Here is a 67,244-nt window from a genome sequence, read left to right on the forward strand (position 1 = left end):
CTCAGAGTGTTAAATTAACACTGGGGAGTGTTAAATTAACACTGGGGATTTTGCTGTGTATATATATATATATATATATATATATATATATATATATATATATATATATATATATATATATATATATTATAATTTCTGTCCCCCTCACTTCTGAAAAGATGGCTACGCCCCTGGTCTAATTGTATCCTTTGCAAGGTTGGGTTTTTTTTTTCCTGTCCTTCTATCTATCTTCCTGCTATCTATATCTTCAATCATCTTTGTGAGTCGGGTGCAGGACATTTTCTGGAACCAGACGATCGTCGAAGAAGACTTTGAACTTGAACTGTTCCTGCATTGCACTAAAAAGAGCCTGTGAGCAGGAACTGGCGAGCCATGCCCAAATAAGGATCGAACTACGTGAATCGAGAGATTGGTAGGATTGTGCACACGCTTTCCTTCGTTTTTTTCCTGACTGAACTGTGTTGCTCAGAACTCAATTGTGGAAGACGGATCTCGTGTAAGCAGTACTGAACAAGAGCTAAAGTTTGGTGAAACCCTAATCCAGATTGGGACTGTTATTGTGAGCAAGGTTGATCCATTGTGTTTTTTTCTTCTCTCTATTTTTACTCATTCCACTGTCAAATTATTTGGTTTTATTTTTTTTTATTTTTTGTTGTTTTTGTTTTTTTTTCTGAAGAACAAGAGTGAAAAGGGTATTTCAAACAGTTATTTGGAAGAATTGTATTTACAGTCAAATTCAAAGTTATTATCTATATTAAATGAGCCAATTAGAACACAAATAAATAGGTGAAATATATATTTTATATTAGCAAAATAATCATTTAACTTTATTAGGTTGAGTTTAAATGGGTCAAAAAATAAATAGACAAACAATTAATAAAATAGAAGAATAAATAAATAGAAAAATAGACATTTAAATATATGAAGGTTATAAGAAGAATACATTTACTTATTTCATTCTTTTAATTTATTTTATTCTCCATTACCCCTTTTTGGGTTACTATATTCTGTTTTTTTATTTAGTTTCTTTGTTGATTTTGATGATGTATTGAAACTCTGACTTTTATTATTATATATATATATATATATATATATATATTTTTTTTTTTTTCCCTTTTATTATTGCATTCCCTTTAATACACTTTACCTGTTTCTAATGCAGCCAGTGTTGTTGTCATTTCCTTCTACCCTTGTTGCTGACACAGTCTCTTGAGCGAATCTGATCTTCTGGTCGCTGGTACAAATTTAGAAACGGTGTATTCCTTTTCCGCTCATTTCCGTTATTTACTAATTGAGAGGGAGGGTTGCACTTGCGCCACGACACGCGCTACAGAAAGTTGGCGAGCCAGCCAGGAGACTGTTGCTTAGCAACAAGGACAATAGTAGGAAAGGCCGAAAACGAGAACATTTATTACGAAAAAAAGTGCTGACTTTACTTTGCAATAATGGAAATCATAGAGAGAGAAAACGTGAATGTGGAAAGTGCAGTCATAGTCAAAGGCCTCACGTTAACTGAGACAGATAGCGAGCTAGAGACGTTCTTGCAAAAGTATGGGTCAATTAGACGTAATTTGATAATCAATGACCAAATTTCTGAGTTCCATCACCATGGTATTGTGGAATATGCTCACAGCACTTCCATGTTGAACTTAACACCATTGTTACCCTTAACCCTGGGAAGTCTCTCAAATCCGAGTGTTACATTCCAAGAATGAGCTCTGGCTAGCATCTGTAAGCAGACAGCTAGTGGTACGGTCACTGAAGAGTATCTTGAAACGTTGAAGGCCCTTGCTAGGGGAAGTGGGAAACCTTTCTTAGATGTGCTTCAGGGGGAGTTGGAAAGCTTCAGGAAGCCCACTCCGCTAACCGTACTCCAGTAAGAGCACAAAATGCAAGATTTGATGATTCTCAGAGCGTGAAAGTAATCGTTCCAGAACCTGTGTGTTGTTCTCCAATGCCCTTGTCTACCTCTGCTGAAACATTAGAAATGCGAACCCCAGAATCAAAAGACCCAACCAAGAGAGGAGAGGCACCTATGGCCTTCCCAAATCCAGAAAATGTTGATTGTGTTACCGTGACTACTAACCCTACTTTTCCTGCGAGCATTGCTGACCCATCGGGTATTCAAAGAATGGCACAACAGGCCTCAGTTCGATTTAGGGTTTTCTCAGGCAGAAGCCTGTGCCCTCCAAACGAACCCGATTTTGATACTTGGCAAGCAAGTGTAGATCTCCTGTTAAGTGACCCGTCGGTTTCAGACTTACATAGAGCGCGGAGGATCTTAGATAGCTTGTTGCCTCCAGCCGCAGACGTAGTGAAGCACGTGCGACGTCCAGCTTTGCCAGCAGTATATCTTGAGCTGCTGGAGTCAGTCTATGGTTCTGTGGAGGATGGTGATGAACTGTTAGCCAAGTTCATGGGCACCTTACAGAATCAGGAGAAAAGTCATCAGATTTTTTGCATCGGTTACAAGTTATTTTGAGTACATCAATAAGGAGGGGAGGCATTGCGGAGAGAGATCACGATCATTGCCTCTTGAAACAGTTCATGAGAGGGTGTTGGGTCAATGGTCTCATAGCCAGCCTTCAGTTAGGAAGGAGGGAAGTTCACCCACCCACCTTTGCTGAGTTGATTGTATTACTCCGAACAGAGGAGGGTAAGCATGCCTCCAAGGAAGAGTGGATGAGAAATTATCTTGGGTTGTCAAAAGCTCCTAATACCTACCCGAGACCACGAGCTGCCACTCAGCAAGTATCAGCTTATTGCCCTGAAACACCAAATTCTGGCGCTTCTGAAACGGACCTCATAAAGAAACAACTTGTGGAGGTCCAGGCTCAAGTTGCTACTTTAGGTTAAACAACCGGCCATAAGCAGCCGAGTGGGTCTTCTGAGAAGATGGAGCTGAGCACTTTGAGGAGGGTAGTGGAAGATTTGCGTACTCAGGTAACCACTCCTAAAGCATCCATAGCCCAACAAGTAAGGTGCGAAAATTCAGATGACTCTGAAATCGTTAAGCTGCGACAACAAGTTGGTGAACTGCAGGCTCAGAATGTTACTCAAAAGAGTTATAGAGACTACTCCCGTGAGAATGCTAATCCTCGAGTTTTCCCGCATCAGAATTCGTTTGAGACAGACATTGGTAGAAGTGCCAGAAGGTTCCAACCAATGACCAATTGGCCTTGCCCTGGATATCAGGCCGTGCTTAAAGTCCTTGAGGCAAGGTGGAAGCAAACTAGCAGTGGAGCATTAGGACAAGTGAAGCTGGTAGGGAATCTCCATGAAGTTGTGCCTGCTGGGAGCACAATAGTTCTGAATGGATATGTCCAGCTTCGGGAACCCTATATGGAGAAGTGGGTAATTCTTGAGCCACCATCAGCTCCATTTCCAAGCGTCCTCATGGTTGCGAGTTGTGTGCACACATTGCCTTCTAATCACTCCTCTCAGCTGTCCGTTCTGCTTAAGAATAGTACTCAGACAGACTTAACTATTCCCCCTAAAGCCGTCTTGGCTGAGATCCATGCTATACAGAGAGTCGTAGAGAAACCAGCTCAGAATTCAAGCAAGATTGAGTCACCAGCACCTACCCATGCCAATCTTACCTTTGATTTCGGAGACTCTCCCTTGTCTTCAGACTGGAGGGAACGGATAACAAACCTGTTAAATTCCATACCTGAGGTCTTTTCTTTACATGATCTTGATTATGGCCATACAGGTCAAGTGAAACATCAAATCAGACTAACTGATGAGACACCCTTAAAGCATAGGGAACGTCCGATTCACCCACAGGACATTGATGCTGTTCGAAAGCATCTTCGGGAACTAATGACTGCTGGATTTATTTGTGAGTCTGAATCCCCCTTTTCTTCGCCCATAGTGGTAGTCCAAAAGAAAGATGGCTCGGTACGGCTCTGTATCGACTTTCGGAAATTGAATTCCCAGAGGATCAAAGATGCATACGCTCTGCCCAATCTGGAAGAAGTCTTTTCTGTACTTACAGGCTCAAAGTGGTTCTCTGTGCTTGATTTAAAGTCTGGGTTTTACCAGATTGAGATGGATGAGGCTGATAAGTGCAAGACTGCTTTCGTATGCCCTCTTGGATTCTGGGAATTCAATAGAATGCCCCAAGGAATCACGAATGCGCCAAGTACGTTCCAAAGATTAATGGAGCGGTGCATGGGTGATCTTCACCGGAAACAGGTACTGGTCTTTATTGACGACCTGATAGTCTTTTTTAGAGACCTTGGAAGAACACGAGTCGGGGTTAGTACAAGTCCTCAATCAGCTTAAAAAATACAGGTTGAAGTTGTCGCCTGAATAATTACGTTTCTTTCAGACATCAGTCAAGTATTTAGGGTATGTTGTCTCAAGGGATGGGGTAAAGACTGACCTGGCTAAGATTGAAGCTCTTAAGACTTGGCCGGGGCCCACAAATTTGAAAGAACTGAGAGCGCTCTTAGAATTTGCAGGGTACTACAGAAGGTTTGTGTGTGACCACTCGAAGATAGTCAAACCTCTCACGGGACTCACTGAGGTGTACCCTCCACTTCGTAGGGGCCGCAGTGGGAAACGAGAGGGGGTTGAGTACTTCAATACCAAAGGGCAGTTCGGTGATAGGTGGACCATTGCATGTCAGAATGCTTTTGATGTCATCATTTCTAAGCTGACTTCCGCTCCTGTCCTGGGTTTTGCTGACCCCAAGCTTCCGTATATGCTTCACACCGATGCCAGTACTACGGGGCTCGGTGCAGCATTGTACCAGGAGCAGGACGGGCAGATGCAGGTAATAGCATTCGCCAGTAGGGGACTGACAAAAAGTGTAGCAAGATACCCCGCACATAAGCTTGAATTTTTGGCATTAAAGTGGGCTGTCACAACCAAATTCAGTGACTATTTGTATGGTGTAGATTTTACTGTTGTAACCGACAGTAATCCCCTGACGTATGTTCTGACTTCTGCAAAGCTTGACGCTACCAGTTACCGCTGGTTATCTAGTTTGTCGACGTACACTTTTAAGCTCCAATACAGGGCAGGGAGTCAAAACCAAGACGCGGACGGGCTTTCCCGGCGTCCGCATGGTGAGCCTTTGGATGATCTCGTCTCTCAGAAGGAAAGAGAGAGGATCAAGCAGTTTACACTCCACCACCTGGCGGAGCCTGAAACTGGGTCTGAGGTTCTCATGGCGGATGTGGTGAATGCCATTTGTGAGAGGCATCAGGTGATTGGTTGCCCGAAAGCCCTGACTGGGCACACTCTCCAGTTACGTTGGTCGAGTCCCTCACTCATAGGGTTGATGCTTTGCCGAATGAATTTCAACACAAGGTTGAGTATGGTCTTCCTGATCTCTCTAACATCTCAGAGGCCACGTTAGCAGAATGGCAAGGGAAAGATCCAGAGCTTGAGGTTGTAATGGAATGGATGAAGAATGGGACCAGGCCAGGTAACCTGAGGGGTCAGCCACCTGATATGGTATTGTGGTTGAGGGAGTGGAGTCGTCTTGAACTTAGGAATGGGGTGCTGTATAGGAGGAAGCAAGAACAAGGGGCTCTTCGTTATCAGTTAGTGGTACCAGCCAGGCTAAGGGAGATAGTGTTGCGTAGCCTCCACGATGACATGGGGCACTTGGGTATTGAGAGGACCCTGGACTTAGTGAGGTCCAGGTTCTTCTGGCCCAAAATGTCCCAAGCAGTTGAAAAAAAGATCAAAACCTGTGAACGCTGTGTCCGCAGAAAAATGCCTCCAGACACAGCTGCTCCACTGGTCAATATTCAAACCTATAGGCCTTTGGAGTTGGTCTGTATGGACTTTTTGTCATTAGAGCCAGACCACAGCAATACCAAGAACATATTTGTTATCACAGACCATTTCACAAAGTACGTGCATGTGTCATGTTGCGGGTATTCATAAGATTCGTACCACGCCCTTTCATCCTAGAGGTGAAGAACGTTTTAACAGGACGCTTCTCCAAATGCTGGGAACTTTGGAGAATGAGAAAAAGTCTAAGTGGAAGGAGTTTGTAAAGCCCTTAGTGCATGCATACAATTGTACATGCAATGATTCAACTGGGTATGCTCCTTATGAGCTCATGTTTGGGCGGCTGCCTCGCTTGCCAGTGGATTTGGCCTTCAGCTTGCCAATAGAATCTCCTGTGAAATCCCACTCTCAGTACGTGAAAGATCTGAAAGACCGGTTATGAGAGAGCTACGAGATAGCTAGAAAAATGCTGCTAAATTAGCAGAGCGTAACAAAAGAAGGTTTGATGAACGTGTAGTTGCTTCTACTTTAAAGGAGGGTGACAGAGTTCTTGTGCGCAACATTAGGTTGCGAGGGAAGCATAAGCTCGCTGACAAGTGGGAGCAAGGTGTCCAAGTAGTAGTCAAAAGAGCAGGAGAATTACCGGTGTACACTGTCCGTCCGGTGGGGCAGAGTGGACCTCTCAGGACATTACATCGTTATTTGTTGCTGCCCTGTGGATTTTTGCAGCTTGATCAACATGAGCGGCAGCCTAAGCAAAGAGTTTGCAGGCCTAGGACTAGAGCTTGTGCAAATAATGAGTTACCAGAGTCAGAGTCTGTGTGTGAGAACTCTGGGTCGGAGGATGATCAGTTTCTTAGTCCTCTGTTTAGGGATAGGCTGAACTTTGAAACTCGAGTTTTAGTGAATCCTGAGTCATTACCTTGCCCAAGACCCCAGAACGTCCAAATTGACTTACCTGTTGGTGAACCTGTTGGATATTATACCTATCTGTAGGTTATCAGGGGAGATCTTAGAGGAACCTGTAGAGGAAACTTTACCTGAATCAGGAAAAGTAGAAATGTCTTCTGATGAGCTAGAGTTAGGTCCCATCGATTCAGGGTTGGATCTCTGTTCCAAGTCGATAGATGAGTTGCCTGCCCAGGAGACAGAAATGGAAGCAGATTGTGAAGGTGAGAACAGGAGTAGAGAGAGTCCAGTTCCGAGTGAAATTATGGATGCTGAAGGTGACCAGAGTGAACAAGTGAATGACACAGAGTTTGAGCACGGAGTGATTCCCAGGCGTTCACAAAGAGAGAGACAGCCTGCAAAAAGACTTGAGTATCCCCAATTGGGAAACCCACTTACCGTGGTGATTCAATCTCTGTTGCAAGGTCTAAGTGACTAAGTGATTCAGCACCTCTTTAGAGGTGAATGTGGCTTCTGCTGATACTGCGCCTGTAGTTTTAACTCAACCCCAAAAATTTGCGGATGCAGCGGGACGTGCATGAATTCAGGAGGGGAGGATGTAACCCAGGTTACTAAGAGCCCTGTTAATGTAAAATAGAAAAGGGAAAAAAAAAATACCATAACACTCGTAAATATGTAAATCAGCACTTTATTCTCATAACATTTTGAAATAGGAAATGCATTAAAAAAAAGAGAAAACTATTTTAGAAACATATTTTTTATTATTATTATTCAAATAAAACAAAGTTAAAATTGGTCCAATGAAGAGTCAGCCCCACCCTATGATCGGAGCTGTGCGGGGGAGTGCGAGAGAGAATGCGCAATTGCGGCAGACGGATCTCGTGTAAGCAGCACTGAACTAGAGCTAAAGTTTGGTAAACCCTAATCCAGGTTGGGACTGTTATTGTGAGCAAGATTGATCCATTGTGGGTTTTTTTTCTTCTCTCTCTATTTTTACTCATTCCACTGTCAAATTATTTGGATTTATTTTTTTTATTATTATTTTTTTTTTCTGAAGAACAAGAGTGAAAAGGGTATTTCAAACATTAATTTGGAAGAATTGTATTTACAGTCAAATTCAAAGTTATTATCTATATTAAATAAGCCAATTAGAACACAAATAAATAGGTGAAATATATATTCTATATTTTATATATCTATATTCTATATTAGCAAAATAAGGGTAATTTAACTTTATTAGGTTGAGTTTAAATAGGTCAAAAAATACATAAACAAACAATTAATAAAATATAAGAATAAATAAATAGAAAAATAGACATTTAAATATATAAGGGTTATAAGAAGAATACATTTACTTATTTCATTCTTTTAATTTATTTTATTCTCCATTACCCCTTTTTGGGTTACTATATTCTGTTATTTTTTATTTTTTATTTTTTTTATTTTTTTTGTTGATTTTGATGATGGATTGAAACTCTGGCTTTTATATATATATATATATATATATATATATATATATATATATATATATATATATATATATATATATATATATATATATATATATATATTATTATTTTTTTTTATTATTTTTTTTTCTTTCTTTTATTATTGCATTCCCTTTAATAAACTTTACCTGTTTCTAATGCAGCCAGTGTTGTTGTCATTCCCTTCTACACTTGTTGCTGACACAGTCTTTTGAGCGAATCTGATCTTCTGGTCACTGGTCCAAATTTAGAAACGGTGTATTCCTTTTCCGCTCATTTCCGTTATTTACTAATTGAGAGGGATGGTTGCACTTGTGCCGCGACACGCGCTACACGAATCCAAGCGCGAGATCTGTCCATAGGTGGGAAGTGTTTCCATAGATGCTCGGCGAGTTGGTTGAGGTGTTCATTTATGAGACTTTTTACATGCTCACCCAGGTCCACGTCATTTTCCCCCAAGATCTTGTGAAGCGTAGGGAAACACAGGTGTGTGTTCCCACTCACACAACTCACCCACACTGTTAAAAATCGCTTTAAAAAACGGCCAAATTTCGACAGTAACATACTGTTTTCCATTAAAACAGTGCATTCTAGGTAATATTCATCATTTTCGAGAAGGTACACTGTTAAAAATCGCTGTAAAAAAACAGCCATATTTTGACAGTAACATACTGTTTTTCATTAAAACAGTGCATTCTGGGTAATATTTATCGTTTTCGAGATGGTAGCCTGCTGCTATATATCGTAAATTAGCAACGTTCAAAGTCAACACTCAGCGGCTGTGTTTCAAATCACACCCTACACCCTCATTCACTATTCCCTACATGAGTTTACTAATATAGTCCACCTGATAGAGAGAATGAAAACTAATGAGTGAATTCAGACAATGATCAACAGCTGCTGTTAACCATTAGAATCACTGAAGAAAAAAGAAACAAGACACACAAGAACTACAACTGACTTCAGCCACAGCTTAAAACGAAATCAACCGAAGATGTATACAATCAACAAACAGCTTTACCAACTTCACTCATTACTAACCAGACTGACTTTATTTCTTTCAGATCAGAGATCAAAAGATCTTATTGAGAATTACAGAGATGTAGATGATAATGTTAGTTTATTTTAGCATCACCATTGCGGAGATCAGTGTTTGCTTTAGTTGGGCTCCTGACCCTTGACTTTTGTACTTTAAATTTTGTTTCATTGCTGTATTTGTATCTTTATGATACATCTGTTACTGCAATGTTATTTTTGATAATCAAGTCATTATGGCGGTTTCTGTTAGGCACGATCTACTAGAATGACTTAAAGTGTTACTATAGTAGTCAAATATTAGTTTGGTGTTGCAATATTTGAGTGAATTGAGTTTTAAATATTTTGGCCAGCAGTGTCCGCAACACTCAAAGAGAGACATCAACAATCAGCATATGAATCTCAACAATGGTGATAATCAAAAGGTTTATGATGCAAAGCATGCTGGGTATCAGCACAGGATAAAACTCATCCATGACTCCCAGCATGCATTGCGGCATGAATAAATTATGATGCTGAATTGTTCACTTATTTTCTTGAATTCTTATGTACTTATAATTTTCCTTTTGTCTTAAGTTTTAGTAGCATGTTTTGTGAAGTTCAGAACCTATCTGTTTATTTATTTTGTGGATTGTCACCATTGTTTCATGTGATTCATACACTGAGTATTGATGTTTCTGTCTAAAGATCAGCGCAGGTTTTTTTTATGAGTGAAATTTTCTTAACAGTCTTTCATAACTTAAGGATCAGCATTGTTTCTTATTTTGCTGTAGTGTCAATATTCAATTAGAGAAGGGACACGGGATTGGATCAGAAATAATAGTGTTTGTTGTCTTCAATCTATGAACAGCGATACCAGATTTTCTTTTTTTCCGCTATAACAGGTTCCAAAAATACATTGTTACAGCATGTAAAAAAAAAAAAAAAAAAAACATAGTTGTTTTAAAGTCACGTTTAAGAGCCCAACTAAAGTAAACACTGATCTCCATCATGGTAGTGAAAAAAAAAACACCTAAACCTATTTAACTCTCAATTAGATCTTCTGTAGACATCTGACAGAAATAAAGTCAGTCTGGTTAGTAATGTGAATCTGGTGAAGCTGTTTTATGAGTTGTTTAATCAGATCTTGAGAGATTTTATGAATTATTTTATTTCAGTTGATTTCATCTAAGGCAGTGGCTTCCTTGTGTTTCTCTTTCCTTTAGTAATTTTGTTTGTTAATAGCAGGTGTTCATCACTCATGCTCAATCATCAATTAATCACAGAATTATCTCATTAACTTCACTAATTCAGTGTTACTCAAGCATTTCCTTCTTGGCTTATCTAGCTGCTGTATCACAACTAGTAACCAAAAAAAAAATCTGTTTAAAATTTTAAGGGTCAAGAGTCCAACTAAAGCAAACACTGACCACTACAATGGTAAGCAAATTATTATTTTTTTTTTTTTTTCATTCAGTGATTCGGTTTGTGAACTTTAGGTGTCTTTAATAACTGTTTTGGGGGCATTACAACCTTTTGAACATGATCCCTTTATCATATCTAAGCAACACAAATGTGAATTTGTAAAAAGGCTGATGTCATGTGCATGCATATAATGTTTTCGAAGGGTGTTTCATAATCGCCAACTACTAGCCTGGCATGCATAACATAGTATTCTTTAGCATAGTGTTTTTTTGTTTGTTTGATTTTTGTCCAATGAAATCAATTTTTGTATGTAAATTATACTTAATTTTTTCATGTTATTCTACTCATTTTTAATGATCATTTCTACTTAATTAAAATGTGTTTAATTTAATTAATAATATTGCTTGTAAATTTTTGACACAATTTTACTGAATAAATATAGGGAAACACTTTTTACAGTGTAGTACTAACATCATAGGAATGCTAGTTTTTAAACTTGATCTGTTTGAAGCAGTGGGAGTGGAGTTAATTTCCATGGTAGAATTTACGGTAATATACTGTACAAAAATTAAGAGTAGTAAATTAATGTTTGAGAGCTGTAAATTAACAGTACTTTACTGGCACCCCTGTTGCCAGTAAATTACTGTTATTTAACGGCACAATTTTTTACAGTGAGAACCGTAGCTTCTTTATCATGGGCTCAATCCTGTCTTGTGTATTGGACACCGTTGGGGGTGCGCATACCACACATTGAGAATCCCTGTCCTAGTGGTATCATGTACTGTAATCGAATGTAGCCTATACCTGTTGAACAGTAGACAACACACGCAGTGTTCATCTAATAAAGATCTTCATTGCAAGCAATAACAGCCTTTTGTTTGCAGTTTTATATTAAGAAATATTCCTTCTCAGTGGACTCAAATGAAAGAAGTTCATAGTACTAACATCATAGGAATGCTAGTTTATAAACTCGATCTGTTTGAAGCAGTGGGAGTGGAGTTAATTTCCATGGTAGGATTTACGGTAAAATACTGTACAAAAATTAAGAGTAGTAAATTAATGGTTGAGAGCTGTAAATTAACAGTACTTTACTGGCACCCCTGTACTATGACAGCAGCTCCGGGATGAGCTTCGAAGAACCAAATGATCCAAGATCACGCCAAATCGTCAACATTCAAATCCAGCTAACTGAGTTAGCGACGTACGAAGAACGGGCCCCAGATCTAAGCTGAACGAATCATTCAAACTGATACATGAACCAATTCACTGGTTAGCCAACTTCATGGTTTGATCAAGCCTTTGAACAAAATTGACTCAAAATAATGAATCATTTGCGAATGGGCATCGCTCATTGTCCAGACTCCAGAGAAAAGTAAATGGCACGTTTGGAATAAACTGAAGTATTTATAACTTGTATTGTAGTAGCATCACCCACAGTAACGAAGTAAAAGTACAGATTCTTCCCCAAAAATGTACTTACGAAAGAGTAAAAGAACCCATTTTTAAATATATTCCAAAAGTATTAGATACCCCAAAAATGTACTCAAGTAAATGTAACAAATGTAACTCGTTACTACCCACTTCTGGAAGTTAGTTATTTTTGGGTGAATTATTCCTTTAATGTTAATAAAACACCAAACATAATACTAGACTGAAAAACTTTAAAACAGTTGCTTTAACAGGATCAGTGTATTTTGTTTTATTTTTATTTGTTCATTAAATTTGTTGAAGGCTCCTGCTAAATACTATTTTACCTGAAAATAAAACACTGTATATTTTTGTTTGTATATTATGTGTATTTGTAATGTGTATCTTTTGTTCTATTTTTTATTTATTTATTTAGTAAATAACAAAGATAAAATAATGACAATGATTTGGTGATTTTGATAGTCTGGTTTTCAGATCATTCTGAAAAGATATAGCAGACTGAGTCAGATCAGTCTGAAGGTCTGGGCTAAGTTTGGTGGTTCTCGCTTGAAATCTCTAGGAGGACATAGTGTTCAAATTTGAAGAACAGTAAGATTAAATAGTAGATCAGCAAGTTGCCTTTTTCAAGCCAACTTAATAACTTTTCAAGAATGTCATAGAACATTATGATTCCAAAGGGACGATGTGTTGGCATGCATTTGAATTTCAAACTGGTCAAATGTAGAATATGTGGTATATGTGGTTTGGCAGAGGAGAATATAAGCTTTGTGCATGTTCCATAATTGCAGAACCGAGTAACTTTTTTGCATTTGTTTGCAAATCAAGCCAGGAGATATTCAAATTCATGTCTTTCGATAGCTACCCACACATCACAATGCATTTGCTTTTACTTCACTTTCATTTTTGTATGAGCACACCAAAAGCTGGACACACTACTGCATCAAAGGCTTACAAGTGGATATTAAGTAAGTTTAATATGATAAACCAACTAAGTGAATCAGCTAATTAGTGGTAACAATTACTTAAATAATTGTTCATAATATAAGTTATATGTCATAGGGGTTTGCATTACTGGAAAACAAAATTAAGACCAAAAACATTGTTCTTGGAATAAACTGCAATATGAAAAACAAAACAAAAAGAAAAAAAAAATGAATTTTCACCAAATGACAGCTTTTTTGGGGAAATAATCAATTATTCAAGATTTAGATTTAGAGATGATTTTGTTTTGAAATGTGATTGCACTATGGAAAATAATAATTGTTATGTGTATTTTTTTATAATGATTTTAAAATAGTATAATAATCAAATAAATTGCAAAATTAAATGTAAAATAAAAATGGAGTAAAACTTCAGAAATTAACCCTTTCGTGAACCATTTAGCTGAAAAGCTTTAAGCTTCATGAGGCTTCATCTTGCCATTACTATTATTTTTATTATTGATAGCAGCTTCTCTGTAGCCATGCTGATAAAATACAACTACCACTACAACTGCAAAAATGCTGCAATGCTGCAAAAATGCTCTCTTCCATTGTCTGATTCAGCTGGACGTGTCAAAAAGCTCTTCGCTGATTGGCTTGCGCTAGAACACATCATGTGAATCTTCCACTTAAAGGTGCAATAGGTGATTGTCTTCAGAAACATTTTTTGATATACTGTTTGAAAGTCTCTTCACATCCCAATAGCAAGCATTAAGTTAAGTGGTTTAAATCTATTTATCTGTATTTATATATTTTGTGGAAGGTGTAGGACAAAGAAATGTACGTCCAATCAAAACGCTCAGTCTGATAGCTTTCCTACCTTCCTTATCAACGTATGTATCTGCATACTTCTGCGAACCCTGTTAGCATAGACACAATACATCATCAGCACATTCACACACCCTGTGCAGGCAGAGCTAGAATGGCAGACAAATATCAACAACCCAATCTGGGTCGTTCGCTTTCAGTGCTATCAAGGTAATATTAGCGTTTGAAAAGATCTCCTATTGCAACTTCAAGTTAAAATTTTCCACTCAAGGCAAATATTGTGCATTTGCGGCAGACCTCATTCTCTCCACCTGCCGTGAATTCACTTATAATGTTTAGTTTGTGAATGAATCATTCTTTTTGAACAAATCTTTTAAGTGAACAAATTGTTCTTGTTCACATAATCCATTGACTCATATGTCACGTGTACTCAAATGAGACCGGAAGCTAGACCCATAGAATTGACAAATGGCGATGCCCATTTTTGCAACAGGAAAAAGGTAGATAGCCTTTAAGTAGGAGATGTCATGGAGCATGTGATTTGTTGAATGTAGTGAACAAATATGTCATCCACGAAACAATTTTTGTTTGAGTCTGAACGAGATCAAGGGATCTTCTTGTTCGTGAATGAGTTGAATGAACTGATACATCTCGTGCATGAACTAAATGAATGAGAGTATACCTGGTCAGTCGGCCATTTAGCAAGTAAATCTAGATCAGCAATCATCAGATATAAAGCGCAATTATAGCTACTGTGTACATGTTTGTTTTCATATTTAGCATACAGAACATAACTACGTTTAATCCCCGATTTATTAATGTGAATTTATTATATATGAACTGTCTGACAAAACAATTTAAATGTTAAATTATGCAAGAAAACCTTGCAGTTTGTTCATCTGTTTTTGTAACAAGCGAAGGCATAACACAAGACACCCTTTTTTGCCACCTGGTGGCGTATTTGTGTAATATGAAGAAATGGTCACTGACCAATCAGTGAATGAATCTGAATTAGTCATTTTGGTGAACGAACTGTAAATGAACAAATCTCTTGAAAATTTTTTAATTTCCACCACTATTTTCATCTTTGCATTGAATTTATATGTGATCCATTGACTCACATATTTGCACTAGTCATAAAATCAGGTGATGACAAATGTAATCAAACTCTTACAAACATACTATTCTAGTTTAACGAATCCAAAGTATAATACGAAAGCATAAGATTAAAGCAATATCACATCTATTACACTTTCACAAATCAACAGAAAATTCCATAATTAAAAAAGCTGAATGTATAGGCATTAAGAATCAGTGTATGAAACTCAACAATGGTGACAAGCAAAAACAGAAAACTTTATGCTTAAATGCATACTGGGTATCGACATAGTACAAAACTCATTCATGAGTTTGCATTACAGTTTATCTGAATTAGTTTGATGACTGTTACCATTGTTCAGGTTTATATAATGAGTGTATCTTTAACTTTGTGAACCGACATGTTTCTATATATAAGTATGTTCTTATGGTTTAATGTCTGTTACAAAAAGCATTTAAATCACTCCAACTTAGTTTAAAAACATTTTATCCTTTATCAATGTACAAGCTTTTCTATTTAAACGCTATTACATCAAGAATCTGAATAAAACAAGGAAATATGGTGTTTTGTTAAAAATGATACGATTTTCAGCATTAATTTTGTGTGCAACAACGATTTTGATTCAATGTAATTAAAATGGACAAATCAACAGTTTTTAGTGCAGTGTATTAGTTTACAGTACATTTAAATATTCATTTATTTGAAAAAGTACTAAATGCAACTTTAAAACTTATAAATGTGTATATTAATTAAAAATATATTTACAAACGTGACAAAACTTTGATATAATTTCTATTGTCTATTCTACTTAACCATAAAGGTTAGTCAGTACACTTGATATAGTGCACTTAACCATATTTTAGACAACAGAAGTAATTGACATTACATGTAAAAATGTATTTAAGTCCTGCTTAAGTAAAGAAAAAAACCTAAAGGTCATCTATTTGCATTTAATATAAATTTAAACTATAAAAACTGTTCATGCCAATTTGCAATTTCATTTTAATTGTGAGTCTGAAAACATTCGATTCACAATGAAGTATATTCTTTCTGAAAAATAAAATAAATTTTTTAAAGTATGGTAATGGAGACATTTTCACAATATTTGTATTGTCAAAGTTTCGTCAGAGAGAATCTGAAGTAGTAGCAAAAGCATAAAAAGTGCAAGGACTATACACAGATTTTGAAGATTCATGAAATTGGCATAAATGGCAATTTTAATTTCTAAATATCAGCAAAAAAAAAAAAAAAGTCTAGCAGAAGTTACAACATTGAGTCATTGTCACAATATTTCCTGATATCATCAAAGCTGATGAAGTTATTTTATTTTCAGTTTTAGATATGGACTGCATCAACACTACACAGATGGAACCAAAAAACAGCACGAATGTCAGCAGCGTGTTCACACATCAGGTTCTGCCTGTGCTCTACACCATCATCTGCGCTTGTGCCTTCATTCTCAACGGACTCGCCGCTTGGATCTTCTTCAGGGTTCCCACCTCATCAGCCTTAGTAGTTTACCTAAAAAACATGGTGGTGGCAGATGTTCTGATGTTGTTTACCTACCCGTGGCGTGTAGTGGGCGACCTCGGTTATGGCGGTTTGCAGTTGAAGCTGATAGTTTGCCGTTACACAGCTGTGCTTTTCTACCTCAGCATGTACACAGGAATAACCTTCATGAGCCTCATCAGCTTGGAACGCTACTTTAAAATCGTACGCAACACTTTTGGTATGTCTTCTTTTCTGCAGCGTGTTTCAGTAGCGAAGGCTCTTGCGCTGCTAACTTGGGGCATTATGATGTTCTTCATGCTGCCGAATGCCATATTAACCAACCAGCCCATGCCTAAAGTTTTCTCCTGCATGGCCCTGAAGAGCGAACTGGGTCGGCGCTGGCACGAAATTTCAGCCCACTTCAACGTTGGAGTCTTCTGGGTGGCATTCCTGTTGATGGGGTTCTGCTACACCTCCATTGCTTGTCATGTTTACCGCTCCTACAAACGGGTTCAGCAGGACAGCAGCATGGCGAGACGGCGATCAAATCGAAGCATCTTTAGCTTGCTGGCAGTTTTTGTCTTCTGCTTTGTTCCATACCACGTTTGTCGCGTGCCCTACACGCTTAGCCAAAGCCACAAGGATGACTTTAGTGCATACAGCTGCTTCATTCTCTTCCAGGTCAAAGAAGCTATGCTCTTCCTGTCTGCTCTTAATGTGTGTCTGGATCCTGTCATCTACTTTTTCATGTGCAGGACATTCAGAGAGTCACTTTTGCAGAAGATGTCATCTGTAAACCACAAAAACAGGAGGCCTTCAAAAAGGCATTGGGCTCAGTATCAGCAATCTGTAATTGAGCAACAAAGTAAAACGAGCATTACCCATTTGCAAGATGGAAAAGATATTTAGATTTGACATCACATACCCTGCTGTGGTTTCCTTGCATGCAAAATGTCAGCATGTCAAGTCAACTTTATATTGCACGTTTAACAAAAAAGATTGCATCAAAACAACTGAACAACATTAATTAGGAAAACAGTGTGTCAATAATGCAAAATGACAGTTAAGGCAGTTCATCAATGAATTCAGTGAATGTCATCATCTCAGTTCAGTTTAAATAGTATCTGTGCAATCATTTGCAATCAAGCATGGAGAGATGGAGCAAAAGAAGGTCACAAGATGGTTCCCCCCCCCAAAAAAAGAAAACATTTTAAATACCTTTTCTAATATAAATAAACTTTTGTGTAACACACATTCCAAGAATGTTAGAGGTCTATCACAGAACCATACATTTCTGTCTGCTTTCTTCTATTGAAAATAAATGTTGATAATTTAGACTATTCAAGACATTCTTTTCTGCAAGCTCCAAAATGACAAAGAAGCTACATAAATTCAGTCCATTTGACTATTTTCTGAGTCTACTGAAGTCACACAATAGCATTTGTACTTAGCCTGTTTAAAATAATTTAATTATGTCCAGTTTAGTTCTTTGCAGTCCTGTGTTCTGTGCTTTTATTGTTTATGTAGCACCTTGGTCATGGAGAAACACTCAGTCGTTTCACTGTATACTAACTGTATCACTGTAAAAATTGTGCCGTTAAATAACAGTAATTTATTGGCAGCAGGGGTGCCAGTAAAGTAGTTAATTTACAGCTCACAACCATTAACTTACCACATTTACCACAATATTTTACCATAAATTCTACCATGGAAATTAACTCCTCTCCCACTGCTTCAAACAGATCGAGTTTAAAAGCTAGCATTCCTACGATGTTAGTACTGTGAACTTCTTTCATTTGAGTCCACTGAGAAGGAATATTTCTTAATATAAAAATCCAAACATTTAATGTGTAGTAGTAAAGAAACTAAATGCATGTCTTTTACTCAAATAACTGCAGCTCATTGCCAGCTATAGCACACATGTATGTGCTGAAGTACTTAACACAGAGATCACCACTGTATCAGCAACTCCACATTTACTGTCTTTATATAGCAGCAAAAGATCAGAATTTGTAGCTCATCATTGACTGAAGCACAAGCTCTACTCTCCAGCACAATGGTGAACAACAAGATGGTGCATACATTTTTTTCTATGGATGTTCACAAATATTTTTGTTAAATTAACTTTTTTTTTTCATTTGGTAAGTCTGACATTTATATTTTTACAGTATTTTACTGTTTTTCCTTGACTTAATGGCAACAAACTGTAGAAATAAACTTTTTTTGCTGGCAACTATTAATTTACGGCAACAAGCTGTAGAAAACAGTTATTTACTGGCAGCAGGGTTGCCAGTAAATAACTATTTTCTACAGTTTATTACTGTAAATTAATTACAGTTTATTACTGTTAAATTATGTTTCATGCTGTTTTTTCTTCATCTTAAATCTTTAACCCTTTAAACCCCACAACAAAATTCTCAGTTTTAAATGAACACTTATAATGTGTGCACACTACAGAGTGTTTGAGTAACACTGAATCAGTGAAGTTAATGAGATAATTCTGTGATTAATAGATGATTGAGCATTAGTGATGAACACCTGCTATTAACAAACCGAATCACTGGAGGAAAGAGAAACACAAGAACTACAACTGATTTCAGCCACAGCCTTAGATGAAATCAACTAAAATAAAATAATTCATCAAATCTCTCAAGATCTGATTAAACAACTCCTGAAACAGCTACAGATTGACATTACTTTTTTGTTAACAACTGTTTATTGAATTTTCTTTTGTTTACAAAAAAGCAACTGAGCAAATGTAGAACCCATCCCAACCCATCCCACCCCCTGGTAGACTAAAGAGTAGAGAAGAAAAATAATAAATAAATACATAAAGTAAAATAAACAATAATATAAATAAATTAAGTAATATTAATACATAAAATACAATAGAATAATACTTACAAAGATTTTAGAAAAGATGAAACGACATTAAAAGATGAATGCCATAAATTAACAGTTTTCACATTAGATCCATGTATACGAGAAGTTGAGAGTTCCATTGAGATTATATCTAACAAATAAAGCACCCAGGTTCTTCTGTCCATTGTGTGAGGAGGATTCCAACGATTGACCAATAACTTTTTTGCTGCAGTGAGAGCAGCTAACAGTAAACATCTTTGTTGGACAGACAAGGTGAGGTCCCAAAAGTCATTCATGAAAAAATGACGTGGAGACAAACATATCTCAGTACCAAATAAACAAATAAAAAAGGTCCTGTGAGAGCTGAATCCAAAAAGGAGAGAGAGAGGGGCACTCCCAAAAAAATTGCAAAAATGTGCCTAAAAATCCTTGCGGACAGAGAACACACTTAGGAAAAGATGACAGATTCATATGATAATGTTTCAGTGGGGTCAAGTAAACCCTATGCAGCAATTTCCAATTAATAATTTGGTGGTTTGGGTTTTTAGAAGACAGTTTAAACATTCCCCATATCTGATCTGAGAATAAAACATGTACATCCTAATTAACCCTTTACTAGTAACCCCCCTTTTTTGGCATGGAGACAGAAATTACATACCCAAAATAAAAAGGTTTCTGCTCATGATTCTTTCTGACTAGATACATAATCAACCTTTGTTCACAAAGCTGACACTTCAAAGTTTACTGTTCAGGAATCAGAATCACTCAGACTGTTATGATAATAGAGATATATAAGCTCAAACATAAACAAAAAAATATATATTAAAAACATATGTTTTAAATGTATTTAAAAAATTGTTGATTTAGGAAATGAGTTTGAAAACACAGTGTAGCTAAGGCCACAAGTCTTCCAAAACTTCATAAAAAAAATTCATAATCGAATCTGTAAAACTGTGAATTTTATTAAATATTTTCTAAGGCCATGTCATGTGTGTTTTTAGAGAAGGCTAATCAGATTGATTTATGGCCCTTGTCATCCCTGTAAGATCTCACATGTAAACTCTCCTGTGTATTTTGTATGTGTGTTGGCTTTGCAAAACTCCCTGATTCATTGTTGTATTGTTCTCACCAAACGAGTCTTTCACACCTCCGCCAGGTATGACACATTATCCGCATTATTCTTTTATCATTATTCTTTTGTTTTTATTCCACCTTTATTAGCCTTTATTGTGGTTTTTCAGGCTTTACAAAGCAACAAAGCAGCGATCTCACTTCAGTCTCTCTTTGCATTTAGCCCTTATTTATCAAAAGTCTCACTATAAAAATACAACAAAACATTTTCTTACGACCTTACGTGAATTATTGAGACAAAAATGCATTATGAAGAAGAAATGCACCTGCTATTAGTAGCATTGGAGCTAACGTTAGCATCAAGCTACATCAGACAGTTTATGAAATTATTAGTACACTTTTACTCAAAACACACTTTAAACCCCGATCGAGTGTTTATAATAACTTCCTTTAGCGATCAGGGTTGGAATTTGGTCGTTTACTGTTGTAAAAATATGTTATTTGTAGCCTTTTTCCTCGCTGCACAAGTTAGCATTTCCGATGTACATTTTCGATTTTTTTTATATAAAAACGCCCCAGATCTCAAGAAATTCTCATACCAAGCTTTACTATCGTAATCGCGGGTTTATTATTCGGATATTTCGTGTGTACAGAGGTGTTTCAGTGTTGTTTTGGCCAGATAACTACCAGGAAGTGTGCAGGAAGCATGTGACACGATGTGGCGGTGTCCGGTTATGACACTCTAAGATTGACATTGGGAAGGCCCAATCGGAGTCTGAGTGACACACAGCAGTGACAGCACGAGCTCACACCACTGCACACACACAGATCGCTGGGAGAGGCTGTTTATCATCAGATCGCGTAAATCCGTGGAAAATGAATAGAAATGACGATTCTGTCTGAAGAAATATGAAGTTAACATCAGTAAATATATCCATATATCACCGCAGATATGCATCTTTGGTCTATAAATCCTTATTGACGCTGTTCATTGAGCACAAATAAACCGCTGCTGACGTGACTGAATATGAGTGAGTGGTGAATTTCTATTCAAAATGTGGCATAATACGGATTTATTATTTTCCACTCCTGACATAAATCACTAAATATCTGTCACTGCAACAATGTTTTATCAAAATATTGGTCAAATATCGAAGCTAGAGTCTTTAAACTTACAATTGATGCACATTTTGTCCAGATGAAGTAAGACAGTGATGTTTAATGTGCTGTGAAAGTGAAACAATAATAAACTGGGGCTGTCTGCGATGTTTGCACGTAAAGGGGTTTTAAGATCCATAGCCCAAACAGTTGTAATAGATAAAGGTTTGTAAGAATGCTCAAGAAGAAAAAGATAGATGACTGAAGCAAAGGAGGGAGATTCCTCAGAGGGAAGGATTAGTTTGCGCAAAGGGTGAATAGGCAGTTGAGAGTTCCAGGGCACCCCATATGCCCGTAGGGCCGATCTAATGCGCAAATACATAAAAAAGGAAGTGCCTGGCAGATTATATTGAGTTTTGAGATTCTGACAGTATTGTAAACCACTATCGTCATAAATATCTCCCAGACTATTTACTTTGTGATGAGTCCATTGCGGAAAATGTAATTGGAGTGTTGCCTGACAAAAGATTATTATTGTGAAAAATTGGCGTATGCTTATGCCAAATTTGAAACTAGTTGTAAACGTCTTTCAACATCCCTTCATGTAGAGATGGGTTACAATGGGACCAAACCTAGATTTACACTGCCTAAGAGGAACCCCCCCAAAAACAAGATCCTTCAATTTATATGGATACACAATAGATTCCTCAATTGCTCTACAAGATACAGAAGCATCAGGGTCAAACCAAACTGATAAAGGGCGGAGGGAAAAGGCTTGGGCATACAATCTAAAATTGGGGAAAGAAAGACCTCCATGTAATCTACTTTTAATCGTTGTAAAGTAGTCAGTTTAAAACGAGGACGTTTCCCATCCCATATATACTGTGAAACACATGCATCAAGTTTGTTGCAGTAACCAACTGGTGGAGCTAGAGGAATCATAGAAGAGAAGAAATTAATACGTGGAAGAACATTCATTTTAATCACCGATATATAAGAGCCTGGAGAGATGTAGGAAGACGAGACCAATTTTCTAAATCTGACGATATTTTGCCTAGAATACTACTATAGTTTTTTTAATTAATTTCTTCCAGGGAAGGAACATATCTATCCCCAGGTACTTAAAGTTTTGAACCACTGGAATAGATACAGAAAGGGAAATGGGATCAAATTTAGAATTATGGGGAAGTAGACATGACTTACTCCAATTAATTTTAAACCCAGAGAGAGATCCAAAATGGTCAAATAAATTCAATACATGGGGAATAGAATGTGACGGCTTCTCCAGAAACAATAAGATATCATCAGCGAATAAAGAAATATGATGATGAGTATTCCTTATACTTATGGGAGAAATAGTTTCAGATAGTCAGACTGCTTGAGCTAAGGGTTCCAAGGATAAGGCAAATAACAAAGGAGAAAGCGGGCAACCCTGACGAGTACCTTGATGTATAAAGAATGGGTTAGAGCAGACAGAACCTGTGAGAACAAAGGCTGCTGGATTGGCGTACAGAACTTTTATCATGTTTATGAAAGTTGATCCCAGACCCAGATGCTGTAGAACCGCCCATAAATAGTTCCATTCTAGCTGGTCAAAAGCTTTCATTGCATCTAGCGATAATACTGCACAAGGGGAGGACAAACTATTAGTTGAGTTGATAATATGATATAACCTGCGTAAATTATCTGAAGCTGAGCGAGATTTATTTAACCCTGTTTGGTCATGATGAACTAGCCTGTTCATATATTTCTCTAGACGACGAGATAGTACCTTAACATATAATTTAACATCAGTCCCTATCAAAGAGAGTGGCCGGTAACTAGAACAGGAAGTCGGATCCTTGTCTTTTTTTAGCAAGAGAGAAATCACAGCTATATTAATAGATGGGTGAAATGAACCTCGAGTAACTGAAAAATTTATCATATCTAACATGAGGGGGCCTAAATCAGACCAAAAAGTAATATACAATTGGACAGGAATACCATCTAAACCTGGGGATTTCCCCTTGTTCATAGATGAAATTGCTGACTCCAGCTCTTGAAGGGTAATCGGTTCAGCCAGGTAATCAGAGTTCGAATCTGACAGCCTAGGTAAATCAAGGTTGGACAGAAAAGATGCAAAAGAGTCAGGGTCACCAACAGCAGAAGAAGTATAGAGGTTAGAGTAAAAAGAAAGAAAATAATAATAATAATAATTCATTTTATTTATAATGCACTTTTCATCAGAAATCTCAAAGTGCTACAGGGTTAAAACAAAAACAAAAAGATAAGCAGTTCTTTAATAATAATAATCTAAAAGGGACCAAAAGCTTTGCTAAAAAGAAATGTCTCGAGGCCTTTTTTAAAACAATCAGTAGATTGTGGAGCCCTCAAGGAGTCAGGGAGGCCATTCCACAGATGCGGGGCAGCAGTACAAAAGGCCCTGTCTCCCATTGTCCTCAGTCTGGTTCTGGGTATGTGGAGGAGGTTTGAGTGAGTGGAACGGAGGGAACGGCTTGTGGTTTGTGGGTTGATAAGTTCTTTTAGGTAGGAGGGGGCATGTCCATGGATGCATTGATGTGTGAGGAGTGAAACCTTGTACTCAATCCTGGTGGAGATGGGAAGCCAGTGGAGTGAGTGAAGAATGGGGGTAATGTGCTCATATTTCCGGACTCTCATCAGGATCCTAGCTGCAGAGTTTTGGATGTATTGAAGCCTCTGCAGACTCTTTCCAGGAATCCCAATGAGAAGTGCATTGCAGTAGTCCAGTCTGGAGGAGACAAAGGCATGAACCAGTTTTTCGGCATCTGAAAAGGTGAGAATGGGCCGGAGTTTGGAGATGTTACGGAGGTGGTAGAAAGAGGTCTTGCATAAGTGATTTATATGAGCTTCAAAAGTGAGTTGGGAGTCAATTTTTACACCAAGATTAGTTACTGTTGATGAGAAGGGAATGTTGGTGCCAGAAAAGGTAATACTGGTTATGGATGATGATTTGATTTGGTGAGGAGTGCCAATCAAGATGGCTTCGGTTTTGGAGCTATTTAGTTGAAGGAAGTTGTGCTCCATCCATACCTTTATCTCCTCCAGACAGGTGCTGAGTTTTGACGGGGATGACTGTGAGGGTGTGGATTCAGCTGTGGCATGTACATAGAGCTGTATGTCATCGGCATAGCAGTGGAATGAGATTTTGTGACGGCTGATGATTTGGCCAAGGGGGGTGAGGTAGAGAATGAAGAGGATGGGGCCAAGGACTGACCCCTGGGGGACACCGCAAGTAACTGTGTGTGGATATGATTTGGAGTGGCCCAGGGAGATGTATTCTGTCCGGTTTGTGAGGTATGATCTGAACCAACTGAGGGCAGTATCATTTAGTCCAGTAGTGAGGTGGAGCCGGTTTAAAAGAATACCATGGTCGACAGTATCAAATGCAGCAGAAAGGTCCAGGAGGATGAGGAGGGAAGGGGAGCCAGCATCAGATGATATGAGGAGGTCGTTTGTGACTCTAACGAGGGCAGTCTCTGTGCTGTGAGCAGAGCGGAAACCTGACTGGAATTTTTCAAAGAGGTTATTATATTTGAGGTGGTCCTGAAGGTGGCTGGCAACGGCTTTCTCAAGTACTTTTGATATGAAGGGGAGATTTGAGATGGGCCTATAGTTGGATAGGACTTCCGAATCAAGAGTGGGTTTTTTGAGCAGTGGTGTGATAATGGCATTTTTTAAAACAGGGGGAACGTGACCAGTTTTGAGGGAATGATTTATAACAGCAGTGATCAGGGGACTTAGGACGGTGATATGAGTTTATACCAGGGAGGTTGGGAGAGGGTCCAGGGGACAGGTGGAAGATTTCATCTTCCTGATGATGTTCTGCACCTCTTCTGATGAAACCTCAGGAAAGCAGTTTAGGGGTTGGGAGATGGTATATGTTGGGGGAACAGTTTGGGTGGGGGGGGCCAGAAATGCCAGAGCGAATATGTGCAGTTTTTGACGTGAAGAAATCCATGAATTTATTGCACTGCTCTTCTGTAGCGGCAGTAAGTGGGGTCGATTGTGGTTTGAGAAGGTGATTTATAGTGGAAAAGAGCTGCTTGGAATTTCCTGGGCTGTTTCTGATGGCATCGGAGTAAAACTGTGACCTTGCCTCTTTAAGGGACTGTGCATATTTTTGTTGTTGTTTCCGGTAGATTTGTTTATGTACAGTGAGGCCAGAGGCTCTGAAACGCCGCTCAAGGACCCGCCCTGCTGCCTTCATCTTACGAAGCCCATCTGTAAACCAGGGTGCTGAGTGGGTGAAGGTGACTGTTCTTGTTTTAACAGGTGCATGGAGGTCCAGGAGGCTGCTCAGATGGCTGTTGTAGTAGTCCACTGCTTCGTCGGCTGATAAAAAGTGTGTGGAAAGATGCTGAAAGTCTGCTGCCAAGAGTTCTGGGTTTATGTTTTTTAGGTTTCTGAAACAGATGTTCCGCTTAGGCTTGGAGAGGCTGGATGGGGATGGCAAATCCATAGAGATTACCTTGTGATCGGACACACCTAGGTCATACACCTGCAGGTTGGTGAGAGGGGCAGAGTTAGTAATGACCAGGTCCAGGGTATGCCCCCTGGTGTGTGTGGGAACACCAACAAGTTGTTTTAAGTTAAAGCAGTCCAGTAGTTGAAGAAATTCAGCTGAAAAACGGCAGGAGGGGGGGTCAACATGGATGTTCATTTCACCTAAAATCATAACATCGGCGGAGGATGTGCAGAAAGTTGTGAGGAGATTTGACATCTCAGTGATAAATGATGGGTTTGATTTTGGTGGTCGGTAGATGAGAAGGAACAACACAGGGGAAGGGGACTTATTGCAAGGCATTCAAATGATGATAGTTCATGTAATGGTTGCAGAGATAAATCCAGATCGCTGCGATTAATGACTGACAGGCCGCCACCACGTCCCGTGCTGCGAGCTTTCTGGAGGTAGCTATATCCTTGGGGACAGCTCTCGTTTAAAGAAAAAAAGGTATTTGGTTGGTGCCAGGTCTCTGTAATGCACATATAATCCAGAGATTTTTCCAGGATATGGTCATGAATGAGGCAGGATTTGTTTGTAATAGACTGTGCATTTAAGAGTTCGATTTTGCTACTTGATGAAGCAACAAATCTTTGCACTGGCCGTAGCAGACTGGAGTCCACTCCACGTTTTGCATTCAGCTCACTGAGAGGTGTTACCATGGAGACATCCAAACTACTTAGCCGAGGAGGCAGCACTCTGATGACGTGTATGTGGTGCGACAGTTCGTGTTGCTGACCAGAGAGCCGGGATGGTAGGACTTGTCTGTGAGCAGACAAACTTTCTGCGGTAACTTCTATGGAGATAGCGTGGACGGCGGAGAATTCCTAGTTGTTTAAGCACTGCAATGCACGGTGGAGTGAGGAAACTGTTGAGATTCATCAGCTGGTTGACGGAGTAACTCAACATAGTGGAGGCGGCCGTTTTTAATTAATAATTAATTAATTAATAAATATGAATGTCTTTTGGATGTCACAATGAGCCCGGGTTGGGATTTCACTGCTGAAATATTAGCAAACTTTTCACTGTTGCGTATTCTTAAAGCTAAAAGGTGGCTTGGTCTACTTCCTTGAAAATAATAATTCTGCCTGCATCTTTGAATCAGGAATTCTGCCCTGGATCGCAGTAATGAATTAAGCTCGGATCTAACCACCATGATTGACCATTATTGACGAGACCTGATGTTAACATGCAGAATCAAATCTATCTAGGATATGTGACATTACAGAATTGGTGTCTGCACCTAATACAATTTCAAAATCTGAAAATTTTAAAAGATAGGAAGACAAAACAGAGAAAAAAGTAGGTTCAGGAGTACAAGGGGCATACAGTGAGATAAATACAATATTCCTATTCTCCACTATTGTTTTTATGTGTGTTATTCTACCGTCTGTATCACAACCTTTATCTAAAATAGTATTATTTAAAGTCCTCCGCACCAATATTAGAACACCCTTGGTTTTATCATCTGAAGATGAATGAGATACCACTTCATAAAACTTATTATTACACTTAATTCTTGAACTCTTGAACTAACACTATATCAATCTTTTTCCTTCGCAAAAAATCCAGAAAACCTGTACGTTTGTGTGGGCCATTTAGGCCATTAATATTACAACTTAGAATATTAAGGTCAGTCATAGTTATCAAACAGCATTACTGCATAATAAGACAAAATAGAAATTTGAAAACAAAACCAGTTGAGTCTACCATCAAACCACCCCCCATCCCTACCCTTCCCATCAGTTTTCAAAAATATATTAACATATTTCCATGAACTATGGCAGACCAAACCAAGAACAAACCTTGATCTGCCAGCACCCCTTAATATGATCCATGGCGTCAACAAAAACCTGCACATTACAGAAGCACCAACATTGGCCCCAAAGTCACATTTTGACTAGATAGTATCTCTGTTGAAAAAATAAAATAAAATAAATAATAATAATAAATAAATAAATAAATAAATAATAATAAAAAATAAAAAATAAATAAAATAAAAATAAGAATAAGAATAAATAAGTCAAATAATTAAAACAAGAGAGAAGGAATACAACGAACATAAATATTATACCACTGTGATCAGTAAGCGATACTGTATGTTCAATGAAATTATCTAGTAACTATAAGTTCAGAAGTAAATATTAAGAGTTAACAGTGAAAGACACGGTCGCCTAAGAGCATCTCTTCTTCGATTAGATAACAAGCACCCAACTGAAGTTCAGTGAGAGTTAGTGGATGAATGGGATCTGAAAAACACTCTTGCTTCTTCTGGAGAATATAACAATTTAGGTTCACCATGATTGAGAATGACCTTCAGCGTTGCAGGATAGAGAAGAAAATTCTGGATGCCTGCCTCTCTCATTTCCTTTCTTACTGGCGCGAATGCACTTCTTCTTTTGGCAGTGGCCGGCAAAAATCTGGAAAGAAAGACAGCGTTGCTTCGTCGGATGTTTTCACTGGGGTGTGAAGTCTGGGGGCCCGCAAAAATGAGCTCCCTGTCCGTGTACCGCAACAACTTAAAAAGAAAAACCCGTGGTTTAGTGCGATCTGAGGAGAGCCTGGTGTACACGCAATGCGCTCGTTCCACTTCAATCTCTTTGCCTGCCAGAGACGGGAGCCATGCAGGCAGCTATCTTTTCAAAAAGCCCAAAGGATCGTCCTTTTCGGACCCTTCGGGTAATCCAACCAGACGCAGATTGCAGCGCCTATTGCGATCCTGTAAATCAACAACCTGTTGCTAGAGGGTTGCTACTCGCCTATCGTGATCCGCAACAACTGTCTTTTGTTCTCTCATCTCCCCTGTGTTACTAACCAGACTGACTTTATTTCTGTCAGATGTCTAAAGAAGATCTTACTGAGAGTTAAATAGGTTTAGGTGTTTTTTTTTCACTACCATGATGGAAATAGGGTGACCACCTGCTAATAAGCCCAAGGGGGGACAAGGGGTATGTTTCTGAGGGACAATGTGGGACACTGCCTTGCGCGGTGGTGCCCCCACCCCATGGGCAGACTCATTGATAGTGGTTTACCCATTTCTAGCACATACCACCTTACATGGTATATAAATAATGCCCTATTCCCCTAAACATGTGTAATAGCTGATGTATGCTCATGACAGAATCGTCAAATGCACTTCCACTTACGATTTACTTCAGCTATTTAATTTTATTTGTTTTTCATTACAATTTATTCACTTTAAATAAATTATAAAATAAAATTATACATAATTTAAAAAATCCGAGTGAAATTAACTCTGCTGGGAGACCACACGCAAGAGTGTGAAAGTGTTAAAATAAGAGTGTTAAATTAACACTGAAGCTGAGTTAAAGTTAATGAGATAATTAAGTGATTAATTGAGTGATTGACCATTATTGACGAGACCTGATGTTAACATGCAGAATCAACAAAAACAAAAATCACTATTTTAATGGTGTCACCATTATAGTGGTGAGTGTTTGCTTTAGTTGGGCTCTTGACCCCTAAAATGTTAAAGTCAGATTTTAATTGTCTGTTATATCTAAGTTATAAAAATAATGGACAAGTAAAGACTATCGTTATTCCTGAATTACTGAGTTAAAGTTACATAGTTGATTATTGCAGCACTGTGATTCTTCAACAACGTATTTTCAGCATTTTAAATACAATCTGAGGAATTTCTTAAAAGTTGTTTGCTCAAAAATCTTTCTAAAGAGTCTTTTAGTTAGACATGCAAACATCAAGAATCAACCTGTGAATCTCAACAATGGTGAAAATCCAAAAAGCATGTTGCAGTGCATTCTGGGTGCCACCTATCAAAATTCATCCATGACTCCCATGATGCATTGCGGCATGAATAAATTACTAGCAGAATCGTTTCGGGAATTTCCTTTATTCTTACTATTTTATTTTTGTTTATTATGTTACTTTTAGTAGTTTGTTTTCTAATGTTTAGAGTTGTTCTGTTTTTTCTGAATAGGCTGTTTGTCACCGTTGTTGAGATTGCTACACTAATTTTTGATGTATATGTGTGCCTAAAAAAAAAATGTGTGCCTTTTTTTTTAATTAGCAGAACAACTTTCAAGAAATCCTTTTAATTAGCGGGTACTGTACAATCAAAGGGTTGTTATAATCAATGAGGTCAATCAAATCTGTTTAGGCTTTAGTTGAGTTTGGTGATTCAGGCCAAAGGTCCATGTTTTGATTTTTTTTTCTTGTCTGTTTGTTTGTTACAATTCAGTTGTAACAGCCAAACCAAATCTCGCTTTAAACTTGTAAGGCTCAAGAGCCCAACTAAACCAAACACTGACCACTATAATGGTGACATAAACATAGTGATTTTCGTCTTTGTTGTTTCTGCATGTTAACATCAGGTCTCGTCAATAATGGTCAATCATCACTCAATTAATCACTTAATTATCTCATTAACTTTAACTCAGCTTCAGAGTTAATTTAACACTCCTATTTTAACACTTTCACACTCTTGTGTGTGGTCTCACATTTAGTCCCAGCAGAGTTAATTTCACTCTGGATTTTCTGATGTGTAGGATTAAAATGAATTGTAGTTGCTCAATACCACAGGAACAGTCTAAACTCACAACTCCAGAGGTTCACGGAACGAGAAGGGGGAGGAAGGATGGTGAACTTGCATGTTAGTGAAGGCAGGCGCATGTAAAAAAAAAACAGTTTGAAACAGGACACACCTTCTCTTTTTTAATTGATGATGGCGGTGCCTCGGAGTCTCTTTCTCCATTTTTGGATTGGAAAGCTTGCTAGATGCAAAGTTCCTTCCCAGTGTGTATTTTGCACTGTCATGAAAACAATGAAAAAGTTGACAACAACCTAGTCAGCAGTTCAACTGAGGGGTGGGTGTGGTGACAGTAGCGTGTTGAACTGTCAAGTAATGTTCGTTTGGCTGCCTGGGGCTCGAGGATATAGAGCAGCGGTCACCAACCTTTTCGAGCCTAAGATCACATCCAAAGTCCAAATGTATACCAAGATCTACCACTTGCAAAAAATTTTTTAAAAAGCCACAATGTAAGTTCTACTCTGACATTCTTGTTGCCCCTTAGTCACTAGCAAATTATTTTACTATACAAATAGTATATAACTATACAAACTATCAACTTTAATTCAACATTTTCAGCAGTAATATAACATTAAGTATTTCCACAGGCTTATTACTCGTATATAAACACAATAATCGGTCAATTACAGGCCTAAGCCAATGATTTACTGTTTCACTTTCCCTTTTAAAACATATTTCAAAGACTTCAAAATGGAAATACTCAGGTTATTGCAACTAGCATACAAAATATTATGACAACAGTCATCCTTCAATTCTTAAAAAAATATTTTCACACAAATGACAGACCTACATTAATTTTTAGCTACATAAATTGAGTAATGTAATCAAATGTAAAACAGCATTGCATATTTGACTGTATAAATTAAAGATTTTTCTTTATTAAAGTTATATAAGCTTTTAATCAGGAGCAGTGAGCGATTTCTTTGTTGATGCTATTCGATTAATATACACAGCAAAAAATCCAGAGTGAAATTAACTCTGCTGGGAGTACATGTGAGACCACACTCAAGAGTGTGAAAGTGTTAAAAAAGAAGTGTTAAATTAACACTGAAGCTGAGTTAAAGTTAATGAGATAATTAAGTGATTAATTGAGTAATGATTGACCATTATTGACGAGACCTGATGTTAACATGCAGAATCAACAAAGATGAAAATCACTATGTTTATGTCACCATAAACCATTATAGTGGTCAGAGTTTGGTTTAGTTGGGCTCTTGAGCCTTACAATTTTAAAGTGAGATTTGGTTTGGCTGTTACAACTGAATTGTAACAAACAGACAAGAAAAAAATCAAAACATGGGCATTTGACCTGAATCACAAAACTCAACTAAAGCCTAAACAGATTTGATTGACCTCGTTGATTATAAAAACCCTGTGATTGTACAGTACCCGCTAATTAAAAGTAATTCTTGAAAGTTGTTCTAATAATAAAAAAAAGCTTGTTTTAGGCACACTCATACATCAAAGATTAGTGTAGGAATCTCAACAACGGTGACAAACAGCATATTCAGAAAAACAGAACAACTCTAAACATTAGAAAGCAAACTACTAAAAGTAACACAAAAAAAATAGTAAGAATAAAGGAAATTACTGAAACAATTCAGCTAATAATTTATTTGTGCCGCAATGCATCATGGGAGTCATGGATGAATTTTGAACTAGGTTGCACCCAGAATGCACTGCAACATGCTTTTTTTTTGTGAAATATATTTATTAATTTTTAAACATTACAAAACGAGATTTGAATCAACCAAAAAAAAGAGAGAGAAAAAATTAAATAAATACATCAATCGAACAAAATGATAATAAAAGAAAGATAAAAATTAAATAAAATAATAATAATAATATGGCTTACCACAATAAATCAGTTTAAGAAATAAATGAAATAGAGAATGGTATAATCATACAAACAATATATCTTTTTTTTTTTGCACCAATGTGCCACACATTTAAACCTCATCAAACAAACCCTCTAATAAGAATAGAGGATATATCTAAGCCCATATATGTCAGAAATGGGTCCCACCTTCTATAAAATAGGACATCTTTATTATAAGATGCACAGGTTAGATAATCTAATGAAACGTATTCCAATATAACCCTGTGCCATAGTGACCTAGAAGGGGCTTTATCAACTAACCAGTTCAAGAGAATACATTTTCTTGCACAGAATGTAAGGAACTTGCAGAGTGTCTTTTTATGTTTATCTATAACCATGTCATCATATATTCCAAGCAACATGTGTTTTGGACAGTAGCCAATATTAATAGATAAGATAGCATTAAGTTCTTGTTCAACCATAACCCAGAACTTCTGAATCTCCTTACAAGACCAGAAACAATGAATAAGATCTCCTTCCTCTGTTTTACATTTCGGGCACATTGGTGAGCAGTCTTTTTTAAACTTGTGCCTCCGCGAAGGAGAAATGTGAGCTCTGTGCAAAATTTTCAACTGCATTGCTCTCACTCTGTTACATATGCTTAGGGTCCCTGCATTCTTCCATGCTTCCTCCCATTGATCATCTGTGATTTGTATATCAAGTGTCCTTTCCCATGTCCTCTTCAATAAGTCCGTATTTGAAGATCCACAATCCTTGAGAACCTTATTAAAAGAACTTGTAGAACTGTTCATTTGTGAAAAAAGCTGTCTCTCCACAGCCGAAATGTCCCGATTTGTAAGCAGAGTAGTGTCCTTCTTTACAAAGTCTCTCAACTGTAAATAACGAAAAAAGTCCTGTCGTGGAATGCTGTACTTGGTGGTTAATTGGTCAAATGACATTAAAGTGTCCCCTTTGAATAGATCGTGTAAAGTATTGAGACCTTTATGTGCCCAAACTTTAAAATTTTGGTCTACAGTCCCCGGCAGGAAGTCATAGTTATCACAAATAGGAGTAAAAGTTGAGGTAAGTTGGGGTCGACCCTCCAAACGCCTGATAACTTTCCATGCCTTGACAGCATTAATTGTGATGGGATTACTACAAGCGACTTTCAAGGACTTAAACTTTTTAAGAAAAAGCAGATTTATTAAAGGAAGTTTACTGAGTGAACTTTCAATATCAAACCACACTGTTCTGGACCCTCTATGTACCCAGTCAGAAATGTAACGCAAGTGAACACTTAACTGATATCTCCGTATATCCGGAAGGTCAAGACCTCCCACCGAAGATGGAAGCATTAAAGTTGAAAGTTTTATACGTGCTCTTTTTTTAGCCCATATAAAGGAACTAAACCAACCATTTAATTTCTTAATAGTTTTGTGTGTAAAATTTAGTGGAATCATTTGAATGGGGTAAAGTAATCTTGGAAGAATATCCATCTTCAGGAGGGAGATCCGTCCCAACCAAGAAACAGGAAGAACATTCCACCTTTCTAAGTCTAACCGAATGCGATCAAAAAGTGGAGGAAAGTTTACTTTATACATCGGTTCAAAGGAGGGGGTAACATTAATGCCTAAATATATTAAACCCTCGGGGGCCCATCTAAATGGGAAGGATGGTAATGTTTGGGGTACTTGTTTTAAGCTGCCTATAGGCATTGCCATTGACTTATCATAATTAATTTTATATCCTGAAAAAGTACCGAATTTGTCAATTGTGTCTAGAAGAGCTGGAGTAGAGGTATCAGGATTCACCATGAATATCAAAATATCATCGGCATATAGGGCAATCTTATGTTGATTATTTGCTATTGTTAACCCACAAATATCACTATTTGTTCTTACTGCTTCTGCCAACGGTTCAATTATCAAAGCAAATAAAAGAGGAGATAGAGGGCAGCCTTGCCTCGTCCCCCTCCCAACCTTGAATGGAGAGGAGCGGCATCCGTTTGTCAGCACGGCACTAAGAGGTTCACTGTACAATAAATTGACCCACTTAATAAAGTGCTCACCAAGACCAAATTTATGTAACGTATGAAATAAGTAAGGCCATTCGATGCGGTCGAATGCCTTCTCCGCATCTAGCGAGATCACAAGACCATCTACTGACTGCTGCTTAGCAAACTGTATCACATTCAACAGGCGACGCATGTTATTGACAGAGTTGCGTCCTACAATTAAGCCTGTTTGGTCATCCTTTATTAGAGTGGGGAGAAGGCATTCTAACCGTGTTGCTAATATTTTAGAAAGAATCTTCAGATCTACATTAAGTAGTGAAATAGGTCGGTATGACGAACAATCCTCCGCTTGTTTACCTTTTTTCAAAATTAAGGATATATTCGCTTCTCTCATGGATCGTGGCAAATGGCCTTTCACAAACGAGTCATTGAGCATATTTAGTAAGGGGTCAACTAATAAATCTCTAAACTCTTTATAAAATTCAGTACTAAGCCCATCTGGGCCAGGTGCTTTCCCAGACTGCAAACTCTTTATGGCTTCTAGAACTTCATTTTTAGAGATAGGAGCATTAAGGGAAGTGGTCTGATCCTCTGATAAACTGGGTAGGTTGAGGGTGGAGAAGAAAAGCTCTGTGGATTGTGTTGTATCTCCATCTAATTCTGACCTATATAAATTCTCAAACCATTCTTTAAATGTATTATTAATAGATAAGCTGTCTAGAAAACGTTTACCGCTACTATCCACAATGGACAGAATAGACTGAGAGTCCGATTTTTTCTTTGTTAAGAATGCTAAGTATTTCCCCACTTTATCCCCATGTTCATATAGTTTCTGTTTGGCAAAACAAATTTTCACTTCCGCTTGTTTTGTTAAAAGAGAATCTAAGGCAGATCTTAGTGCTGAAATTTCCTTAATCTTACCAGGGGTTGGTTTTTTAATATATAATCTCTCAGCATCATTTAGCTTCGATTCTAAGATCTCCTTTTGTTTGGCTTGTCTGCGTCTTTTACTTAGTGTGTATGATATAATAAGGCCTCTAGAAAACGCTTTGGCTGTTTCCCAAAGTAAAGATGGATCTTCGGTTGAGGCAGAGTTAATAGACATGAAAGAGTTAAACTCCTCTGTAAAATATGATATAAAATTATGATCAGCCAAAATGAATGGGTGAAATCTCCAACTATTAGATTTAATATCTTGGTTCCCGAAGGAATATTCAGCAAAAACTGCTGCATGGTTGGATATAGAAATATTACCTATATGGCAAGACAATACATGCTGCAACATATTTTTGGGAGAAAATAAATAATCTATCCTAGTATAACTGCTGTGGGCTCTAGAGAAAAAAGTATACTCCTGTTCTGCAGGATGGCAGGCCCTCCAAATATCTATATAGTCAAAGTCTTCACAGAGAGCCCTAACAGTTTTAGCCTGGGTTGATAATAATGATTTACCTGCTGGGAATTTATCTATAATGGGGCATAAATTACAGTTAAAATCTCCCCCAATAAACAGTGTCTTAACTCCCCACTCTGCTAATTTGGCAAACGCTGTAGTCAGAAAATCACCTGGGTGGCCAGGGGGCCAATAAATGTTCAAAAAAGCAATTTCCTCCCCATATAATACCCCTTTCATAATTAAATAGCGCCCCCTTGTGTCCTTGACAACTTCTGCTAATTGGAATGGTATACCTCTCTTAACTAAAATAACTACGCCTCTACTCCTCGAGGTGAAAGATGAGAAAAAGACCTGGCCAAACCCCCCCCGTGATAGCTTAGCATGTTCCTGATCATTTAAATGGGTCTCCTGTAGTAACGCAATTTGTACCCCCTCCTTTTTTAAAAAAGTTAAAACCTTTCTTCTCTTAATAGGTGTATGAATACCATTAACATTCCACGTACACACTTTAAGCTTCAGCATTCCAATTGTATATCGTACATAATGCAATCTAAATGTACAATTTGGACGATGTAGATGTCAGCCAAACAGAAAAGTGGTAAGCCAAAAGAAAAATAAAATAAAAAGAAATTAACATATACAAAGAACTTGAACAGGAATTACTGAACACTAACGAAATTACACACTTTACCTCCCGTTGCATAACGTGAGTCCCAGTGAAAAGAGGTCCCCTAACGACGAAAGGAAACGAGGAAATATCCAACCAGAACGTCAAGCGGTAGTGCCACCATCAATGACCACACCACTTAATAAACAATTTAGTAAGCACACGTTTCAATGCCTCAATTAAATGTTCAATATTTAAACCCGCACCAGTGTATGATAGTCTTAAACGCATACCATGTAACGTTACATTGGGCAATCAAGTGTTACCAACAGGCTCCGCATCCAGAGAATTTAGGAACGCCTCGACAGCGGCCGGCTCATGAAACACTTTCACCGAGCCACGGATGTTCACCTTGAGGAGGGCAGGGTAAATCTGCCTATATTCCGCGCCTAGGGATTTTAGCCGTTTCTTAACTTCATCGAACATCCTGCGCTTGCGAAGGACAGACGCAGAAAAGTCCTGAAAAAACATCACAGTGCTGTCTCCAAATTTCAAAGGAGAGCCTTTTATCCCCAGCTCCCGCGCAGCATTTAACACTCGCTGTTTGTCTTGAAAGTTGTGGAACCTCACTACGATGGGTCGCGGTCGCTGAGTAGAAGAAGGTTTGGGGGCGAGTGATCGATGCGCTCTTTCTAGCTTTATTCGACCCGCTTTCTAAGCAATACAGAGAGTCTTAGGAAGCCATGATTCGAAAAACCGCGTCGGGTTGTCACCCTCCACGCCCTCAGGTAATCCAACAATACGGATATTCTTCCTCCTTCCTCTGTTTTCAAGGTCTTCAGCCCGTTCTCCCATGTCCTGTACGAGTTTCTCGAGGGACTGCAGTTTAGCCTTCATCGGGGTTACCACATCTTCCATTGCAGATATCCTCGTTTCCACTTCAGTGATCCGCTTATTATGCTCGTCTAGTTCAGAACGATGTAGTTGTAACAGCTGTGATATCGGGTCCATTTTTTCATCAATGAGCTTAGAGATATTGGCTGTAATCTCCGCAACCGCGTCAGAAAGCGGAGACCCGGGCGAGCTCGTATTAGCATTATCAACGTCTGCTCGCTCAAGAATCACAGGGCTGCAATAATCAACAATGTAACTTTAACTCAGTAATTCAGGAATAACAATAGTCTTTGCTTGTCCATCAGTTTTGTAACTTAGCTATAAATGACAATTACAATCTGACTAACATTTTAGGGGTCAAGAGCCCAACTAAAGCAAACACTGACCACTATAATGGTGACACCGTTAAAATAGTGAATCGTCTTTGTTGATTTTGCATGTTAACATCAGGTCTCGTCAATAATGGTCAATCATCACTCAATTAATCATTTAATTATCTCATTAACTTTAACTCTGCTTCAGTGTTAATTTAACACTCCTATTTTAACACTTTCACTGTTTCACGTTCACTTTTTTTGCTGTGTAAAGACTGTCACTTTAAGAGAATGCACTGAAACAGTGGCCTACGTTAAGTTGGCTATGTCTGCTGTAGGATACTTACCAAAACAGACATTTTTACATGATTTTTGTGTGAATTTGTCCATTTTAACACAATACTTCAGAGAGAGCTTATATTTGCGCGCATGTCGAGGCGCAGGTTTACACATGAGGGAATGCACAAATCTTCTCACTTCGAGCTCGAACTCACTTCCTCTGGCTCTTACATGTTTAAAATGACAAAGCTTAAATGACTTTAGTTTAAACACAGATATCAGCACCCAGGTTATGACGGAATAAATTACTGCTCATATACAACATTTGCGTTGAACAAGAGTGAATGATTTGTCCAGGGGGTTTGTTTCTCTCATGTTTTTGTAATGTCTGGGAAGCCAGAATGAGCATGCATCAACAGAAACATTTATTAGCTGAACCCTGTTTTTTTTACATGCCATTTATAGCAAGCCATATTACAGATGATATTACAGAGGCTTTGTCAGATTTAAGTTGAAGCACGTGCCATACCGTGTGTGGTGAACCGAACAGTTTGTTTTTTTTCAGCGAACCGTGTCATCCCTATTACCTCAATAATCAATCAATTACAGGCCTAAAACAATCATGCCCGAGCAGACGGATATTAGTACATCCCATCACACCGGCACCCGCGTCTAAATCAGTTGTATGGTCTGGTTTTCAGTCTAAAACAGTTGCATCAAGTATAAATGTATCATCTGTTTTGGGAGGTGCGTAACTTTTTTTCTCAGATTTTGAAAAATCTTCGCGATCGACTTAAAATGCTTCCAAGATCAACTTGTTGATTGTGATCGACGGGTTGGTGACTCCGGATATAGAAAGACCAACTTTTTTTGAGCAAGCATTGATTATGCGTGACACAGTCTCAATTTGTGGGACGCGTGAATTGGGCTTCAAACGCTGTGTGAGCACGCACTACGCGGGACGGGTGGTCACCCTAGATGGAGATCAGTGTTTACTTTAGTTGGGCTCTTGAACGTGACTTTTCAACAACATTTTTTTATATGCTTTAACAATGCATCTTTTTTTTAACAGTGTACCTTCTCGAGAATGATAACAGATTTTTAACAGTGTACCTTCTCGAGAATTATGAATATTACCTAAAAATTTTATTAATGAAAAACAGTATGTTACTGTCGAAATTCGTCCATTTTTTTGACAGCGATTTTTAACAGTGTAGAGCTAGAATGGCAATAAAGCTTCTCTGATATGTGTGTACGTACATTCATATTTATATGCAAACATCTAATTGTTACAAATATTTGAAAATCTGGAATTTAAGGGAGCAAAAAATCTAAATACTGAGAAAATTGCCTTTGAAGTTGTCCAAATTAATTCTTAGCAATGCATATAACTAATCAAAAATTTAGTTACGATATGTTTACGGTAGGAAATTTACAAAAAAATCTTAATGGAACATGATCTTAACTTGATATTCTAATGATTTCTGACATAAAAGAAAAATCAATAATTTTGACCCATACAATGTTTTGTTTTTGGCTAATGCTAAAAATATACCCCAGCAACTGGTTTGTGGTCCAGGGTTACAGTATTGTTCAAAATAATAGCAGTACAATGTGACTAACCAGAATAATCAAGGTTTTTAGTATATTTTTTATTGCTACGTGGCAAACAAGTTACCAGTAGGTTCAGTAGATTGTCAGAAAACAAATGAGACCCAGCATTCATGATATGCACGCTCTTAAGGCTGTGCAATTGGGCAATTAGTTGAAAGGGTTGTGTTCCAAAAAATAGCAGTGTCTACCTTTGACTGTACAAACTCAAAACTATTTTGTACAAACATTTTTTTTCTGGGATTTAGCAATCCTGTGAATCACTAAACTAATATTTAGTTGTATGACCACAGTTTTTTAAAACTGCTTGACATCTGTGTGGCATGGAGTCAACCAACTTGTGGCACCTCTCAGCTGTTATTCCACTCCATGATTCTTTAACAACATTCCACAATTCATTCACATTTCTTGGTTTTGCTTCAGAAACAGCATTTTTGATATCACCCCACAAGTTCTCAATTGGATTAAGGTCTGGAGATTGGGCTGGCCACTCCATAACATTAATTTTGTTGGTTTGGAACCAAGACTTTGCCCGTTTACTAGTGTGTTTTGGGTCATTGTCTTGTTGAAACAACCATTTCAAGGGCATGTCCTCTTCAGCATAGGGCAACATGACCTCTTCAAGTATTTTAACATATGCAAACTGATCCATGATCCCTGGTATGCGATAAATAGGCCCAACACCATAGTAGGAGAAACATGCCCATATCATGATGCTTGCACCTCCATGCTTCACTGTCTTCACTGTGTACTGTGGCTTGAATTCAGAGTTTGGGGGTCGTCTCACAAACTGCCTGTGGCCCTTGGACCCAAAAAGAACAATTTTACTCTCATCAGTCCACAAAATGTTCCTCCATTTCTCTTTAGGCCAGTTGATGTGTTCTTTGGCAAATTGTAACCTCTTCTGCACATGCCTTTTTTTTAACAGAGGGACTTTGCGGGGGATTCTTGAAAATAGATTAGCTTCACACAGACGTCTTCTAACTGTCACAGTACTTACAGGTAACTCCAGACTGTCTTTGATCATCCTGGAGGTGATCATTGGCTGAGCCTTTGCCATTCTGGTTATTCTTCTATCCATTTTGATGGTTGTCTTCCGTTTTCTTCCACGTCTCTCTGGTTTTGCTCTCCATTTTAAGGCACTGGAGATCATTTTAGCTGAACAGCCTATCATTTTTTGCATCTCTTTATAGGTTTTCCCCTCTCTAATCAACTTTTTAATCAAAGTACGCTGTTCTTCTGAACAATGTCTTGAACGACCCATTTTCCTCAGCTTTCAAATGCATGTTCAACAAGTGTTGGCTTCATCCTTAAATAGGGGCCACCTGATTCACACCTGTTTCTTCACAAAATTGATGACCTCAGTGATTGAATGCCACACTGCTATTTTTTTGAACACACCCCTTTCAACTAATTCAACTAATTGCCCAATTGCACAGCCTTAAGAGCGTGCATATCATGAATGCTGGGTCTCGTTTGTTTTCTGAGAATCTACTGAACCTACTGGTAACTTGTTTGCCACGTAGCAATAAAAAAATATACGAAAAACCTTGATTATTCTGGTTAGTCACATTGTACTGCTATTATTTTGAACAATACTGTACATATATAAACATGTAATGAAAGCGTGGTGTAGCATTTCTTTTCCCACCAAATATGGACAGAAATTAGTTCAAATAAACAGCCTATTAACGTATTTCTGTAATGACACAACATAATCAATCAGGGTCGCTTTTATTCTGGCTGGACTTGATGATAGGCCTGTATATGTTTCTTTTTAGTCAGCTAGACTATTTAAATTAATATCTCATTACTTTTTAATTTTACATTCCAGAAATTCAAAAATCCTCAAAGAGAAATACAGTAGTTCTGAAGCTTGCATCATCATCTAATTTAGTTACAGATACCACAATGGTGGTCCGGGTATACCGTATACAGCACGCTGCTAACAGTCCCACTACTTCTACTCCATGTGTTTCTCTGTACAGGTCCAGTGCACCCAGGATGCAATCTTGCCAGATGTCCTTCACTCTGGCACCGGGACAGGGGCGGAGTGGGACCAAAAAATTTACCGGGAAATTTCGTAAACCACCAGCCCTCGGTGGTCAAAAAAAAAAAAAAATGCTAAAAATTATATACTACTAACGTCATAACCCTTGCTAAATAATTTTAAATATATTAAGAAAGCCACCTCTACTGGTCACGTGGTCTATGATCAGACTGATTTGTTTAGATCCAGTGAAATTGCTACCTTGACAACACCACGTGAGAGGCGTTCACATCGCCGCTGACTTGAGCTTCCAAAGTTACCGGAAGTCATTCATTTTCAATGGAAGCTGGCTTCTCTCAGCTGCACGGAGCGTCAAATTCCTTGACGTTGCATTTTGAGTGACCAGAGCGTCAATCCGAGAGTTGAAAGTGGCTCAACTTTATGGTAATAATGAGCTATGACGCGGTTCAGTGGCAAAACACCAGTAACCAATTGGAATATAGACGTCCTTCGCGCTGGCTGATTCCGCATAAAATAAATAATTTACAACACTTTCTGCATCCTCTAATCTAAAGTGTAAACTGTCACTTGTAAATGTGTTACACATTCATAGATAAGATTTTTTCTGTCAATTCTACTGTTTACGCCTGATTTCTGAATAAATCCGTAATTTTTGAGCACTTTGATGCATTCTCCTCCAGCATCCGCTTATTCTTCATTCTGGCCTTTTCGGCCCCTCCTTTGTCCTTTCTCTTCTTGCCTTCCATGGGGGTATCGTTAAATGTTATGCAACCACGCTAATCCTTCCTGGCTGTCTTTTTTTTTTCTAGAATTTGCGTGCTTTCTCTCTCTCTTCCTAGTCTCTTTCTAGTCTGGGGTGTGCCATTTTTGGGTCATGCCATTAGACGAGGGGGCAGGGGGCGCTCATTATCTCCCTACATTTCTGTAAACAGATTTGACCTGCAATCGGTTCATTGGATAAACGAATTTCCCATTCCCAGGAGGTTTTACTCCATTCTATGTTAATTTAAGAACAAACAAATGAATTAAATACTCGTTTTTTTTTTTTTTTTTTTTTTTTTTTGTGACCATGAAAGTTCTGTATGAAGAATATGACGGGGGAGATGAGATGAGTGTGCAGGGGGGTAACTCAGGCGGAAAAGAAGTCAACCGGAAGTTGAAGTCGGCTGCGTGCTGCCATCTTGTAGCAGAACTTCACGTGCGTTAGCATTCCCATTGACTCCCATTCATTTTGCCGTCACTTTGACAGCGAATAACTTTTCATCTGAGGCGTTTAAAGACTTTGTTTGTCCATTATTTATTTCTAAAGATACACGACAATGTATAAAGGGCTCCATTACCTTCTATGTTACATTATGGCCCCGTAGAAACAGTTTTTCTAAAAAATAGGCTAACGATTGCGTCATAACCACTCGAATCGAGTGGAGAAGGTCGCAGGCAATTAACTTAATATGGCGCACTGGCGTTACACTGTAAAATACTATACAAAATAATTAATCAGAATACTTACTCCTGCTCACTCACGCCAAAGAACTCCCCGCTCAAGCTCGCCATCTCTGCAAGATTAACGATGGCAGTTTGCACACACAGCTACTAGAACATTTACATCTGTCAGACAGGTTGCTGACGTCGTCAAGCTTCGTTTGAGTCTGCGCATCAGAAACGGAAGTGCTAAAAAATGCTAAAAATAGGCTTCAATTGTCCAATCTTAAACTTGAAAATAAATTTAAGACGAGAGGTTTTTCAACTTGAAATGTAAAAACATAAGACAAAAATAATGGAACAACTGCAAGATGAATAATAATTAAAAAAGAACATAAACGGGAGTGTGAGAATCATTTTACTATGCTGCACTGTAGCAAGAAATTTGTCCCTTTTTGTTTTCCTTACATCCAGGTGTGTTTGGTGTATTTGCATGCGGGCGGGAATGTTGGCAAATCCGCGGAATTTAGGCTACTTTGGGGAAATGTTTGATTAACTATTTGGTTGGGTTTATCACACGGACCTGGCAACCCCGAGGGGAAACAGACATTCCGAGGGAAACAGAATCGACTGCTACACCGGCCGCTGCGCTCCCGCTCCGGCCACTCTCATGGCCGTTATGAATAATTTATAATGGGCCGATCATGAAAATTCATCAACCGGCCGGCCGACCGGGAAAAGTCCTGATCGTCCCGATTGCCACTCCGCCCCTGCACCGGGACACCAGGGACCCTGCGTGCATCCACAGCAGAGGATGTGAGCCAGGCCCCGAGCAACTTCTCCCCCTATGGTCTTCAAGATCTCCACCCTGAACCGCTTCGCTCCACTCCGCAAGATGGAATGTGACATTGTGATCATTGGAGACTCCATTGTCCGACATGTCCATGCTACGTTAGCCGAAGGTAAAGTACACACTCACGTTTCCATGGTGTTCATGATCTCTATGTTTCTGCGCAGATACCTGCGATCCTAAAGGCTGATGAGAGCCCAAGAGCAGTCGTGCTTCACGCCTGAGTTAACAACATAACAATGTGGCAGACAAAGACACTGAAGAGGGACTTCAGAAGCCTGATTGAGATGGGTCACTGCATGATGCCCACGGCTACGTATTGACAAGGACACAAAAGGTTCAGTAGTCTTGTTGCTTAAAATTAATATTTTATGTAAAGAACAGAAACTACTATTTGTTAAAAATTAGAATCTTTTCTGGGAGCATCTTAGGCTTTTTCATGCTGATGGCCTGACCCCAGCAAAGTCAGAGTGGAGCTGCTCTCTGACAGCATCTCCAGGACACTTCGCTCCATATGACTAGTAAGCCAATTCTCAACTAACTATTGTGATGACTTTTGTTCTACACGCTTAAATGATAAAAGTACTTGCGCTCTCCAGTCTGTTAAGACTGTGTCTGTTTCTCGAATATTGAGGTAAAAATATAAATTTAATGTAGGACCTAGAAAAAACTTATCGTGATTAAACCGGAAAAATAAAGTAAATTATTATTATTATTTTTTTAAGTTTGGGCTCATAAACATTAGACCACTCACACCCAAAGCAGTTATTGTAAATGAAATTATCACAGACAATATGAGTGGTGTTGGTGCAGTAGATAAGACACGTGCCTTTGTTGTGAGAGACCCAGGTTCGAAACCACTGTGAAACACCAATATGTCCCTGAGCAAGACATTTAACCCCTAGTTGCTCCAAAGGTGTGTGACCTCTGACATATATAGCAATTGTAAGTTGCTTTGGATAAAAGCAATAGCTAAATGTAAATAATAGTTTTGATGTACTCTGCTTGACTGAAACCTGGCTAAAACCAAATTATTATATTGGTCTAAATGAGTCTACTCCAACAAACTACTGTTATAAGCATGAGCCCTGTCAGACTGGTCGTGGAGGAGGGGTTGCAACAACATATAGTGATATTCTCAATGTTACCCAGAAAACAGGATACAGGTTTAACTCATTCAAAATACTTCTGCTTAATGTTACACTGCCAGATATGCAAAATAAATCTATTGTGTCTCTTGCTCTGGCTACTGTGTAAAGACCAGCAGGGTCATAAATTTTGCAGATTTCCTCTCAGACCTATTCATTACAGATGATGAAGATCTTATCATCTGAGATTTTAATATTCACGTTGATAATACAAATGATGCATTAGTACATGCATTTACTGACTTCATAAACTCTTTTGGAGTCAAGCAAAATGTCACTGGGCCCACTTATCATGGACCATGGAATCGATCTTACTGATGATGTTACTGACCATTTCCTTGTATCGTGCATGCTGCGCATCACCGATATTAACTATATGGCTTAGCGTTACCATCTGGGCAGAACTTTTGTTCCAGCCACCAAAGACAGATTCGCAAATAACCGGCCTGATCTATCTCAACTGCTATGTATACCCATAAATACACATGAACTAGATGAAATGACTGGCAACATGGCTACTATTTTCTTTAATACATTAGAAGCTGTTGCCCTCATCAAATTGAAAAAAAAAGTTTAGAGAAAAACATACTGTGCCATAGTATAACAGTAATACTCTCTCAAGAAAGAAACTTGTAGTCTTGAGCACAAATGGAGAAAAACTAACTTGGAAGTTTTTAGAATTGCCTGAAATACAGTATGTCCAGCTATAGACAGGCCTAAAACTGCTAGGGCTGAGCATATCCACAAACTCATTGAAAATAACCAAAACATTCCAAGGTTTTTATTTAGCACAGTGGCTAGATTAACGAATAACCAGACACCCCTTGATTCTAATATTCCATCAATGTTTAATAGTAATGACTTTATGAATTTCTTGCCTGATAAAATAGATAACATCAGAAATACAATAACAAATGTAGATTCTTCAGCGTCTAATAATTCAGTTTCATCCATAGCACTTAAAGATAAACTGCAGTGCTTTACAACTATAGGACAAGAAGAGCTAAATAAACTTATCACTGTATCTAAACCAACAACAGGTTTATTAGATCCTGTACTCACTAAATTACTTAAAGAGTTGTTACCTGTAGCAGAAGAACCACTTCTCAACATCAGCTCATCATTATCTTTAGGTCACGTCCCAAAACCATTTAAGCTGGCGGTTATGAAGGCTATTATTAAGAAACCACAACTAGTGAACTGGCAAATTATAGGCCTATTTCAAATCTTCCATTTATGTCAAAAACTTTTGAAAAGTTGTGTCTACTCAGTTGAGCTCCTTCTTGCAAAACAATGATCTATATGAAGAATTTCAGTCAGGCTTCAGGCCCCACATAGCACAGAAACTGCACTTGTTGAAATTACAAATTACTTGCTTTTTGTGTCAGATCAAGGCTGCATCTCATTGATAGTTTTACTTTATATTAGTGCAGTGTTCGACACTATAGATCATGACATACTCATAGATTGATTGCAAAACTATACAGGTATTCAAGGGCAGGCTCTAATATGGTTTAGATCCCCCTTCCTCAAATCTTACCCTGGAGGTCCAATGCACTGCAGAGCTCCAACCCTGATTAAAGTCACCTGTCTACCGCTTTCGAATGATCCCAAAAACATTGATTGACACTGATTAGCATGCTCAGGTGTGTTTGATTAGGGTTAGTGCTAAACTCTGCAGGAAAGTGGATCTCAAGGTCCATATTTGAGGATCCCTGTTTTAGATCCTACCTGTCCAATCACTAACATTTTGTTTATTTAAATGGGGTTTCATCTCATTTATCACCAGTAAAATATGGAGTGCCACAAGGATCTGTCCTAGGTCCTCTGCTATTTTCAGTTTACATGTTGCCCCTTGGTAATACACAGCAAAAAATCCAGATTGATATTAACTCTGCTGAGAGTGCATGTGAGACCACACTCAAGAGTGTGAACGTGTTAAAATAGGAGCGTTAAATTAACACTGTAGCAGAGTTAAAGTTAATTAGATAATTAAGTGATTAATTGAGTTTTGATTGACCATCATTGACGAATCCTGATGTTAACATGCAGAATCAACAAAGATGAAAATCACTATTTTTATGTCACCATTATAGTGGTCAGTGTTTGGTTTAGTTGGGCTCATGAGCCTTACAATTTTAAAATTAGATTTGGTTTTGCTGTTACAACTGAATTGTAACAAACAGACCAGAAAAAAATCAAAACATGGGCATTTGACCTGAATCACAAAACTCAACTAAAGCCTAAACAGATTTGATTGACCTCATTGATTAGAACAATCCTGTGATTGTACAGTACCTGCTAATTAAAAGTATTTCTTGAAAGTTGTTCTGACAATTAAAAAAAAAGCTTATTTTAGGCACGCACATACATCAAAGACTAGTGTAGGAATCTCAACAACGGAGACAAACAGCATATTCAGAAAAACAGAACAACTCTAAACATTAGAAAACAAACTACTAAAAGTAACATGAAAAACAAAAATAGAATAGTAAGAATAAAGGAAATTACTGAAACAATTCAGCTAATAATTTATTCATGCCGCAATGCATCATGGGAGTCATGGATTAATTTTGATCGGTGGAACCCAGAATGCACTGCAACATGCTTTTTGGATTTTCACCATTATTGAGATTCACAGGTTGATTCTTGATGTTTGCAACTTAAAATACTCTTTTGAAAGATTTTTGAGCAAAGATTCTCAGATTGTATTTAAAATACTGTAAATATGTTGTTGAAGAATCACAGGGCTGCAATAATCAACAATGTAACTTTAACTATAAGTTTGCTTGTCCATCAGTTTTATAATTTAGTTATAACTGACAATTAAAACCTGACTTTAAAATATTAGGGGTCAAGAGCCCAACTAAAGCAAACACTGACCACCATAATGGTGACACCATTAAAATAGTGATTTTTGTCTTTGTTGATGCTGCCTGTTAACATCAGGTCTCGTCAATAATGGTCAATCATCACTCAATTAATCACTTAATTATCTAATTAACATTAACTCTGCTTCAGTGTTAATTTAACACTCCTATTTTAACACTTTCACACTCTTGAGTGTGGTCTCACATGTACTCCCAGCAGAGTTAATTTCACTCAGATTTTTTTGTTGATTATATATCTCAACGAGACCAGATGAAACTTCTAAATTATATAAACTAACAGAGTGTGTTAAAAATGTAAAAGATTGGATGACCAATAATTTTTTCCTACACAGCAAAAGCTCCAGTGTTAATTAAACACTCTGGGTGTGGAGTCTGTGGACTCATATAAACTCTGAAGCAGTGTTAAAAGTAAAACACTGAAGCAGAGTTGAAGTTAATGAGATAATTAAGAAATTAATTGGGTCATGATTGAACATTATTGAAGACACCTGATGTTAACAAGTAGACTCACAATTTGTGTGGAATAGCCTTCCTGATAATGATAATGTCTCTGTTTAAATCTAGATTAAAAACACATCTTTTTCACCAAGCATTCAAATAATGCATCTCATAATTTGAGATTGCAGTTGTATCTGATCAAATGTTCATTCTTATTCTTTAGCTTGGGTTAAACTAATTAATTTTACTTTGTTGTAACAGAAGCTACGCTAATGATGTCTCTATTTGTTTCTTTGTTTTGCCAACTAGGATTTATACAAGCTCCAGTCTGGATCCAGAACACCTGAGAAGAGATGATGCCAACCCCTCAGAGGACTTCAGATGATGCTAACCCTGGAACAACATACAGAACGAACAAATGTTGCTACTTACTAAGTAATCACATTATAATTGCTGTTACACATCAAAATCCCCAGTGTTAATTTAACACTCTGAGTGTGGACACATATAAACACTGAAGCAGTGTTAAAAGTAACACTAAAGCAGAGTTGAAGGTAATGAGATAATTAAGAAGTTAATTGAGTTATGATTGATCATTATTAAAGACACCTGATGTTAACAAGCAAAATCACCAACTGAGATAAATCATAATTTGTGTGTCACCATTATAGTGGTCAGTGTTTGCTTTAGTTGGGATCTTGACCCTTCAGTTATTAACTTTAGATTTTGTGTGGCCGTGGTATCTGAGTTATTTCATACAGACAGACCAGAGCCAATGCATTCTTATGAATTTGATTGTGGTTTGGGCTAATTGTCATGGAGTCACCTGAATGCCTGAGTTCAGATTTCTTTATTGTGTAAATAAGTTAGGTGGATGAAGTGACCCAGCATTTTTGCCATAATATGACATGTTTTTAAAAGTTAGCTCTACATAAAGAAAGAGTTCTTTAGTTTAGACACACAGACATCAAGAAGTGCGATCATCACAACAATGGTGACCATCAATAAAGCATGTTGTAGCCAATAAAAACTCATCCATAGCTCCCATCATGCATTGTGGCATCAATAAATTATGAGCTGAAGGGTCTTTTTAACTTTTTATTCTAAATATATTTTATGTGAATATTTGTATCTAGTTTTGTGATGTTCAGAGTAGATCTGTTTATCTGAATATGCTGTTTGTCAACGTTGTTGAGATTCATATTCTGATTCTTGTTTTCTGTGTGTGCCTAAAATTAAAACACTTTAATAAAAGAAAAAAAAATCATAATCACAGAATTACAAGAGATGCCTTCAAACTGTATAGAAAATACAGACTTTCTTTGCAGAATCAAAGCTGTTACAATCGATAACGATCAATAAGAAGAGGAAAAACTGTAAATGAGTTCAGTAATTAAGGTCAAGCAATGATTACAATAACATTATTATGAATATTAATTAACACAATAACATAATAATTTTTGACCTTGGCTTGACACACAAATTTGAAAATTAAAAAGTTACAAGCCAAAATCCCAACTAAAGCAAACACTGACCACTATAATGGTGACACGCAAATTGTGATTTTCTCGGTTGGTGATTCTGCTTGTTGACATCAGGTGTCTTCTATAATGATCAATCATAACTCAATTAACTTCTTAATTACCTCATTAATTTCAACTCCGCTTCAGTGTTTATATGTGTCCACACTCAGAGTGTTAAATTAACACTGGGGATTTTGCTGTGTAGTAGTGTTCATCGTCTGGTTGTCTTGTATGTCTTGTATTAATTTTTCTGAAAATTCCTGTATGCATACTAACTGATCACCACTTATAAGCTACTACTAAATATTGTAGAAACTTAATTTTCTGTAAAGTTGCTTTGCAATGATTTGTATCGTAAAAAGTGCAATACAAATAAACTTGAATTGAAAATTGAATTGAATTGGTATCTTTTGACACAGATCAGTATGACAATTTCTGAGTTTAATGTACTGTACATTCAGAGTTGGAAAGTCCTGCGGTCATAAAGTAAAAGTCCTGCCATACAGATGCATCTCAATAAATTATAATGTCATGAAAAAGTTTATTGAGATGCACCTGTATGTTTATTCCACCCATGTACTTTACTTTCTGATCCCTGGATTTTCCACCTCTGCTTATCAACATTATCTTGGTCATCAAATCTTTTTTGTAGGTTTATTTTTTTATATTATTATTCTTTTCTGCATCTTTATTACAGATTTTGATTTTCCAATTGTCTCTGCTGGCAAAGTATGAAGTGACATTCAGCCAAGTATGGTGACCCATACTCAGAATTTGTGCTCTGCATTTAACCCATCCACAATGCACACACACAGAGCAGTGAACACACACACACACTGTGAGCACACACCCGGAGCAGTGGGCAGCCATTTATGCTGCGGCGCCCGGAGAGCAGTTGGGGGTTCGATGCCTTGCTCAAGGGCACCTAAGTCGTGGTATTGAAGGTGGAGAGAGAGCTGTTCATGCACTACCCCCACCCACAATTCCGTCCGGCCCGAGACTAGAACTCACAACTCTTCGATTTGGAGTCCAACCCTCTAACCATTAGGCCACGACACTTATGATAATAAGTGTCCATTTGTAATGTGCTTTCTTTACAGCACTGAATAGCACTACTGTATCAATTAATAATTTATGTGCTGATTAAAGTGATATTAGACTTTAGCCATTTAGATGTTTATAAAAAAGCACAATTACACAAAACTTCTGCAGGCCCCAAAAATACCCTTAGACCTTAAAAGTAGACATGTCATGCTTTCTATAGATATATCTGTCACGTCTCTTCTTTGAGTATTCACTGAGTTACAGTTCATTTTAATGACGTGTTTGTTAATGAAGATCACCACAGACCAAGGTTCCAGACAGCACACCTTGTTTGTTATCTTTATTTTATAAATGCACAAAGTTTTGTTGTTATTATGTCTGTATACAAATAAAAGTATACCCTTTACAGATTTGATTGATGAATTGGTCTTATCTGTACAATCAAACTGAAAGTGTTCTGTCAGATAGGTCATAAAGTTTTACAACCTGGTCAGGGGGGTAGGGTTACAACTCATGATTCTCTATGAGAACATTAAAATTAGGCAGCAATTTATAATCATGTATAACAGGATTAACCATTTTATGCAACACACAAACATATTCAAAATACATATTATTAAGGACTTACATAAAGAGCGTAAAGAAAAGTTTGTGTGTGTGTTTAGGGATGTGGGTGTTTCGTTTCTTCTTTGAGGCTCTCGCGGGTATCCCTGGACAGTCTCAATAGGTGTAATACCTGTCACCCACGCCAGGATGTTGCCGACATCGTGGCGCCCCAAATGGTGAATTATGTTGGAAGATGTTGTAAAATGACGGTCCTTGTTTACTCACGTTCTGGTCTTTGAGTGCAGAATGTGTTAGAGAGTCAGGTTTCATTAATATGGAAAAGATAGATGAAATACCATCAGGTCATTATGAGACTAGAAGCCTTCACCGTGAACAAGCCTTCCCACTGGGCAAAGTTACGTCCAGTGGACGTCTTTTTTATGTCTTTGCTGATGTTGAAAAGACGTCCACTGAGGAGCCAGAATGAATGTTTTTATGACGTCTTTTTTTTTTACGTCTTCTGTACGTCTGATTTAGACGTTCACAGAACTTCCTTACACTGTTAAAAAGTAATTCAAAAGTGGTCAGTGGACATATTTTCAACATCATTTAAGGTTCATTTAGGCATAATTTATATTGTTTCTGGACCAAAACAACACTCTCAGGATTTAGACTTGTGTTATTTCGATGTAATTTCCAGACACTGTGTTTGTCCTAAAATCAAGAAAATAAAATAATCTTTATGAAATAATGAAATAATTGACGATTGAGCATGCGGTATAATCAACTGCAAATCAAAGACATTAAATCTCTGAAGATCTCAGAAGAGGAGTATCAAACCTCCACAAACGGCTTCATCAGCATCACTCATTAGATGGACTTTATTTCTGTCAGACATATAGATAAGCTATTATTGAGAATTAACAGTGGCTTAAATGTTGATATTTGATTCATTTTAAGTCACCATTGTGGTGATCAGTGTTTGGTTTAGTTGCAATCTTGGTCCTCATACTTGTGTTAGCTTATCTCTGGCTGTTGTAACTGTGTGTTGTAAAGCACTCCTATTATGGCAGAGTACATTGAGTTCAAGTGCTAACATCTTACTGTTAATTCAGACAAAGTTATAGCAAAATAATATATTAGTGTTTTGTTGCAACTATATTTATTTTATTGGATCAATATCTTGTAGAAGAAAGTAGTGTACATATTTTTCACAAAATGCAAGATTTTGGATATGCATCACATCAGTGGTGACAATCAAAACAAAAAAGTCTGTAAAATAAGGATAAATTTGTGCTATGAAGCGTTTTTTATCGTCACCGTTGTTGTGATGCATATCCGGAATCTTGATGTCTGTGCTTGAATACATGGTTCTTTTACTCAAAATATTTAAATTGCATTCATTTTGTCCATCTTCAAAATAAGCAAGTGTTTTGATCTTGGTTTCTGTACTGTAGATTTAAAAGACTTGGGTGTTATAAATAAAAAGAAATATATAAACAAATCTAACTTCATAACCTCAAGTACTTAATATGTGATGACTTTTTCATCATCAACAAAGAACTGATACCACCTGAGCTCTCTTAATTTGGTTTCTGTTTACTGCAGTGTAAAAACATAGTTACAGCAGTCAGAGACATGCTAACCAAAGAAGTAGCTGGACGAAGATCCCAACTAAACCAAACACTGTTTTCATTAATCAAATAGGAGTATAATGTTTATCGTGTGTTAATCAAACTTTAAATGGGTGTAATTCGGCATATGAATGTAACATCGTGTTTCTATAAGTTTTATATGTTATTTTTGGTATCTGTTTAATCGTCATGCTTTGGCGGACTCACTTATATAAAGGGAATTAACCCTTAGAAGTCGATTAACGCATATATGCGTTTTGAGTCATTTTCTCCTGATAACCCCGAAAAGAACTTAAATTACACTCTCAGTTTTAATCGTACAGATAAGAGCAATATATCAATCGAATCTGTAAAGGGTCTACTTTTTTTTGGATACAGACATAATAACAAAACACCTTTGTGCACTTATAAAATAAAGATAACATACAAGGTGCGCTGTCTGCAGCCTTTGTGTGCGCTGATCTTCATTTACAAACACGTCATTAAAATTAACTGTAACTCCGTGTATACTCAACGAAGAGACATGAGAGAGATATCTATAGAAAGCCTGAAATGTCTACTTTTAAACTAAACAAGTGCTGCCAAAAACAAATATTCTGAGATAAAGTAATCCATGTAGTTTGATGTATTATTAGTTCTATTATTAAAAACCAATATATATTCATGATTGCTTCTGACTAAAACGAGTCAATGAAATATCTGATCTTTAGCTACAAGCTCGTTATTTTTCAGTAACTGAAATTTCATAATGATAGGAAAATGTTTTCATGGCCAGAGACTATTTTTCCTTGAATTATAAGAAGTGATAACCCTATTGAAAGTTGATAAGTTAATCTTACGGCTGTTTGCTGGACAAACCACTGTTTGATTTGCGGTAATTCACAATAAGAGATATCACTATAATTGATATGAAGAATGGAATATTGACATATTAATGAGTAAATTACAGTGCTTTGTAATGAGTTATTGATATATACAATTTACCTATTTTTCATCTTCAATAATATTAATATAACTGTCATATGAGATATTTGTATGTTAATCATATTCCTGATTAATTATTAAAATTCCCTATATATCATTTGAGTTAATTATAATGTACAACCCAGTGCGGCTACACTGGAGGAGAAAAAAATCTGAGGATCCTATGGCTGATTGGATGCTTATATAGCCAGATGCCCCGTCCAAATTTGCGGGCTTTGGCAAGCTGTGCTATAGGCTTGTGCAGCTCTGCTGCTGAGCTATTGGTTAATTTTTAACTCTTTCCCCACCATTGATGAGTTATCTCGTCATTTAGAAAACGACGCTTCCCAGCCAAAGACAACGTTTAATGTTTTTTCATGTTTTTACTGTTGTAAGCTTGGGGGTGTTATTTTATATCTTCTGAACTAATATAAAATCTCCAGAACAAAAAAAAAAAAAAAAAAAAAAAAACGCATGGGATCAGGATGGGAAAACTAGCAATCTCCATGTAAATAGATGGATATGATAAATTATACAATCATCTGCAATAGACAGCACATAAATGAAAGCTGCATAATGTTATGGAGTAAAATCCAGGAAGTGGTATATGGCTGTGCAAGCCTTGGAGATGTTGGAAGCAATAAACTGGATTTATTCTTTGATAATTGTACTGAATATTATCCAGATAGTTTCTGCTCAAATGTTATTTTCTCACTTTTTTTCTCAAAATTATAAATTTTTATGAAACCAACTTATATTCAAGTGTTGATTAAAAAAAATAATGGTTTAAGCCAGAATATAACTGATTTATTATTATTTACATTACTTTACATTTATTCATTTAGCAGACGCTTTTATCCAAAGCGACTTACAGATGAAGACAGTGGAAGCAATCAAAAACAACAAAAAGAGCAATGATATATAAATGCTATAACAAGTCTCAGTAAGGTTAGCACAGTACACGTATCATGAGATTTTAAATAATATAATAAATAAAAAGAAAAAAGAATAGAGCAAGCTAGTTAGAGGTCTTTACACACACACACACACACACACATACAAGTGCATAATAAATGAAAAGAAAATAGAATACAAAAAAGATTAGAAAGGTAGTTCGATTTTTTTAAGAATAGAATTAGAATAGTGAGTGTTAAAGTTAGAGGGTCAAATAAGGATGGAAGAGATGTGTTTTAAGACGATTCTTGTAGATGACTAAGGACTCAGCTGCTTGGATTGAGTTGGGGAGGTCATTCCACCAGGAGGGAACATTTAATTTAAAAGTCCGTAAAAGTGACTTTGTGCTTCTTTGGGATGGCACAATCAAGTGACTTTCACTTGCAGAACGCAGGCTTCTAGAGGGCACATAAGTCTGAAGTAACACATTTAGGTAAATGGGTGCAGAGCCAGTGGTAGTTATGTAGGCAATCATCAATGCCTTGAATTTTATGCGAGCAGCTATTGGAAGCCAGTGCAAATTGATAAACAGAGGTGTGACGTGTATTCTTTTTGGCTCATTAAAAATTAATCTTGCTGTCGCCCTCTGATTTAATTGTAAAGGTTTGATAGAATTGACTGGAAGACCTGCCAAGAGGGCATTGCAATAGTTCAGCCTGGACAGAACAAGAGCTTGAATAAGGAGTTGTGCAGCATGTTCCGAAAGAAAGGGCTTGATCTTCTTGATGTTGAATAAAGAAAATCTGCAGGATCGGTCAGTTTTAGCAATGTGGTCTGAGAAAGTCAGCTGATCATCAATCATAACTCCAAGGCTTCTAGCTGTTTTTGAAGGAGTTATGGTTGATGTGCCTAACTTGATGGTGAAATTGTAATGAAACGATGGGTTTGCTGGAATCACAAGCAGTTCTGTCTTGGCAAGGTTGAGTTGAAGGTGATGGTCCATCATCCAGGAAGAGATGTCTGTTAGACAAGCTGAGATGTGAGCTACCGTCGGATCATCAGGATGGAATGAGAGGTAGAGCTGAGTGTCATCAGCATAGCAGTGGTATGAAAAGCCATGTTTCTGAATGACAGAACCTAATGATGCCATGTAGACAGAGAAGAGAAGTGGTCCAAGAACTGAGCCCTGAGGCACCCCAGTAGTTAGATGTTGAGACTTGGACACCTCACCTCTCCAAGATACTTTGAAGGACCTATCTGATAGGTAAGACTCAAACCATTGAAGTGTGGTTTGCCAGTAGGGTTGATAGGAGGATCTGGTGGTTAACCATGTCAAAAGCAGCGGACAGATCAAGCAGGATAAGTACTGAAGTTTGGATTTTGCTCTTGCTAGTGTTAGAGCTTCAACAACTGAGAGTAAGGCCGTCTCAGTTGAATGTCCACTTCTGAAGCCAGATTGGTTGCTGTCAAGGACATTGTTGTGTGTGAGAAATGTAGAGACTTGTTTGAACACAGTGGTTCCTGAGATGCCATTTGCCAGTAGGGTTGATAGGAGGATCTGGTGGTTAACCATGTCAAAAGCAGCGGACAGATCAAGCAGGATAAGTACTGAAGTTTGGATTCTGCTCTTCCTAGTGTTAGAGCTTCAACAACTGAGAGTAAGGCCGTCTCAGTTGAATGTCCACTTCTGAAGCCAGATTGGTTGCTGTCAAGGAGATTGTTGTGTGTGATAAATGTAGAGACTTGTTTGAACACAGCTCGTTCAAGTGTTTTTGCAATGAAAGGAAAAAGGGAAACTGGTCTGTAGTTCTCTAAAAGAGATGGGTTGAGGTTGGGTTTCTTAAGTAGTGGAGTTATACGTGCCTGTCTAAATGAGGAGGGAAAAACACCAGTGTGGAGGGAAGTGTTGATGATGTGAGTGTGTGCAGGTACAACTGCAGGAGAAATGGCTTGAAGGAGATGAGATGGAATAGGATCAAGTGGGCAAGTAGTAGGGTGATTAGAAAGAATGAGATTTGAGACTTCTGTCTCGGAGAGTGAAGAGAAGGATGTAAATGAGTGTAAATTTGCTGGTGATATGAGCTTGAATGATTGTGGTGTGGAAAATTGTGCACTAATGTGTTTAATTTTATTAATGAAAAATGTTGCAAAGTCGTCAGCTATTAGAGATGAAGCAGGAGGGGGAGGACAAAGAAGTGAGGAAAATGTTTTAAAAAGCATACGAGAGTTAGATGAATTGTTAATTTTGTTATGGTAGTATGTCACTTTAGCAGAGGAGACATTAGCAGAGAAAGAAGATAGGAGTGACTGATACACAATAAGGTCAGTAGTATTTTTGGACTTGCACCACACCCTTTCAGAAGCTCTAAGCTTAGAACGGTGTTCACGTAGAACATCAGATAACCAAGGGGTAGAAGGGGTGTTACGGGCTGGCCTGGAAGATAAGGGGCAAACAGTGTCTAAACAAGATGTAAGAGTGGAGCAGAAAGTATCAGTAGCACTGCTCGCGTCCAAAGATGCAAACAGTTTAGGGGAAGGAAGTTAAGATGAAACCATTGCAGATAGCTGGCAGGGTGAAAGTGTGCGTAGGTTAAGTCGAAAGATGACATGTGGAGGGGTAAGTGATGTGTCAGGGACCATGTTGAGGTTAAGAGTGAGGAGGAAGTGATCCAACATGTGCAGTGGAGTAACCAGAACATGATTAGTAGAGCAGTGTCGTGTATAAATAAGGTCCAGTTGGTTGCCTGATTTGTGAGTAGCAGTAGTTGACACTAGGTACACTCGGGGAGTACCATCCTCAGAAAAGGTTGAGAGCAACACATCTAATTCATCCAAAAAGTTACCCAGTGGTCCTGGGGGTTGATAGACAACTACAAAATGTATTTTAAAAGGGTAGGTAACAGTAACTGAATGAGATTCAAAGGAGCTGTTGATACCCAAAGATGGTAAAGGATTAAATTTCCAATCATAAGAGATGAGCAGACCAGTACCTCCACCTCTTCCAGTCAAACGGGGGGAGTGGGAAAATGAGAAATTATTGGAGAGTGCTGCAGGTGTAGCAGTGTCCTCTGGTTTGATCCATGCCTCTATTATATATGTATATATATATATATATATATATATATATATATATATATATATATATATATATATATATATATATTTATATATATATATATATATATATATATATATTATTTTTATTATTATTATTATTTTTTTTATTTTATTTTTTTAAGTAGAGGCTTTAAGGGGCAGCTGTGGCCAAATGGTTAGAGAGTTGGACTTGTAACCCGAAAGTCGCAGCAAGGAACTGGAACCCCAAGTTGTTCCCCGGGCGCTGGATATAGATGCCCACTGCTCCGGGTGTGTATTCACGGTGTGTTCGCTACTCACTGCTGCATGTTTGCACTTGGATGGGTTAAATGCAGACCCCCAATTCTGAGTATGGGTTACCAAATTTGGCAAATGTCATGACTTTCACATTGATCTTTATTTTGGTGTATTGCATATTCAAATATTTATACAGCAAAAAATGCTGTAGGCCATCAAATTTTGGTGAAGATCATCAAAATCGCTGGCAGTGGCTGGCAACTTAAAAAAAAAAATGCTGTCGGGGAAAGAGTAAATACACTGTACATACTAATGGCTGTGCAGATACACTGCGTCCCAGCTAACATAATTTTGTTATAAGAATGTTCTCCAAATATTCGCTTTTGGTTCTGGGAACATAAAAAATGTCCAGGTTAGAGGATCGTTTTTAAAAGTTATGACATTCTTTCAACTTAATTTTGATTTAAAATTTCAACATTCTAGCTATGTTAATTTGTAACATTCAAAGAAAATAAAAATACCCAGTTTCCTTAATGTTAGTAGAATGTTATTTAAAGGTTAGCAAGATCCTGAAAAATTATCTCAATCATTCAAACACCTGTCGTGAACAAGCACTGAAAGCAAGAGTAATAAGAACACAAACTACAACTTTCTTCAGCCATAGCCTTAGATAAACTGAAGATAAAAGACATTAAATCTCACAAGATATGTTTAAACAACTCTAAATCAGCTAAATCAGACACAATCAGACAGTCAAACAGACAACATTTTTAAGCATACTACATGCAGATTATATATATATATATATATATATATATATATATATATATATATATATATACAAGTAAATACATATGTATGTGAATGTAGAACGTGTGTGTACAGTTTTATATATCCTGGTGGAACTTAAACCTGAATACACAGACTCATGGGGACTCATGGTGAGGACCTAAACTGAGTTCCCCATGACAAAACCGTGATTGGTAGGTTTAGGTGTAGGGTTGATGTAGGGTAATAGAAAATACAGTTTGTACAGTATAAAAACCATTATGCTTATGGAGAGTCCCTACAAAGATAGCTGACCAGACATGTGTGAGAAAGCGTGAGAGAGAAAGACTTGACATGAATGTAGTTGAAAGGTGAATATATGTGTGAGAAACTAGAAAAATACATACATGAAAATGTATTTGAAAATGATTTATGGGCTGTATGGCCCCATGCAGAGTAAAACCAATAGATATGGTTTCAATACTAACCAAATGTTATAGCTAAACACATCCTGTCTCTCCAGAGCCAATAGGCATCACAGTTGTGGTGGGGGGAACATAAACATTCTTTGCAATGATGCTGAGGCTTACCATGTAAACAACAGAAGTGTGAAATGTGTGGGATTCTGCTAAATGTGATTTTAAAGGAACAGATCAACCAAAATGTCAAATTGTTCCAAACTTGTATAAAGATTTTTTGCACTGTTTAAAATTTTTAAAGATTTTTTTGGCAGTTTTTTTCAATTTAATATAAGGTGATATTCATCATAATCTTGCCCTCTGCCTTTGAAATAAATTGTAAAATGTGTATAAACTACAATTAACAGCACTGATCTCATGTCCAAATATAATCATGCCAGACCTCCTATAATGATGCCGTCATCTTCTAATGAGGCCATATTTGGTTTTAAGAACTCCATGCTGAAATATTTTCTGTGAATTAAAGAATTATGTTTCGGAATGTTATGTAGTCATATGGTCTTATAATGTTGCTTCTTTGTCATTTTGGAGATTGACACTCTCAGTTCTCTTTCACTTTTATGTCTTCAGTGTCACCATTTTATTCCATAGAAGAAAGTACACAAACATCTATGGTTCTATGATGGACCTTTAACATCCTCATAATATGTATATTACACAAATGGTTCTTTATAGAGGAATTTAAAAATACATTTTCTTCACAATGAGAAAGTTGCTTCTTTTTAGAACTGTTCATTAAAATTTTCATCAGGGAACCAAAAATGATTCTTCAATGGCATAGCTGCGAAAACAGCAGTAATATTTATTTTTAAGAGTAAAAGATTTTAAATGAGATGAAGATAAGAAAATTATGTCAGAATTTTTATTTATAGTCCACTCTCCAGTTAAGCGTTGACTTTTCTTCAGGAAACTGTTTTAAAAGCTGTGGCTGACATGACTTGGTGGGGTTTTTTGGAAAACACCACTTTGTTGTGACCTTCTTCCGCTCCATCTCTTTATGCTGCGTTTTCACATGCAAGAAAACCACAGCTAGGTATGTGGTTTCAAATCAAAATATCTTTTCCATCTTGCAAATGACTAATGCTCGTTTTGCTTTTTTGCTCGATCATTACAGATTGCTGATACTGAGCCCAGTGCCTATTGAAGGCCGCCTGTTTTCGTGGTTTACAGATGACATCTTCTGCAAAAGTGACTCTCTGAATGTCCTGCACATGAAAAAGTAGATGATAGGATCCAGACACACATTGAGGGCAGACAGGAAGAGTGTAGCTTCTTTTAATTGGAAGAGAATGAAGCGGTTGAAGGCACTAAAGTCATCCTTGTGGCTTTGGCTAAGCGTGTAGGGCACGCGACAAACGTGGTACGGAACAAAGCAGAAGACAAAAACAGCCAGCAAGCTAAAGATGCTTCGATTTGACCGCTGTCTCGCCATGCTGCTGTCCTGCTGAACCCGTTTGTAGGAGCGGTAAACATGACAAGCAATGGAGGTGTAGCAAAACACCATCAACAGGAATGCCACCCAGAAGACTCCAACGTTGAAGTGGGCTGAAATTTCGTGCCAGCGCCGACCCAGTTCGCTCTTCAGGGCCATGCAGGAGAAAACTTTAGGCATGGGCTGGTTGGTTAATATGGCATTCGGCAGCATGAAGAACATCATGATGCCCCAAGTTAGCAGCGCAAGAGCCTTCGCTACTGAAACACGCTGCAGAAAAGAAGACACTTCAGAGGTACTGCGTATGATTTTAAAGTAGCGTTCCAAGCTGATGAGGCTCATGAAGGTTATTCCTGTGTACATGCTGAGGTAGAAAAGCACAGCTGTGTAACGGCAAACTATCAGCTTCAACTGCAAACCGCCATAACCGAGGTCGCCCACTACACGCCACGGGTAGGTAAACAACATCAGAACATCTGCCACCACCATGTTTTTTAGGTAAACTACTAAGGCTGATGAGGTGGGAACCCTGAAGAAGATCCAAGCGGCGAGTCCGTTGAGAATGAAGGCACAAGCGCAGATGATGGTGTAGAGCACAGGCAGAACCTGATGTGTGAACACACTGCTGACATTCGTGCTGTTTTTTGGTTCCATCTGTGTAGTGTTGATGCAGTCCATATCTAAAACTGAAAATAAAATTATTTATTTAGCTGTTGATATCAGGAAATATTGTTTTTTTTTGCTGATGTTCACTTTCATGAAAAACCTATATCTTTGTATAGTCCTTGCACTTTTTATGCTTTTGTTTCTACTTACTTTGTTACCTACCTTATTACTGACAAAACTCTGACAATACCAATTTTGCGAAAAAAGAAAAAGAAAATCCACTTTAGCTCACTTTAAAAAGTTTTTTATGGAATTTATATACGTTAAAACAGTTAACTTGAATGTAATGTTTTCAAACTCTTAATTACATGTAATTGCCATAACATGAAAATATTTTATAGTTTAAATTTATAATAAATGCATTTAAATTACATTTAAAGTGCTTTTTGACTTTTTATGTAATTTTATAATTAATTCTGTTGTCTAAAATATGGTGAAGTGTACAACCAAGTGTTCTGACAAACATTTATGGTAAATTAGAAGAGACGTTTCAATAGAAATTAGAGCAAGATATGTGTTATATATTTAAATATACTTTTATTACACATTTGTAAAAATGTAATTTATGCATTTAGCAGACGCTTTTATCCAAAGTGACTTACAGTGCATTCAGGCTATCAATTTTTACATATCATGTGTTCCCGGTGAATCAAACCCCCAACCTTGCACTTGCTTGCTTGCTAAAGCAGTGCTCTACCAGTTGAGCTACAGGAACACTAAAAACATAACACTATTTGTAAAGTTTCAGTTGCATTTTGTACCTCTCAAATAATTACACTTCAAATGTGAATAACAGAATAACACACTAAAGTGAAAATTATAATTACTTAGATTAAAATGTGCATACTTTAAAATAAAACTTTTGACATGATTATAAAGTGCACTTAAGTATTTTAGTAATATTATCTATCTTTAGTAATAATATAATATTACAAGTAGTATAAACTTTTACAATTTTAAATATACTACAGGTGCAAATTCGGTGCATCAAAATATAGTCTCCAACATTCTGTTAAATATCTGTTTGTTTTCATGTTTTGATATTTCCATTTAAACTACCGCATTTATTTTCATATATGCTGCCTATATTTCGGACCATTACCGTTTGAATGTCTTTAGAAATAGCATGGTGCTATTTGTAGCACAACTGTCAATCCCTCAAAGTGTCTTTATCTCATATCCTGATATATATATATATATATAAAAAAGGATAACATTATTTTAAAAATTTCCATGATAAGAAGAAACTTACTTGAAGAGTTAAGCCAGCTTGTATCATCACACAGAATAAGAAGAAGTGATATGGGATGCGCCTCACATGATATTTCAGAGGAAGGGGGTGTTGACTTTGATACAGGAACTAAAGAGTGGCCGGGTTTGTCTCGTGGGTAAACACTTGCTCAGCACTGCAGGAGTTTCCTACCACTCATGTCTGTACACAAACAGCTTTGTACTCCCTGGGCTCCAGCATAACCCACAGGACAATGTGATTGCTCTTTCATTGCTCATTGGAGTCAAAGGTGCCCCAGTTGTGTTTCAATAAAACATTCATATACATACAATTACACAGAAGAATGAATTAACAGATATTCTATGATTGAATTATTATATATATTATATAAGGAATATAATTTTAAATTTTATTCAGCAAGATTTCAATACATTGATAAAAGTGATGTGTACAAGATGTACAATAGCATATCTGATTTTAACATAAGGTGCCATATACTAATGCAAAATAGCTACTTTTTTTTACTGTAAACACTAACTCAAAGTAACTTTAAATTAAAAAACCTTGCAAATCAGTTTTGCAAATACATTCAAATCCAATAAATGTACAGTATTAACCCCTTTTTAGGCACCTCCTTTTTTGGCATGGAGACAGAAATGACATACCCAAAATAAAAAGGTTTCTGCTCATGATTCTTTCTGACTAGATACATATTCAACATATGTTCACAAAGCTGACACTTTAAAGTTTACTGTTCAGGAATCAGAATCACTCAGACTGTTATGATAATAGGGATATATAAGCTCAAACATAAAAACAAAAATAAAAATATTAAAAACATATTTTTTAAATGTATTTAAAAAATGTGTTGATGTAAGATATGAGTTTAGAAATAGAGTGTAGCTAAAGCCACAAGTCTTTCAAAACTTCATTAGAAATTTCATAATCTAATCTGTAAAACTGTGAATTTTATTAAATATTTTCTAAGGCCATGTCATGTGTGTTTTTTAGAGAAGGCAAATCAGATTGATTTATGGCCCTTGCCATCCCTGTAAGATCTCACATGTAAACTCTTCTGTGAATTTTGTATGTGTGTTGGCTTTGCAAAACTCCCCGATTCGTTGTATTGTTCTCACCAAACGAGTCTTTCACACCTCCGCCAGGTACGACACATTATCCGCATTATTCTTTTATCATTATTCTTTTGTTTTTATTCCACCTTTATTAGCCTTTATTGTGGTTTTTCAGGCTTTACAAAGCAACAAAGCAGCGATCTCACTTCAGTCTCTCTTTGCATTTAGCCCTTATTTATCAAAAGTCTTAATATAAAAATACAACAAAACATTTTCTTACGACATTGACGTGAATTATTGAGACAAAATGCATTATGAAGAAGAAAAGCACCTGCTATTAGTAGCATCGGAGCTAACGTTAGCATCAAGCTACATCAGACAATTTATGAAATTATTAGTACTTTTATACAAAACTCACTTTAAACCCCGATCGAGTGTTTATAATAACTTCCTTTAGCGATCAGGGGTGGAATTTGGTCGTTTACTATTGTAAAAATATGCTATTTGTAGCCTTTTTCATCGCTGCACAAGTTAGCATTTCCCATGTACATTTTTTTTGTATATTTTATAAAATGCCCCAGATCTCAAGAAAATCTCATACCAAGCTTTTCTATCGTAATCGCGGGTTTATTATTCGGATATTTCGTGTATACAGAGGTGTTTCAGTGTTGTTGTGAGCAGATATGAACCAGGAACTGTTCACGAACCATGTGACACGATCTGACGCTGTCTGGTTTTGGGACTGTCAGATTGACAACCCAAAGGTCCAATCAGAGTCTGTCTGGGTCACATCTCGAGCACACGGAAGCAAACAAACAGAGACGGCTCTGGCAGAGGCTATTTATCATCAGATCGCGTAAATCCGTGGAAAATGAATAGAAATGACGATTCTGTCTGAAGAAATATGAAGTAAACATCAGTAAATATATCCATATATCTCCGCAGATATGCATCTTTGGTCTAAAAATCCTTATTGATGCTGTTCAGTGAGTCTATGTGAACACAAATAAACCGCTGCTGACGTGACTGAATATGAGTGAGTGGTGAATTTCTATTCAAAATGGGGCATAATACGGATTTATTATTTTGCACTCCTGACATAAATCACTAAATATCTGTCACTGCAACAATGTTTTATCAAAATATTGGTCAAATATCGAAGCTAGAGTCTTTAAACTTTCAATTGATGCACAGTTTGTCCAGATGTAGTAAGACAGTGATGTTTAATGTGCTGTGAAAGTGAAACAATAATAAACTGGGGCCGTCGGCGATGTTTGCACGTAAAGGGGTTTTAAAAGAAAAGAACACAAACATTTACAAACATAAACACCTGATAAAAATTACCAGTTGTCTAAAGGGTTTTCCTAGTTTATTATTATTATTATCTTTGTCAGATATTTCTGTCTGAGGTTTCTGTGGGAGTGCAAAGCGGATATAAACATGGATGTTGTTTTTATCAAGCACGGTTTAAGCTAGTTTCCTCTCTCACCCCATGCTGAGATTTGTGGAATATATAGGCAATAAAAATGAAGCATCATAATACAGTTTTTGTGTGTGTGTGTGTTGTTGTTGTTGTAATTATTATTTGTTCAATAACGAAGAACGTTTAATTAAAGATAAATGTAAAAAATACATATATTTCTATGTCACTAATTAAATTGATCATGAGAACCCTTTTTGGAGATGTTCTTGCTTCTGTTAATGCACCAGATGCTCTTTGGTTCATTCTCAAAATACACTGAAGCATGTGATCACACAGTTCTTAGGAGATACATATATGAATACATATATTCTTTTCTATTCTGATTGGTGCTGCTAGTGGTGAGGAAATGTAATTTACTCACCATCAAGTTTTTACAAACCTTGTAGGAGTTTCCCTTTTCTGCTGAACACTGTAGAAGATTTTTTTTTTCCTTTTTAAAGAATGTGGGTAACCAAACAGTTACTGGTCCCCACTGACTTTCTGAGTATTTCCCCCCATAGAAGTCAATGGCTATGACAAACTGTTTGGTTATACACATTTTTCAAAATATCTTCAATTCTGTATTGATGAAGAAAGAAACCCATGTAGGTTTGGAGCATCATGAGAGTGACTAAATTACAGAAGTTTCATTTTTGGTAAACTATCCCTTTTAATTCAACTGACTAGAGCTCTTTTTCTCATTTGGATTTGCAAAATCTTTGAAGGTTAAGCTGTGCTCTGAAGGTCTTGCAAAAGACAAAGTAAATAAGTGGATCCAAGCAGGCATTCAGTACTGTGAGCAGGACAGTCACCTCCTTCAAGATGTAGAAAACCTGTTCTGCTTTGCAGTCTTGCAGCAGGGGTTTAATGAACACGTACGGCAGTCTCACCAGATGATATGGTACAAAACACACGCCGAAAACCACCATCAGAACTTGCATGTTACGCTTTGACTTCCTGAGCTTAGCGTTACCAGGCTGATTTGGCATTGTGTGCTGAGCTTGACGAAGCCTCTGTACATTCAAACAGTAGAACAGAATCAGGGAGACCAGCACAAACAAAAACACTGAAAAGCTAATGATCTGCAAGGCCAAATAGATCTGTCTGAGAAAGCTGTTATGAAAGCTGTCACAGTCGAAACCACTGTGGGGAGAAGTTTGTTTATCAATGCTGAGAAAAACAGCAGTGTAGACACAATTTGAGAACAGCAGGATGGCCCAGGTCACGATGCAGATGTAGCGTGTCGAACGGACTGTTTGCAGCGTGTGACTCTCCAGTGGCCGTACAATCTTCATGTACCTGAAACAAAAGAGCAGTGAATCGTAGAATACAGAGAAATTCTATTTCATATAGAAGAAAGCAATGCTGTTTGTGTCTCTGTGACTTGCTACTGATCATTTCATTATACTTTCTTTATCCAAAGCATCTAATATTACATTTAAGGTATACAGTCCATCTCATTTAGCTCAAATATATGTTAAAGGGCTGCCATTCAATAAACATGAAAACAAAGTAACATGGGTTACTTATTGAAAAAGTAACTCAGATATTTTTTTGTGAATTATAAAGTAATGCATAACTTTATTAGCTACTTGAAAAAAAGTAATAGGGTTACATATCTTGCATTACTTGTGATGCATTACCCCAATGGCAATAACGTCTTCAAAACATCCAGTAGTGTGGGCTTTCCAGGTAAGTGTATTATCCATGTTATATTTTCGACAGAAATAGATGTTGTGATATTCAAATGATGTGAATTTGAAAACAGATGGATCGTAATTCGTAAATTAATAATTACTTATGTTTTAGCCAACAAATATTCAGTGAAGTGACTGATGCCTATGTGTTGTATTAATGTTTTTAGTTGTAATAGTTTTTGACTAATGTGATAGCGTGCATGAGGGATGCACTATGATTGATTTTTGTTTATAAAATTTGTTGAAGTTATTTTAAATTATTTTTGCACAGTTCATTATGCTTTTTTTACAGAATGAGCATTAAGTTATTTCATGGCATAAATATTTACGTCA

General features: G+C 37.3%; 2 protein-coding genes and 1 pseudogene across 2 annotated transcripts in view; 1 reads left to right on the forward strand and 2 right to left on the reverse strand.

Moving 5' to 3' along the window:
* Positions 1 to 16,195: 16,195 nt before the first annotated feature.
* Positions 16,196 to 17,220, forward strand: LOC127972914 (P2Y purinoceptor 14-like; annotated as a pseudogene).
* A 42,675-nt stretch (positions 17,221 to 59,895) lies between these two features.
* On the reverse strand, positions 59,896 to 62,772 carry LOC127972180 (P2Y purinoceptor 14-like). The gene is made up of 2 exons (XM_052575514.1): positions 62,701 to 62,772; positions 59,896 to 61,468 (listed from the first exon to the last, which is right to left on the reverse strand). The coding sequence occupies exon 2, from the start codon at positions 61,458 to 61,460 to the stop codon at positions 60,459 to 60,461; it is 1,002 nt and encodes a 333-aa protein (XP_052431474.1). The 5' UTR covers positions 61,461 to 61,468; positions 62,701 to 62,772; the 3' UTR covers positions 59,896 to 60,458.
* Positions 62,773 to 62,909: 137 nt separating this feature from the next.
* The window catches only part of LOC127972220 (P2Y purinoceptor 14), a 6,335-nt gene continuing 2,000 nt past the window's right edge, over positions 62,910 to 67,244 (reverse strand). The window contains exon 3 of the mRNA XM_052575564.1: positions 62,910 to 66,513. Within this exon, the coding sequence (XP_052431524.1) occupies positions 65,913 to 66,513 (601 nt within the window). The 3' untranslated portion in view covers positions 62,910 to 65,912. The remainder of the gene's footprint in view (positions 66,514 to 67,244) is intronic.

The sequence above is a fragment of the Carassius gibelio genome, chromosome B15, assembly GCF_023724105.1.
Source record: "Carassius gibelio isolate Cgi1373 ecotype wild population from Czech Republic chromosome B15, carGib1.2-hapl.c, whole genome shotgun sequence".
Lineage (NCBI taxonomy): Eukaryota > Metazoa > Chordata > Actinopteri > Cypriniformes > Cyprinidae > Carassius > Carassius gibelio.

Coding starts and splice junctions, on each gene's coding strand:
- LOC127972180 (XM_052575514.1), bottom strand. CDS start 61,460: ATGGACTGCATCAACACTACACAGATGGAACCAAAAAACAGCACGAAT.